A 61,371-nucleotide genomic window follows, 5' to 3' on the forward strand; every position below is an offset into this window, starting at 1 on the left:
ATAGCATGGGAAGCTGGTGGTGGGCTAGCAAGAGAAGCTTTTTATGTGATCTACCGAGGCATGGGTATTACCTAATGGTCACTGAGGGTGTTGGGTGCATAAGCCTAATCTTAAGGCTGGTATGTTGGACATTGTGCCCCCGACCCCAAACCCTGAGTGTTAAAGCTGATTCTATATGCACTGGATTATCCTTAGTCATATGTCCATCTTCTAAATTAATTCTTGTGACTTTGAGGTTATTTTGGAGTTTTTTTGGGTTTTGTTTTCAGATTTTTATTTTATTTATTATTTTAGAGAGAGAGGGAGAAATGAGCAGGGAGAGGGGCAGAGGGAGAGAATCTCCAGAAGATTCCCTGAAGAGTGCAGAGCACAAGACCCTTAGATCATGACCTGAGCTGAAAGCAAGAGTCTGTTGCTCAGCCGACTAAGCCACTCAAGAACCCCAACTTTGAGGTAATTTTGAAAGCTGACTAGGTCAGTGGAAATATGGGTATAATTAAATTCCCAAATTCAACTTACATGGGAGAAGGGTTGGAGGGTACAATGGGCACAAAATAATTTTTCCTAAACCAAGAGAATTTTCAGGGAGGACTACAGAGTCCACTTTGGTAAAGATTGATTGTCTCAGACAGCTGGTCTCCATGTCTCAGAGAAAAGCCTCAGCAATGCCTGTGGACTTCCCATGCCAGCCTCAATATTAATCCTGTTCCCTAGGTTTATAAGGTTCAGGCTACTCAGTCCTTTTTTTTTCTTTTCTTTCTTCTTCTTCTTTTTTTTTTTTTTAATTAAAGTATAATTAGCTTACAGTATGACATCAGGTTATATAGTCTTTCTATCCCCATATAACTGAGTGGGAAAATGTGCAAATGTTTAAGTGAAATAAGTCTATGATCAAAATGTTAGAGTGGAAGAAAGGAGATTCTGTGACCTGTATTAAATGGCATGTCAAGGACTAGGCAATGGTCAGGGTTTGTCCCAGGAGCAAAACATAAGCCATGTGTCATCTTTGGAGATCATAAAATGGTGATAAAGCTGGACTAAAAGTCTGCTTTTATCAACACCAAGTGCTTACTGATAAATTACTCCTTTCTGAAAAAAATCTCTTGTTGACCTAATTTTTTTTTTTTGGTTGATTTAAATTCTTAAAACTTCCTGATTACTGTTCGAATTTTAGTAATAGAGATGTAAGCTTGAAAGTAACACGTTAAAATTTTTATTTTCCTTTTTTTTAAAATGAGGAAGATAATTTATTTTTATTTTTTGAATTTTGGGGATGGGGGTGGTAGAGGCAGAGGGACAGTGAGAAAGAGAAACCAAAGCAGGCTTCAAATCCAGCGTGGAGTCCAAAAGGGGACTTGATAGATCTCACAACACTGAGATCATGACCTGAGCCCGAACGAAAGTTGGATGCTCAAGCAGCTGAGCCAGCCAGGCGCCCCTATGGGGAAGATAATTTAAAAATTTCTTCCCTGTTTTCCCTCTAATATCTCTCTCACACACATGTGGAATCAACTACATCTGTTCATTTTGAGAGTAAATTCCTAAGGGTTCAGAATCTCCTGAACGCACTCAGAGTGCACTTTGTGTTTCCAACCTGTGTATATTCTTGCATTTCAAGATTCAGTATAAACATTAATACAGCCATTATATAGGATTACATACAGCAATTGATTAGGAAAATGACATTCAGTTTCTTCAATTCTGATATTGTATGTGACATTATATGTAAAATTTAAAATAAGGAAACATTACATTGAATGTTAATTGAATGTAAATTAAATTTAAATAAAACTTAAAATAAGGAAACTATTTTCTGTTTGACAAGTACAGATTTAGTTCAGACATAAACTGTATTCAGATAACATAGTCAACATTAAATTAACTTTTTATTCGTATTTTAAAACTAAAGAGTGAATCAAGAAAATAAAACTACATGGGTGGTATAATTTAGTAGTTGTTTCTGTTGCAGACACTTCAATTTTATTAAAATTTACTTATTAGTTACTTGACAGTTTTTTTACATAAATGATTATTATATCAGACTAACCAAAGGATTAGTTATTTGTTTTACTTTATGATTATTGCTGAACATTCCTGTATCATACTGGTTTTAAAGATTATCTTCCTTTTAGGGCCAGATTCACCATGTATGCCACTGCCAACATGTGGTCATGAAGTCTCAAACATGGGGGACTAAACGGGAGGGAATTAAAATTCAAGATTTCCTGCTCTCTAATCACAACTGTTTCTGTTTCCCTCATGAGAGAAAGCAGTCCACCAATTCATGTTGACTTTGGATAGCGAATTCACTGATATGTTACTGAACACCAGTTAGGTACTGAGGGCAACTCAGAAGGTGCAGCTACCTGCATTTGAATGTAATCAAACAATAAATTAAAATTAGCAGATCCCATTTCTCTGTCACTGACGGTTTTGCCTATTAGATCAACAAAGTCAGGGAAGCTGAGTATCTCCCATCTGAAGCATTGTAAAAAGGTTCTGTGGAAAATGCTGCTTTGGGAATGACCAGGAAAGACTTTACATTCCTCTCAGGTTGACTACATTTTACAGGAGCTTCTTCCTGTCTCCAGGCCCCGACTTCATTTTCTTAGGGCATTTAGTTGAGAAAACTTCACTTGTAAATTATTTCTCTGCCCCTCTGACTTGTAAATCTTAACCAACCAACCAAACAAACAAACAAAAACAAAAACAAACAACAAACTCTTACCAGTTTTATAGCCCAAGAAGTTCTTTCTCAAGGACACCTGGACCTATCTCTTTGCAATGGGGTCATCAAAGAAGTCAGCTACCCTATCTCCTTGTCTCTGTTGGAAGGGGAGGAGCCCAGCTTAGGTGGAGGCTAAGTGGCAAACATCAGTGGCCTAATCCTAGAGAAAAAAATGTGCCAATTAAGGAGTAACTCAGTGTAGGGGTCACAGGCCTTTGAGTAGCCTCCCCACTAACATGTTTTCTAACTCATCACAACATTTAAAAACTCTTCCCATCACCCCGTGCTCCAGTGGATTTGAGTTCAGACGAAGTTCTGGTGTCTTTCCTCTATGACAATAACCTCAAAGTCTTGCTTGGTGGATTAACTTTATCTAGTGCCAGTTTTGCTTTGACAGGGATCAGATAAGAGCAGAAAAGAAACACTTATGTTGATGATGGGGAGATACTTCATAAAGGCTGAAGATGCTTTGTGTCTCAAGGGAACTGACAATGATTTTGTTATTCTGCAGCCCATGTGTCTTGCATATGCCCTCGCTAGGACTTCAGGGCAGTGGGCGCTGGAAGTGGGGTCTGCAAATCCCAGTTAAGTGAGGAACAGGAGCACTCACTTGCCGACCTCAGCAAACTGGCAGAACTCATAAGCAATTCTCGTTGTTAACCACCCTTTTTTGGTGAGTCATGGAATGAAACCAATGTCTTCTATATCTTATAAACATTTAGTGTGATCCTCACTTAAAAGCTGAATTGTCTTCTTTGCAGTTTTGAAGGTGTTCATGGGGATATTGGGACAAAGCATTCTCTAGTCATCCTGCCTGAACCAACTAAAACTACTGACTGGTGATACTTAGATGTCTCATATGCCTTGGAGGAAAAGGACAGTTTTGGTTGGAAAGAAAGACCTTAGAGAAGGAAGTGAAGATTCTAGTTGTCACATGATCTGTCTTAGAGAATGACTGCAAGGAGGCTCTACTGCGTTGATTAGTCCAGGAACCCAGTCTGACCTAACACGAGAACTCTTGGCATTTATGTGGCTGACTGTTTAAATAAAGCTGAAGTGCTTGGCAGAATATCATGTCTGGTGAAATGTAGCAAATGGGAGTTGGTGTGAAGGAGCCCTTTAAAAACAGGGGCTGCTGCTTGAAATGCAAAGCCTAGGCCCGGAGCAGGGAACGTAGCTTATGAGGCATTGGTCGAGTGGTGAAGCCAATGTCTGGGGTTAGGTCCAGGTCCAGGTGGGAGATCCAGGGGGTGGCTGGAAGGTGAACTTCTGCATGAGGCTGGTGAAGAACAGGAAAATCTCCATCTTGGCCAGTGACTCACCGGCACACATCCTGCACCCTGGAGAGAGACGCAGTGCAGGGTTATGAGACATAGGAACACAAAAAGCAAACAATCTGGTCAGAGATAAAAACTGTCCTCTTGTGATTTCTTCTACTTTAAAATGTGTGGATTAGTGCTGTAGTCTCTTCTGAAACTCATGGGCTCTGTCAAAGCCCTGGAAAAACAAAATCAAGTAGTTATGTAGCCAAGTACATATTCCCCCCATAACTGCCCCCCCATGAGGGAAAGAGCAGCTAAACAAACATTAACATTTCAGTGTGAAAAATGTAAGGGCAAAGCCTAGTGTGTCATGAGAACAGATAGTGAAGGTACCCAGTGTAATTTGAAGGGTCAGGGAGGCCTCCTGTTTGTATGAGAGCTTTATATCTCGGCTCTTATGCCCAGGGTGAGAAGAAGTCAGCCAGCAAAGATGTGGTGGGATATGGAAGGGTTATGATGTATATCAGGGCTAAAATTATTTGGCTCTGACATGAGCCTAGAACATGAGTTATGGAGCCTGAGACCTGAGGCCAGAGTCTACATAGACCCAAGTCTATATAGACTTGGGTCTACATAGCCTCTGAAGAAACATGAAGCATTTTAAGACAAGAGACTTGGTTTGTATTACTTTCTTTTTTCTTTAAAGATCTTATTGATTTATTTGACTGACAGATCACACGTAGGCACAGAAAGAGGGGAAAGCAGGCTCCCCGCAGAGCAGAGAGCCCAATGCAGGGCTCGATCCCAGGACCCTGAGATCATGACTTGAGCCTAAGGCAGAGGCTTTAACCCACTGAGACACCCAGGTGCCCCAGTTCATATTACTTTTGAAACATGACTTATTGGGGAAAATATCAAGATATCTGAAAAGTGGAGTCAATAAAATTGAGGAAGAAAGTTTTCTAGGTAAATTTTTATTGAAATAAGAGGGTCCAGTTAGATTTCCTTTGTTGTTGATTTATGTAATTTGGAAGATAACTCTTAAGGGTACTGAGTCTCAAAGACTTCAACATTCTGAAAAATATCAGAATGTAGATTTTTTACATCTCAAGGAAAGTAGCACTTTGGTTTAAATGGGACTTCCAGGAAATAGATGAACACCATAAAGGATAGTGGGGGGCAGTTTTTCACAATGTCTACTACCAAGGCAGGATTTTTAGGGGTGAAAGGCAATGTATACTACGTCTCTCTGTTGGAAAATGTTTATTAAATAAAAGCTAACAATTTAGTCCATCGATATATGTGCAATTCAACGAGATACAGGTATTTAATTTAGCTTGGCTCTGAGACTATTGCTCAGAGAGGGTTCACTGCCCAGTCGGTAAGCCCAACAAAGAACTAGGTGAATATTATACAGTGTCACAGGTTATGATAGGGTGTTGAGGGAGCCCATGGAAAGAACACTAATCTAGCTTTTGGGATCATATCTTCCCACGTGCCAAGAACAACATGTATGATTGAGTTGTGTCATGTAATGGATGATAAATAATGCAACTTAGGATGTGAATTATCTACCCTATATTTAGGTTTATTCAGTTAAGGTAAGAGTCTAGCGGCTCAACAAAACAAAGCATGCCTTGTTTTAGTTAACTTTTTTTTTTAAAGAGATTTCTTTCTTTATTTTATTTTATTTTTTATTTTTTTTAGCATTTTTTTCATTTATTTATTTTCACCATAAAAGTATCATTATTTTTTCACCACACCCAGTGCTCCATGCAATCTGTGCCCTCTATAATACCCACCACCTGGTACCCCAACCTCCCAACCCCCCACCACTTCAAACCCCTCAGATTGTTTTTTAGAGTCCATAGTCTCTCATGATTCACCTCCCCTTCCAATTTACCCCAACCCCCCTCTCTCTAACTCCTCATGTCCTCCATGCTTTTTGTTATGCTCCACAAATAAGTGAAACCATATGATAATTGACTCTCTCTGCTTGACTTATTTCACTCGGCATAATCTCTTCCAGTCCCGTCCATGTTGCTACAAAAATTGGGTATTCGTCCTTTCTGATGGAGGCATAATACTCCACAGTTTATATGGACCACATCTTCCTTATCCATTCGTCCGTTGAAGGGCATCTTGGTTCTTTCCACAGTTTGGCGACTGTGGCCATTGCTGCTATAAACATTGGGGTACAGATGGCCTTCTTTTCACTACATCTGTATCTTTGGGGTAAATACCCAGGAATGCAATGGCAGGGTCATAGGAAATTTCTATTTTTAATTTCTTGAGGAATCTCCACACTGTTCTCCAAAGAGGCTGCACCAACCTGCATCCCCACCAACAGTGTAAGAGGGTTCCCCTTTCTCCACATCCTCTCCAACACTTTTAAGGATATATAGGTGAAAACATAGCAAATGATCTTGTTGATCTTAAAAAGAAATGTGTGCAAAATTAGTTGAGTTATTGTGATCAAAGATCAAGTAAGCCCACCAGAGAGCAAGATGTCTATCTTAATGCAGTAAGTAAGGATGAATGTGAGGACTTTGCACTCAACATTGCTTTTATGATATTTTCTTATTGTGATGGCTTTGTGGTTGTTACATTTTAAATATGTTCCCATTTGTTTGTCTATGATAAAACAGAGTATCGCTATTCCTAGATTTTCTAAATCAGGAAACACACACACACACAATATCTGGAGATGTTTGGAGTTCCTGAGGTATAATTTGCCAAACTTGTTTGAAGATAGGCCACTCTGCAAAATTCTGGACTATTTGCTGCTTGTCTCAGAGTCCAAAGAAGTCTCTAAGCCCACGTATGTGAGAAACCAGGAAGGACCTGGAGGCACAGTTGGTCAGAAAAAAACAGTAATTGTTGTGCATGGAGACAAGGGGGTGTCAAGGGGAACATTGTTTCTTCTCTCTAAACATCAGTAAATCCAAGATTTGATAGATGAGTCTAGGGGGGAAAAAATGACATTATGTATAATAGATTAATTACCCTATCTCTTCATTTGTAAACTGAGGGTTTGGAATTAGATGTAGCTGAAGTGTCCTCCAGAGATCATTGTTTATGTTTCCATGGCTTTCTTTTTTCAAAATCTAATGCAAGGACACTTAAGAAAAATCAAATTCTTAACACTGTGAATTACATGTGGATTATTTTTCATTTCCTTTAACTCCAGTTCCAGATGTGATATTATGTTTTTATTTAAAGTAGAAGTCATTAATACATGTACTGTTTTCTCGTATATAATCCTCTGTGTATTTGTGTGTAAAAATTAGAAGAATGAATTGTACTTTGTATCTCTCTGTATCCCTTAGTTATCAATATGTAAGAAAGGTCTATCCTTTGGCTGACCTATCCCTGAATGAGTATACGGAGTGAATGCTAACCTATTGTTTGTGTAAGTGGAAAGGCACTAGGTGACAAACTGTTTATAGTGTAGTTTTGCTAAGATTCTTTTCTAGGAATGGAGTATTCATTTCAGGTTCTTAAGAAACCAGAAAATTATAGAGTAAATTCATTTAGTTCCCTGGATTCCAAAATGTACTCTAGTGGAAAGCTCTTCTCTCTTCCCTAATCCTAAGCCCCCTCCCTCCCTCCCCTACCCAAGAAACCTAAGAGTAACACTGGCATTTATACATATTAAAGCAAAGCTTTTCAGGGGTGCCTGGTTGGCTCAGTCAGTCCACCAATGCTTGGTCCTCAGGGTCCTGAGTTCAAGCCCTGCAGTGGGCTTCACACTGGGCATGGAGTCAAATCAATCAATCAATCAATCAATTAATAAATCAAGCAAGCAAAGCTTTTCTGGTTGGAGTGAAGTGGGCTATCCACTGTCCCCATGCTTAACTTTCTCCTCAAATTCTCAAGGCTCTACCTTAGCCTCAGCTACAAGGAATCTTCAGGGACTCCCTAAGAAAATGCCATTCTAATGCCTAATGCCTAAGGTCCTACAGCCAACTTAAAGCCTGGGGAGGAAAGGCCCATTCTACTCTCCCATATTTCTGATGTTTAGTGCCACATGGAAAAAAAAAAAAAATTACAAAACCCAAGTACAGTCATCAGACAAGGCCAAATCTCTCCAGATTTCTCAAACCACCTGTTTCAAAGGCAAGACCTTACCTGCTGAAAAAGGGATGAAAGCGTCTTTCTTGACAAACTTTCCAGTGGAAGTCAGGAAATGCTCGGGATGAATGTGTCTGGCTTTTCCCATTGTGTTTGGTCCCAAAGTACAGAGGTCAGCAAAGTGATGACCTCGGTGCCCTAGAAACAGAAGTGCTATTAATGACAGAGATTATATTCCTTCTTTAACAAGTGACTCTTGAAAAATGTGTGAAGGTCCCGTTGGTAATTTTTCAGAAGTGGTGTGTTCTGGAAGAATCTGGAAGGAGGGGAAGTGGAGGGGCTTGGGATTGGTGTAGAACATTCACTTACTCAACCACTTTTTTATTCGATACGTCCTAAAAAACACAAGCTTTGGACTCAGAACCGGAAACATTCTTTACTTAGTCCTGTGTTTGCTATGAGATAATGGCACATGATTTAATTCTTGATATATCTCAGTTTCTACATTTATATGAAGGGAATTAAATAACCCTCATGGGGTGACTTGTGAGCCTTAGATGCAGCAGTATGTAGGACAGACCCTGGTGCAGGCTCAGTGAGGTTTTGCTCTTTTACCTCCAGGGACTGTGACAGGGGATAAGCTAGACTGAACAAGCCCATCAAAACAAATTCTCAAAAATCAGTTGCCCCGGCCCTTCCACAGCTCACCATGTACTCTGAGACAACCAAGACAATCAAGGAAAGGAATTGTAACTGTGATACAGAAAAGAGCACTCTGAAAACTCAAACTAGAATAGTGGGAAGAAAAGCCTGCCCCTGCATTAAGGACAGTGTTCACTACTTCACCGTAGTTAATCACAGCTTCCTCTAGAAAGCTTCGCAGTACTGTCATTGCGGTTAGCTGTTTCAGTGCATGAATCTGTATCGCTGTTGATTTTATTCTACAACTTCCTTTGTTACTCTCTTTCTTTGTTTCTTTTTTTAAAGATTTTATTTATTTATTTGATAGAGACAGCAAGAGAGAGAACACAAGCCGGGGGAGAGAGAGAGGGAGAAGGAGAAGCAGGCTTCCCTCTGAGCAGGGAGCCCGATTCAGGGCTCTATCCTAGGACCCTGGGATCATGACCTGAGGGGAAGGCAGACGCTTAAGGACTGACACCCTGACCCAGACACCCTGTTTCTTTCTTTTTTATTTATATTTACCTGGGCATTGTGGATTTTTCCTCTTCAGAACAACTGTGCTAGATTATTTCCACTGGAGCTCAGTGAAAGCAGGGGAGCTAGCTGCCAGTAGCATGGTGGGCATGTGAGACCCCCTGTACCTGTAAAGCTCTGGTAACAGTGCTCTCCCTAGCTTGCAGCCATATAGAGAACTAGAACCCAAATTCTGCCATTATTATAGATTCCTTGGGTCGGGGAGAGGTCTCTTTTTCTTCTTTTTGGTATTGGTTTTATTTGTTTTCATCAGCTACTAATCTGATTAATTCAATCCAACAGTGTGTTTAATGTGTGCTAGGAAGAGAAACTCCAAAGATGAATGTTGCCCCCCGTTTGTAGGGTACGCCCAGGGTAGCAAGTGATGGTGTGGGGAGTGCGGCCATGTAACCAGTGGTCCCTGTGGATTCACGCAGAGATGGGCCCAGAAGCAGTGACCCGGTGAAGCTTTAAGGAACAGAATCAGCGCTATGGGCATGCTCTGATCCTAGGCCAATTTCTGCCTTCGGTGTACTTTTAGCAATGATCTATCCATACTTCAGTTTGCCAGGGGGAAGCACAGGAATGCCTCAAGAAGTCTCAAGATTGAGAAGCAGAGGGCCTGAGCGTATTTCTGTGTGAGGAGGGACACGGGGCTGGGGGTGATGCTGTCGGGGGCCCTGCGTGGGGAAAACCAGCTTGAAGAGGCAGTGAGTCTTCCCCGCGATCTGGGCCCCTTACCCACCCACCTCGCTTGAACTCTCTGAACCTCAGTTTCCTCAGATACTGCATGGAAATAATAATCCCTTGTAATACCTTGTGCAGAGTAATTACCACCTATTCTGTGCACATACACTCTGACACACTCAGTTACCTTTTATTGCACGGTAGGGAGGGAGAAAAGGAGGAAAAAGGGAAGGGGGGAGAGAGAAGCAGGGGAGGACGGGAAGCAAGGCAGGCTGAGATTGCCTGCAGCGGCTTATTTCAGTGCTTCTGTGATTTTGAGCAGCTGACATCCTTTCCCTCTCCCCTCATTTCCCCTTTTAAACCCTTACCTTAGGAATATAGTAATTTTTAAACATCACATCTGTGGTTGTTGCATGGGGTATGCCTGTGGGCAGGGTATTAGCAAATCCCTGTACTTCGTGAATGACGGCATCTGTGTATGGCATTTGAGTTCGATGTGCAATTCGAGGCTGGGCTGACCCCACAACTTTGGTGATCTCATCACAGACCTTTTCTGGACAAAATGCACTGATTAGAGGTGGGGGGAGAGATATTGGAACAATCTTCTCAGTTTTCCTTCCATGTGAAAACCAAACCTTAATGCTCTCTGATTTTCTGACCCATTTTTTTCTGCACTGTTTGCACTCCTAGATCTCTATTCCTGAGGCCCCTTTGGGGACCTGCATGGAGTGACACCTGCAAAGAGTTGACACCTGTTGACCGTCTCAGGAAGCTTGGAGAGCAAAATCTACTTTCTCATGTCCAAAGGAAACTAAAGGCACACTGTCCTAAGGGTATAAATTAAAGGTATCCAGGGTGGCAGAATTCTGCTTTTTCCATCCCAAGAGATTTCTGAGTCTTTCATTCAGGCAATGGCCTGAATCTTAAGAGACTTACTCTGGACTTCAGGATATCGCAACATGAGCAGTAGTGCCCAGCGTAGCGTGGAGGCTGTGGTCTCTGTACCAGCGGCAAACAGGTTACTAACGAGTGCCACCAAATTTTCTTCACTGAAATAGGCAGTAGATGTATCTTTCTCCTGAAAGGGGAAAAGGAATCATGAGTGATGAAAAAATTTTATACTTGACAATCATAGCAGATAACCTAACATGAATTTAAAAAGCAAAAGCTTGCCATTCTTTCCTCAATAGAGTGAAAATTTTTTTTTTTTTTAAATTATGAGGATGTTGTGCAGAGTTTTCAAATAGAGCACAGCCTGGATGCTAATGATGATAAATAATTCTAACAATGGGAAAGGCTATTTGCCATTTTGGAAATTAGTTTTTGACTGAGTGATTCGAATGTGCCCAACATTGTTTCTTTAAAAAAATGGCATTAAATAATCTTTCTTGCGTTAGTCAACTGAAACACATTTTCAAGATTTTTCAAGATTTCAATAAAAGGAATGCTGTACGAATTCTAAAAGCTAACATTCAAGGTCTTCTATATATCTTGTTTTTGTTGTTTGTTTGTTTGTTTTTTGTTTGTTTGTTTTTTAGAGAGTGATGTGAAAAGTAGTGGAAAATATTCAAGAACAGAAAATGGACTAAATAGCATTCTTGGTAGGGCACAAATCTACCATTATTAACTTAATTGAATCTAATGATTTTTCTTCTTTGCAAGAACTATCTTTCCTCCAGATGCTATTAATTAAACTAAATAATAAACAATACGATAAGGTATCACCATTACCTCCTGCTGGCTGACCAAAAGGCATCAGTGAAACTTCTTGGATCATTTTTGTCAATGTCATGCTGATGATCTAGGAAGGTCATCCTTATAAAAGCAAATAATTCATCTCTATTCCTGAGTACTGTCAAACATATTGAAAAGCTGAAAGAATAAAAAAAATAACAAAGTAACTTAAAATCACACATGTCATGCATGCAGTAGTGGGAATGACACCATTATTTCTCGAAGGATTATAGAATAGCATCCCATTTTAACTTCAGTTTTATCTTGACTAGCTGTCAGACTGACCTGGGCAGCATGATTTCCTCACTTAGTGGAGTTAGGTAACTTATAATGGATATTGGTATGGTTTATAGTAAGTTCTATGTACCCAGAGTATTCTGCATATTATGCCGGTAGTAACACATCTACTCAGAGGTTAGGCGAGCCACGAAAACAATATTGGCTTTTTGGTTAAGGCTATAAATCTGTGTTTTTCCTGCAAACTCCTAGGTGATTCCAGATTAAATCATTTTAGTGCCATGTAGCACTGTCACCTTACCACTGATGTTTCTTTGTAGGATCGGAATAATCATTTTTGTTATTTAGATCTAGCTTACTGTGTCGAGGGTCCCTAGAGAAGCACCATATAATCTAATGTTCCCTAACCCTTAGAAAGTTCAGGAAGAACTTCACTGTTGGCTAAATTTGGTGTGTTTCTTGGTATGTTTATGTATGTGAGAGATAAGCTCTTTATATATTTCATCAGATTCTCAAAGTGGTCCCTAACCACCCAAGTGACCTAATAAATACCGAAGATAAAAGGCCACACCTAAAGTTAGACATAGTTGGGTGCCTGGATGGCTCAGTCGGTTAAGCGTCACACTCTTGTTTTTAGCTCAGGTTATGATCTCTGGGTCCTGGGTTCAAGCCCTGCTTCAGGCTCCCTGCTCAGCAAGGAGTTGGCTTGAGATTCTCTCCCCCTCCTACCCCCCGCCCCGACTTGCACACTTGCTCGCACTGTCTATATTTCAAATGAGTAAATAAATAAAATTGTTTTAAAAATTCTGTTTAAGGATTGAGCTATTTATGGAATTATTTTTAATTTACTTAAATTCAATTAATTAACACATAACGTATTGTATGTTTTAAAGGTAGAGGTCAGTGATCCATCATCAGTCTTACATAACACCCAGTGCTCATTACATCACATACCCTCCTTAATGCCCATCACCCGTTACCCCAACCCTTAACCCCTATCTCCTCAAGCAACCCTCTGTACCCTAAGATTAAAAATCTCTTATGGTTTGTTTCCCTCTCTGGTTTCATCTTATTTTTCTCTCCCTTCCCCTATGCTCCTCTGTTTTGTTTCTTAAATTCCACATGAGTGAAATCATATGATAATTATCTTTCTCTAATTGACTTAAAAAAAATAGACATAGTTCCCTGTTCTAGGGCTCCCCCGCACCTATATTTAGAGTACACCTGTACTTGTAGTAACAGAACCTAAATTATTCCAAAGTGAAATAATATTGTCTGTTGTCAGTTGTGCTATTGAAAATGGGAACTGGGGCCCCTGGGTGGCTCAGTTCGTTAAGAGTCTGCCTTCAGCTCAGGTCGTGATCCCAGAATCCTGGGATTGAACCCTGCAGTGGGGAGGGAGCCTGTTTCTCTCTCTTCCTCTGCTGCTCCCCCTGGTTGTGCTCTCTCGCTTTCTCTGTCAAATAAATAATATAATCTTAAAAAGGAAAGAAGGAAAGAAAGAAAGAGAGAGAATGGGAGCTATTTGACAAGGCACTTAGTCCTTACACTCTCACAAATATAAAAAAATTGGATTTTGAACTTACATGATGCAGAATAAATATTAACATTTTCTTTAGGACTGTTTTTAGTACTTGATAGTTTTCCTTTGTTTAAATACCCTCTTCTAAGTGAATTCTACTGAGTGTTCCTTATTCATTCATGGCTTATCCCACAGGTGATGCACAACCAGTGGTATGGGTAAAAGATGAATGGCCAAAATTGTGAAAATTTGCTGAAGTCACAAACTGAACTATTTATTGGTGTGACACAATATTTATTGGTGACACAATAACATTAGCAACAGAAGCATTCACTACTGTTTTGACCTCAAAGGGCTTTCCTACAAGAGAATTCATTAATCAGATTAGGAATACTCACATAAACAGTATTAAACCAGTTCTGGAATGATGGGGACAAACTGTCCACTAAAGGTTTCATAAAGGAGCAAGATTATTGGTGACCATGCCTTTTAAGGAAAGGTGAGACTAGATGAACCTTGAAAAATATCCAGAATTTGGTTTAAAGTTTGCCAGAAGGCAAACTAAAAGTATTGATGTCGAGGAAAATCTACATTTGGCTCAGTTAAAGAAATTAAAATGTTCCAGGTGAGGGCCATTTCAGTGTGTGTAGCAAGTGTTAATGCATAACATCTGAGAAAATATCAACCTAGAAGTCTACCATCAAGTTCATAAATTTAAAAGATATCTAGATGATTAAAATGATTCTACTTGAAATAACCTCATCTAGAGTCTCTTGTTTTAGCCTCTTCTGTTACTGGGACTTGTTTTCCTCAGCATCATTGAAAATTATTTAGATCATTAAACATACATTAGTGGATGTACATTTATTTTTGGCAACCAGAATGCTAAGATTTACTTTCAACATGAGCACCTACCTTAATGTGGAGGCTGAAAGCTTGGGGGATTTTCTGTAGGGAATATGCTTCCTTTTTAGCTTATAAACATATGCTAAAAGCATATAAATATAAACTTTTTAGCATATAAATGAAGGATGTTTTAGATACTATGTACACAAAGACTTGAGAAATTAATGTTTGTTAGGAGCTTAACACTGCAGAGAGAAAAGATATTTTCCTGTAAGTACTTTCTCCAAACTGCTGATGGGCTCTCTCTCTGTGTATAGAGACTGCTAACTTAGCACATGGGTCCCCAAGCTTTCTGTTTCTTGTCTGTATTCATTTCAAGTTTGCCTGCCTTAGACCTTTTCTCTTCCTGTTGCTACCTGCATCCGTGAAGATAATATTCAGATGGACATTTTTTAGTAAGGAATGAGCTCAATTTATTAAGAAAAAGAAAAATTAAAATATTAGATAGATAAAATATTAAAATAATATGGAATTAACTGTATATCATTTAAAGAGATCAGAAACATACCTGTTCCTGAAGAACTGTTACAAATGGAAGGAAGCAAAAGAGACCTGACAAGTGGACATGATGCGTGTGTCAGGATTTTCTTTTGCTATTCAGGGCATTAATGGGACAATTGCAAAATCCAGCCAAATAAGTTTAGGGGATTTCTGAGTCAATACTAATTTCCTGAGTTTTGAAAATCGTACTTTGGGAATGTGAGAGAACGTGTTTATTTCAAGGGAACTCATTGATGTGTTTAGGAATAAAGAGAGAGCATGTCTCCAAAGCACTTTCAAACAGCTTAGAAAAAGAGAGCAAGAAAGAAGGCTAACATAAAATGCTGACATTTGGGAAATCTTACAGAAGAGCATGATTTGGGGAATTATTTGTAAATTCTTAGAATTTTCCTACATGACTGAAATTATTTCTATGTAATAAAATATAGCATTTGGCGGGACACCTGGGTGGCTCAGTGGGTTTAGCCTCTGCCTTCGGCTCGGGGCATGATCTCAGGGTCCTGGGATCAAGCCCTGCGTGGGCTTCTCTGCTCAGCAGGGAGCCTGCTTCCCCCCCCCTCTCTCTGCCTGCCTCTCTGCCTACTTGTGATCTCTCTCTCTCTGTGTCAAATAAATAAATAAAATATTAAAAAAAATATATAGCATTTGGCTTCTTCCTCAGGAAAATAAGACGTGTTTTAGTTCATTCTACGCACCTCTCTGAGACTCGAAGCTGCGTATGAGATGCTGGCATTCCTCTAAGATCCTATCTTCTATGAGCCGCTTGCCCATTCCAAAGTTCCGTAGGGTGGTTAGGCTGAACCTTCTCATAGTTTTCCAAGTTTCACCATGAGAGAAGACAATTCCTTATAATGAGTAAAGTGTTTGAAAGTTATGTCCACAAGGTTTTTAATATTTAATTTGCAAGGACAAGTAAAAATTTAAGAGAGGCTTTATTCTCCCTGTTGGAAATAAGAGGCTTCTCTTTCACTCAGAGCATTTACTTTAGAAGACTTATATTTTTCCCATTTTTAAATCGTATATAGATAATCATATCATACACATATGACATATATCACATATAAGTCCTTCTGAAAATATGAATAGGTCTTTTGTCAACGTTGTGACCTAGCAATGGCTTTCTTGGCTGCCTGGGGGACCCCTATTCAGAATATAAACATCGAGGAAGAGAGTGCCCCTCTCTCCCAGTTTCTGTGTAAGGGTAGAGCCTCACTTTGGTGGGTGCCTTGCCCCAAATTGCAAAACTATCTCCTATCATAAAGATATGAGGACTTTATTATTCTTTTGTATACAGACAATTAACACAGATGGTCATCCCAATAACTGGGTGTATCTAGGATAAACTATATGTGACAAATGGTGCTGCCAAGCCCTCTTAGTTATTGAGGACTAGTTATTGTTTTTCCTGAGAACATTTTTGTAATGTGTTGAGTCTGCTTGATTGTATAACAGAGTGAAATTTGTTTTTGTCTTTGCAAGTTCTTAGTGGATTATCTGTGATACACATCCCATCTTGGTTTGATGCTTATTCAACAATAAAATTGTCTTCTTTTTCTATTACATTTGTGGAGAGGAGGATTTCTGGGTTGGGAGAAGATTTTGGTTTTAGTTCTATTTCTCTGACAAATTTGTTAAACAAATCCTGAGTCTCTACTATAAGCTTACATCATGCTAGGTGTGGTTAAGGGACTGATGAACATTAGAAAACAAAGTCTATTTTGCTAGGGAAAGATTTGGACTACAGACACAAGACTCACCCGAGAAAAAAGTTAGGAGTAAATTATTACCAAGAGGTGTAGCCAAGCTCCTACACTGGTGCTCTACATACTAATTTCTAGGCACATGTGTTGCTATAGCACAGAGTAGGTGTATGATAAGTATTTATTAACTACAACAGCTATGTGAATTTGTGCATAGCTAAAGAAAATAATAAACAAATTCTTAGAAGAGTTGGGGTATACGCTAACTTACAGAAAAATAGAGAGAGGATTGCCAAAGTGGCCCATATTTTTCCATGGTCAGTTTGTGGTGGCATTACTCCTTGTGTTTCAGTCCCGAACCCTGGCCCTTCCTCCACTGGCATTTTTCTCATTTTTCTATGGAGGTTCCAGACACAGAGGAGGTCTTTCTGAGTTGGAAATAGGAATAGTTTCTTAAAAAAGAAATCAGAATAAACTAAGGCAACCTAGGTGTTGGAAATGGGACAGCGCCATCCCTGCCAGTCTCAGCATGAACTTCAAAACACCGAGAGATGTCTCTGGTGCAGCTGTTGCCACTTCATGGGAGGTTAAGCCTTCCTTTGAAAGGACCCTGGCGAAGGTTAGATTCTGCTCTCATTCAGTTCTTAAATTAATAGAATGTCATTCTCTCTGTGGATCCTGTGGTGAATAAAACTCTTTTGAAACAAATATGTGACTCTTCAAACTATCTCATGTAAATATTTAAAGATTTACATCTGAGAAACCAGTAGTATAACATGAAAGGCCTGTAGACATCTCTGTATCTTTAAGGGCATAGTGATAGCTCAGCCATGTCATTGTTGAGATCATTGATTTAGCATTATAAGAAATGGAAGTTTATTTATTTATTTATTTACTTTCTTACTTATTTATTTGTTATTTTTTTGAAGATTTTATTTATTTATTTGACAGAGATGAGAGAGCACAAGCAAGGGGAGCAGCAGAGGGAGAAGCAGGCTCCCCACTGAACAGGGAGGCTGATGCAGGAATCAATCCCTGGACCCTGGGATCAGTATCTGAGCCAAAGGCAAATGCTTAACCTACTGAGCCACCTAGGTGTTCCTAGAACTTCTAAAAACTGGCACCTGGCGTACCTGGGTGGTTCAGTCAGTTAAGTGTCTCTGCCTTCATCTCAGGTCATGATCTCAGGGTCCTGGGATTGGGCCCTGCATTGGGATCTCTGCTTGCTCAGCAAGAAATCTGTTTCTCCTTATCCCTCTGCCACTAGCCCCTTTCCCTACTTGTGCTTGCTCTCCCTCTCTCTCAAATAAGTAAAATCTTAAAAACAACAACAACAACTTGGCACCAAAGTTTAAAATATCTGTAAGTTACATGGCAAAATATTAAGATGAAGTAATACTCCAAAATGGTCTAATGCTAAAGAAAATACTAAATTTTCCCTCTATTTATACAACATGGTTTAAAGAATGCTTTTACCCATTTGGGTAGATTACTAAACAGGGTGTGGGGTGGAGAACGAATCATTTTCTCTTTGAACAAAAAGTAATTTCCCTATGACCAGTTAAGTCACTTAAAAAAGACTACTTGATTCTTAAAATGATTTGCTGAGGAAAAAATTGTTAGATTTGATAATGATATAAATTAAAATGATTTTGTGTATAATCATAGCATCAGTAAGTAATATTTGAAGTATTATGGAAAAAAGCAGAGATGCCAGAGGGAAGAGACAAAACGTGTCCCCATTTCTAGAAGGAATAGAAGAAGATAGATCCCAGGGACTAAAGACCAGAGACTGAATGATCTGTTGTTCTTCAATGTTGATTTTATGAGATGTTAGTAAGAATTCTAAGTAAAGGAAATGTAGGGACGCCTGGGTGGCTCAGTGGGTTAAAGCCTCTGACTTTGGCTCAGGTCATGATCCCCGGGTCTTGGAATTGAGCCCCACATCAGGCTCTCTCCTCGACTGGGAGCCTGCTTCCTCCTCTCTCTCTCTCTGCCTGCTTCTCTGCCTGCTTCTCTGCCTACTTGTGATCTCTGTCAAATAAATAAATAAAATCTTAAAAAAAAAAAAGAAATATCTCAAGGACTGTTGTGGTAAATGTGTGTGTGTGTGTGTGTGTGTGTGTGTGTGTGTGTGTGTAGTTCAATAGAATATTACTTGGCATAAAAAGAATGATATATTGCCCTTTGCAACAATATGGATGGAAGTAGAGGGTATTATGCTAAGTGAAATTAGTCAGAGAAAGACAACTACCACATGATTTCACTCATAAGTGTAATGTGTTAAAGCCTCTGCCTTCGGCTCAGGTCATGATCCCAGGGTCCTGGGATCGAGCCCCATTTCGGGCTCTCTGCTTGGCAGGGAGCCTGCTTCCTCCCCCCTCTCTCTCTGCCTGCCTCTCTGCCTACTTGTGATCTCTGTCTGTCAAATAAATAAATAAAATCTTTAAAAAAAAAAAAAGAAAAGAAACAAAACAGAGGCACATATGAGGATGGGGGAAGAGAGAGGGAAACAAGTCATAAGAGACTCATAACAGTAGAGAACAAACTGAGGGTTGATGAAAGCAGGTGGGGGGGGGGGGACCAAACTGGGAGATGGATATCAAGGAGATGCTTGTAATCAGCACTCATGTTGTAGGTAAGTGAGGAATCCCTGATTTCTACTCTTGAAACCAATATTATACTGTATGTTAACTAATTAGATTTCATGTAAAAAGAAAAAAAAAAAAGAAATGTTGCAAGGACTTATAAGTGTGAAGACTGAATTAAATAAAAGTATGTAGACTTCTGGTGTTTTTCTCAGAGGTTTTAACATCCTATTAGGCACTCCAGGAGTTCAGAGAGAGTCCTTTATTATGTAGCTTTCTCAAATTCACTTCACTGACACTGGTTTTTGCATAGAACATCTACTAGTATCTCAAAGAACAAGATGTTGGAGAAGGATAGTGTGAGAAATGCTTTTTCAAAGGGTTGCTGAAGCATTAAAATGGCTTAGTAGTATTTACTAGATACCAATATTAGTTTACTAAAAATAATGTCAAGATGAAACCATTCCCATTTTTAGAGTTATTAAATGAACATTAAATGGTTATTATAATAAAGAGTTATTATATTAGTGGACTGACATAACAGTATAACATCTGGATTTCCTCAAGGCTTTTATCTAAGACACACAAAAGCAAGATACAAAAACTTTATCCAGCTGAAAATATGGTTCAATATTATTTATAACACTACTGCTATTGTATTTTTTGATGGATCAGTGACAATCATTAGACTGTGACCTCTTAAGCTGATGGCCTCTGTTCTCTTTGTATTTCCCTAATGCTGACTATACTTTCCACATAGTTTCTGGCTAATAATTATTTGTTTAATAGAATTATCATGTACAATGAGAATAAAACCATAAACATAAATTTTCCCCTCAGTAAATTCTATTTGTGTGATATATATTGATGAAGGGAAAATTAAATCATGAAAGGAATTATTAAAGATAATATGGTGCAATTGATTTAATAATTTTAACTATAAGGATATATCTTAAGCTTAGAGTTTATTACCTTTTCCTTCAAAAAGTCTTTCAAATATAGGCACTTGAGATCATTCCCCAAATTAATCACCGTAATTGACCAGGGCATCTTTCACTGTCTCATATCCAGAGAGTACCACCACCTTCTTTGGACCCACTCGGATGGATGCTGTAAATGGAGCCATATTTCTAGGAGAGCTTGGGTGTATAAAAAAAAGAGAAGCAACTAAAACATGGTACCACAATAAAAAATGAACTAGATCTTGATCTTTGAAAATTTAATTCTGACCAATTAATCAGTTTTATATTCTTGTGAAATCACAATACTTGACTAGTTCACTAAAGATACTCTTTGGTTGCTGTATCTGTTTAAAACATAATTATTATGATCATCCACTGATTGTCCTTATGCTCCATTTTGTTTTGGGATTTCCAGTAGCAGGGCTCTGACATCATGGAATTGACTCCTAGTTTCTCTCTATTATATTTTTGTCTGGTCTCAGAGAATGCCCAACCCGGGCTCTAGGAAGACAAAGCACTTCCTAACCAACACACTTGACTATCTGACCACCATATTCATGCCCTATTCTTTGTGGGATGCTGTAACCACAGTAGGTCCAAGTTAGTTCTGCACTACTATGTGACATTTTGTACTATAAAGAAAATATTCAATTTTCTTTGATAATTAAAAATAACAAGAGTGATCATTTATTGCTTCCTAACTATATTGACAGTATCTCTTTTAATGCACATTGTAAACCAAAAAAGTAGATGTTATCATCATTTCCATCACATAGGCAAGGTACAGGGGCCTCAAGAAATAGTAGATTACAATGCTCGAAAAGCATACACATGGAGCCTTGTCATCTGCAGAGCTTGTGGTTTTTACCCAACTAAGGTTTAGGTAAAAATGAGAAATGGACTTTTAACATTTCTTTCTTTAGGAAACTTGACTTTGGAAAATAACATTATAATGCAACACTAGTGCACTGTTGGTGGGAATGTAAATTGGTGCAGTCACTATGGACAACAGTATGGAAGTTACGTAAACAATTCAAAATAGAAATACCATATGATTCAGTATTTTCACTGCTGGGTATTTGCCCCAAGGCAATGAAACATTAGTTTGAAGGTATATGCACCGCTCTGTTTATTGCAAGATTATACAACAGCCAAGATATAGAAGCAACCCAAGCATCCATCAATGGACAAATGACAATGGACAAATGAATATGGAAGATATGACACACACTCACACACACACAGAGGCACACACATGCAAACAGAGGAGTATTAGCCATCAAAAAGAATGAATTCTTGCTATTTGCAATTACATGGATGGACCTAGAAGGTATTATGTTAGGTGAAATAAATTAGACAGAGAAAGACAAATACAATACGATTTTACTTATAAGTGGCATTTAGAAAAACAAAACAAATGAGCAAAAGGGGGAAAAAAGAGAGAGAGACAAACCAAGAAACAGATTCTTAATTATGGAGAACAAACTGATGGTTAATAGAAGGAAAGTAGCTGACGGAGGGATGGGTGGACAGAAAAAGGGGATTAAGAGGTATAAACTTCCAGTTATAAACAATCAAAGAGATGAAAAGTATAGCATAGGGAATATAGTCTATGATATTTTAATAATGTTATTTGGTTACAGGTGATGATTACAAAAACCTTGAATTTAAAGAATCACATTAAGATTGTAAAAGGGTTCAATAACTTAGGAAGATAATAGAATTTAAATTAATGTTACAGGTAAGTAAAAATTAAAATAGGAATTTGAGTCTGTGAAGACAGTTTCTCAGGTGTGAACCACAACATATACATTGGATAAAATGTCAGGTTTCAGAAAAGGAACAAAAATTACCAAGGTATATTTTGAGAAAAAATGTAGACATAGGCTCAGAAGAAGTGATGAAAAGACATTTCATAGGTGAAATTAACACAGAACAGTAGGACAGAAGTAGAAATAATAAAAATTGAAGATCTAAATAGTAAAGAGATTAGACTGGTTAATATGTAAGCCAAAAAACAGGAATATTAGGAAACAAATAGGTTTGGGCACATGGAATTAGATGAAAGACTTTGTTGAGAGATCTTGAACTCCTGAGGAATCGACCTGTCATGTGACCTTTGAGTATAGGAGAAAGCCGTAAAGTAGCATTAAAAGATCAGAAAATTAAAGTCACTAGTAAAATTTAATTGCTCTGAGTCACATATCTGTGGAATGGAGATAAAAATATCATCCTTATTTTCCTTTGAGGGTGGTTGTAAGGAATAAGTGAAATCCTTGCAGTCCTTTGTAAACTAAGAAGTACAATATGAATATTAGATGACGGTGATGATGATTGTGTTATCCACAGAGGGAAAGTAATGGTTTTCTCTTCAGTAGATCTCCTGTTATGGTTTTCAAGCTTAGAATTTATAGAATATAGCAGAACTCAATATCAATTATCTGCCCTTTGCTCTTACAAATAGGAATTTATGGCCAAAAGCAAATTTTAAATATTATATTTTTGTTCTTCCCTCCCTCCCTCCCTCCTTCCTTTCTCTCTCTTTCTTTCCTTGTTTCTTTTCCATCTTGCTTCCTTTCCTTTCTCTTCCTTCTTTTCTTTCTTTACTTACTCCCTTTTTTCTCCTCTCCTCCCCTCCCTTCCCCTCCCCTCCATTCCCTTCCTTTTCTTTCCTTTCTTCCTTCCATCCCTCTATCTTATTCCACAATCAAGAGCTGTAAAATCTTTGAATTGGAAATTAGAGAAATTTGTCCAATATTTGGTCTAGACCTGTAACTGTACAGACAAAGAAATAGAGATTTAATTTTCATATAAATTTACACAGCTAATTAATGACAGACAATTTTGAGTCTCAGTTGCTGGGATCATACTGTCGATTGCGCCTTCTATAGACTCTCTTTTTAATAACAATTAAAAGTTTCTAGAGTAACACTATAATCATAATCAGTTCCTTTATAGAGAAATATGTAGGACATAGAATATGGATATAGAATATGGAATATGCAGATCAAAGTGTCTGAAATAAAGGATACAGATCATAAATATTTCAGGGTAAAATACCACATTAAGTAATAGAAATATATTTATTAATATTTTTCTATATCCAAATTTAAAAGAATCTGAACATTAAATAAAACAGCTCAATTAACTTTGAATCCTATTTAATTACTTCATTATACATATACAAACCAGTCATAAATGTGTGCGCATGCTAATAAACTCATGAGGGTAAGAATGAGGGTAGAAAATTATAAATAAGTATGAAATGAACAATCATTTTTTACCTCCAGCATAGTTTGATATGGCTTCTTCAGATTGAGAATATGCAGATTTCCAATAATTGTCAAAGGTCTGGGTCCTGGAGGAAAATGTTGCTTGGAAGCTTTAGTCATGAAGATTTTAATATTAAAAAGAAAAAATGAGAAGCAGGCTCAGAATTGGAATTATGACAGAAGAGTCAAACCCACTCATTATCTTTAAGTAGAAGTAATTGTCAAGATAATAGAAATGTTTGCAATTGCAACCAGGCAGAATCAGCAGCTTCCAGTGCAAATCAAAAACATGAAGGCATTGCTCATCATATTTGCCCTATCTTCTAGTCAACAATCTTTTTCTTTTTTTTTTAATTTATTTTTTATTTATTTTTGGCATAACAGTATTCATTATTTTTTCACCACACCCAGTGCTCCATGCAATCTGTGCCCTCTATAATACCCACCACCTGGCACCCCAACCTCCCACCTCCCCCCGCCACTTCAAACCGCTCAGATTGTTTTTCAGAGTCCATAGTCTCTCCTGGTTCACCTCCCCTTCCAATTTCCCCCAACTCCCTTCTCCTTTCTAACTCTCCATGTCCTCCATGCTATTTGTTATGCTCCACAAATAAGTGAAACCATATGATAATTGACTCTCTCTGCTTGACTTATTTCACTCAGCATAATCTCTTCCAGGCCCTTCCATGTTGCTGCAAAAGTTGGGTATTCATCCTTTCTGATGGAGGCATAATACTCCATAGTGTATATGGACCACATCTTCCTTACCCATTCGTCCGTTGAAGGGCACCGTGGTTCTTTCCATAGTTCGGCGACCGTGGCCATTGCTGCTATAAACATTGAGGTACAGATGGCCCTTGTTTTCACGACATATGTATCTTTGGGGTAAATACCCAGCAGTGCAATTGCAGGGCCATAGGGAATTTCTATTTTTAATTTCTTGAGGAATCTCCACACTGTTCTCCAAAGAGGCTGCACCAACTTGCATTCCCACCAACAGTGTAAGAGGGTTCCCCTTTCTCCACATCCCCTCCAACACATGTTGCTTCCTGTCTTGTTAATTTTGGCCATTCTAACTGGTGTAAGGTGATATCTCAACGTGGTTTTTATTTGACTCTCCCTGATGGCTAGTGATGATGAACATTTTTTCATTGTCTGATAGCCATTTGTATGTCTTCATTGGAGAAGTGTCTGTTCATATCCTCTGCCCACTTTTTGATATGATTGTCTGTTTTGTGTGTGTTGAGTTTGAGGAATTCATTATAGATCCTGGATATCAACCTTTTACACTAACAATAAAAATACAGAAAGGGAAATTAGAGAATTGATTCCATTTACTATAGCACCAAGAACCATAAGATACCTGGGAATAAACCTAACCAAAGAAGTAAAGGATCTATACTCAAGGAACTACAGAACACACATGAAAGAAATTGAAGAAGACACAAAGAGATGGAAGACCATTCCATGCTCTTGGATTGAAAGAAAAAACATTGTTAAAATGTCTATACTGCCTAGAGCAATCTATACTTTTAATGCTATTCCGATCAAAATTCCACCGGTATTCTTCAAAGAGCTGGAGCAAATAGTCAAAAAATTTGTATGGAATCAGAAGAGACCCCAAATTGCTAAGGAAATTTTGAAAAACAAAAACAAAATGGGGGGCATCAAATTACCTTATTTCCAGCCTTACTACAAAGCTGTGATCACCAAGACAGCATGGTACCGGCATAAAAACAGACACATAGACCATTGGAACAGAGTAGAGAGCCCAGATATGGACCCTCAACTCTATGGTCCAATAATCTTCGACAAAACAGGAAAAAATATACAGTGGAAAAAAGACAGTCTCTTCAATAAATGGTGCTTGGAAAACTGGGCAGCTATATGTAGAAGAATGAAACTCGACCATTCTCTTACACCGTACACAAAGATAAACTCAAAATGGATAAAAGACCTCAATGTGAGACAGGAATCCATCAGAATCCTAGAGGAGAACATAGGCAGTAATTTCTTCGATATCAGCCACAGCAACTTCTTTCAAGATATGTCTCCAAAGGCAAAGGAAACAAAAGTGAAGATGAATTTTTGGGACTTCCTCAAAATCAAAAGCTTCTGCACAGCAAAGGAAACAGTCAAGAAAACAAAGAGGCAACCCACGGAATGGGAGAAGATATTTGCAAATGACAGTACAGACAAAAGGTAGATATCCAGGATCTATAATGAACTCCTCAAAACCATCTATTTTATAATTAAAATGAATTCAGCCCTACAGGGTATGCTTGCCTTATTTTAGCTCCTTCCCCCTTCTCTCTTTTCACTTCTCAGTGCAACCTGCTTTCTCCAGTTGAGCCTGGAGAAGGGATTTACTCTTCATGTAAAACAAGGATTTGTCTTGAAATTTCAGAGAAATACAAGATGTTCAACCTTCAGTGTGAAATCTACACTTTCACAATAAAAAGAATTGTATTGTTTGCTAAGATACCCTGTGATCCGTGTGTGGTTGGTCAAGTATCAGTGTCACACCAAGAATGTCAAGGCTCTTATATAGTTTAAGTTCTCCCCTTTCCACTCTCCTAAGAGTTTCATAGGAGTCTCAGTGCCAGGGAAAGAGCATCGGTTTTTAAGTTGAGGGCCTGTGCAGATCCTAGCAGGTGACACATCCTCTTTGAGCCTTAGTTTCATTTTAAACTGAGAGAAATAAATTGTTCAATTGTTGCAATGAGTTAGAAATGACCAGATAAAAAAGCTCCTAACAGAGACTTAAAATTCACTGCATGGCATTCCTCATTTTTTCCCTTTTTCTTTCCTGGTAAGCTTTCTCACTTGTTTATGTCTGTATTTGTTTACGTCTGTATTCTTTTCTATAATTTTGTTTTTTAAATCTTGCTGTCATCAAATTATCCACCTTTTTGTACTAATGACTCCCTATTTTTTTTTTTAAGATTTTATTTATTTACTGTTAGAGAGCACAAGTAGCAGGCAGAGAAGTAGGTTCCCAACTGAGCAAAAATCCCCCATGTAGGACTTGATCCCAGGACCCTGGGATCCTGACTGAGCTGAAGGTAGACACTTAATCGAGGTGTCCCTGTGCTACTAACTTTAACCATGGGACTATAACCCATTCTAGTTGATTTGCTCAAGAAAGAAATATTTATTTCTCCTTTTTGTGTTAGAATGACTCTGAATAACAGCACTCATTTAATAGATTAAATTGAAAATTTTTTATATATCACCTTGTTGATAACAATATTTCCTCAAGTTTTCTAAAAGTTGCCATCATGTTCTATATTTACTTTTTAGTTTATCATCTGAATTCTTGAAAATAAAGACTCCATTTTCACCCTCTCCCCCCAGTTGTGGGATCTCCAATGTTTAGAAAGAACAGTGCCTGGCACTAAAATAACTTAAATTAGTGAATAAATGAAAGTGCAAATAAGTGATTGAAGTCTTCTGAATATTTTATTTCTGGAGAGTCATTCCTAGTAACTTAGAATTTGGGGAACCCAATGACTGTGTGTAACAAAATTCTGTGATTCCGTGATTTTGTAGGTAAGTAAACTGGGACCAAGAGAGTTCAGGTTTGTATTTAATTCCGATTCAGTAGAGCTGCAATTAGGACTTAAGTCTGGTCCTTCACAACGCTCATTATGCCACATGGCTTAATGCCATGATACTAAATGTTCTGTACATAGCTGCTTGACTTCTGTGCCTGGCATGGCTGTGGGGTGCAGGAACACAATCCTAATTAGCACTGTCTGGCAGGCAACAATGAAAACCTCCTTGAACCAAGTCTTGAACTTGGGAATAATATAAAAGAGGCAGCCATAGGCACAAAAGAATGAGCAGTATTTCTTTGCATGGAAAGTAGCTGCCATCTTTTCAATGGCATCCACATTTAACTGTGTTACTGTCAAATAGGGTCCTTTCCTAAAACAAAGAGCAGAGGGAGAGACAAAGAGTCCAATCAGATCCAACAGGGTGTGTCAGGAATTAAAATCACTTGTAGAGGATCATTTCAAATTGCTGTATAATAACAGGCAATACAGTATATAATCATAGATCCTAGTGATGTTATTATTATCCCCATATTTCAAATGAGGAAATTGAAGCTTTAAGAAGTGACCAGGGGGACCAGGGTGGCTCAGTTGGTTGAGTGTCCAACTCTTGGTTTCAGCTCAGGTCTGGCTATCAGGGTTGTGAGATCCAGCCCAGCCTCAGGCTCCGTGTCAGAGGAGAGTCTGCTTGAAATTCTCTCTCCCCCTCTCCCTCTGCTCCTCCTCCTGTTCGTGCTCTCTCTCTTTCTCTCAAATAAATACGTACATCTTTAAAAAAAAATGTGACACAATCCACCCATGGTCCTATATTTGATAAGTGAGAGAATTCAAGTTTTCCTGATTCCAAAGCTCTTATTTCAGGAGAAAGTGTACAGGTTATTAACATGCTTTTATATTGATGGGGAAGGGAGAGTCATCCCTCAAGGAAGATAATTTTGATAACCCGCAATATGATTGTTTGTTATTATTACTGAGAGTTCACTATGTACTCCAATATAATCTATGGTATTTAACTTCTGGGCCTAAGGAGGGTCTGAAGCATGTTATACAGCTCTTGATGTGTAATGTATGGCATAATGAAAAAAAAAGTGACTTTTGACACCCACCAGATATAAATTTGAATTCAGATTCTGCTTTTTATTTTGTTGCTTGTGGAAAGCTACTTAAAGTCCGTGATTCAAAAGGAAGGGTTATTTATCTAGAGGACTTATCGAAGTTAAAATAAATATATGAAAGCCATCTGATTTATTGACCATTTATCTGCCTTTGTTGATGATTGGGCATATTTTCTATATCTACAGGGCACTGGATTACAGGGTACCCAAATTTCTACTTAAAAGATGAGGGCAGTCTCACCCCCCAAATTTGTTCTGGTGGGTTGTTAATGAAAATTATGTAAATAGTTGATTCTTTATAAAATGTACTATTATTATTAATCTGTACACTTACCTCTCTCACTGCAACCAAGATGATAGCCATGATCCTCTTAGTATTTCACTTAGGAAGTCAATTCTGCGAACCATCTATAAGACAGAATGTCAAATTTTTCCAAGATTATTTCTTGGGAATCAAATAAAATGAGAGTATGGGCTATCCAGTAATATGTAAGTATAGAAAAATGTAATAGTTTATTCGTGAAGATGGCCCCCTGGTCAATGAATTAGGACCCTTGAATATATTTCTTTAGTTCTGATAAAATCCCTAGATGAACAATGTATAGTCTCATATCCTCTCCTGCCTGAGGGGAGGCATCTCAAAATGTATAGTCAACAGCTTAAAGATTGTTGACGGAAACAAATACTGGTAAAGCCTGAAAACTGGTAAATTTTCAACAAACTATCTATAATTACAGTCAGAAATTATCAACTAATCTCTCAGCTTAAAATGTGAACCCAAGATGTAAAAACTTCCAGAAAAAGGCCATCAGAGTAGAACTTAAGGTTTTTAATCAAATTGATCAATCTAAATAGTATTATTTTGCACTTTAAGTTATTTTGGAATGGGCAAGGCATAAAGATACCAAAAATATTGTTTCAGTGCCTCAGAACTGAACTAGGCGGAAGGGCTTTCCTCAGGAAGAGAGTCTCCCTGAGACCCCAGAGTGTGAAGGGGTGAAATGGGTCAGGGAGGGGCAACATTTTGCTGACAACTGCATAATGACTTGAAAGAAATGCCTCCTAAGGCAATGAAAGAGAAAAATAAAGAAAAAAAATAAGGAAGAAAATGAGAAAGAACTAAAGGAAAGAAATAAAAAAAATTTTAAGTTTGATGAGAGCAGGGCATGATGGGATAGTAGCTCAGAGAATATTCTGCCTGAGGTGAGTCCATTCTCTGGAGGACTTGTGTGCTGGCTCAAGCTGGAAGCAGACCAATGTTCACGGGCCTAGAGGTAGGAGAGAAGCTTAACGAAGTTTGGCTAACAAACATTTTGTTCTGATTGATCAGTGGGATGAGTAGGTCAGTCTATAATTTAATAAGGCAAAAAGGGGAATTTGGAAGGTCTGTGTCTGGTTTTGTCGTAGGTAAACAAGGGGATTTTTGTGAGTCATTTCTAGTCTAATAGGGAAGGATTTTTTTTCCCCCCAATAAGCTCTTTTACTTTCTGGATCATAATGGTGAGGATCTTTAACATTGGCTATTTCCAGAGTACAGGGCTTGAATAAAATTCCACATTATCAGTTCCTTGTTATCTAATGTTTGGCATGTTATTGAAAAACTTAAAAACCAGAAAAAAGAATTAGTCAGTGAAGATCCACATGTATGCATCTATTTCCCAAACTTTTGTTGTAAGGCCAAGATCTTTTTGGGGGGGTGGGGAGCAGTATCTACAGATTGAAATTTCCTATCTATTTCCTGGCATAAACGACACAAAAAGTTCATTGTCTAAGATATTCAACTTCAGGTTCATTAAATAAGATAAAGAATCTTGATAAGCAATCTACGAGTCTTTCTAGATTTAGTCCTATTGTCTTATTTATACTTAATGCAAAGTCAGTCTGTTTTTCTTGTCATTGTTTTAGCAACTTGTCTTCATAGTCTTTCTGATATGTCCAACACAAAAATGAAGACTTTCGCTAATTGCGCTTCTAAAAACATCAATGAGCATTGAATTTTAGAAAGATTCCGTATAGACAAGTTACTAAAATTGCATCATTCAAAGAAGTGTTAGGTAAACGGAAAACCTACAATTGTTTGAGGTCTGGAGTTTGCTCTCAGCTTCTGGGAAGTAATCTCTAAGCCCTTGGAATTTCCTGCCTGATAGAAGTGTATTTGTTTACTTGGGGGTGTTGGGTCACCTAGATAGTCTATGCTAATAATGACTTAGAGTGTTGTCTTGGGCCATGTGGTAAAGCTCAACCTCTGGAAGGGTAGAGGCTAAGATAAACCATGTGGGTGGTCTAAAAACATGTTTATGTGACCAAGCTCAAAAAAAAAAAAAAAAAACTCTGGAACCCAAGGCTTGGTGATCTTCCCGGTTGGCATTACTTCATATTGCCACCCAATAGTCCAGTTCACTTGACTCCCCTGGGAGAGGTCAGCTAGAAGCTTATGTCTGGAATTTCCTGGACCTGTCCTATGGGATTTTTTTTTTAAACAAAGTAGTTTTTTTGTTTGTTTCTTTGTTTTGTTTTTTAGAGATTTTATTTATTTATTTGACAGAGAAAGATCACAAGCAGGCAGAGAGTCAGGCAGAGAGAGAGAGAGAGAGAGAAGCAGACTCCCTGCTCAGCAAAGAGCCCGATGCAGGGCTGGATCCCAGGACCTGAGATTGTGACCCGAGCCAAAGGCAGCTGCTTAACTCACTGAGACACCCAGGTGCCCTGTCCTATGGGATTTTTTTTTTCTAGCATTTGAATCTTCTGCTTTGAATCTCTATTCTTTTGCTATAGTAAGCAGCAACTATGAGGATAAGTGCTTTTTCTGGAATTCTAATTCTTTTTAACAAATTATTGAACCTGAAGGTATTCTTGAGGACACCCAGACTTTGTATTTTTTAATAAATTCAATGTAGAAATTATCACTCCCATTTAGTTCATGTAAACATGAATGAATCTCTAACTGGTTGTTTTAGAAAGGCTTCATGTTGGCAAATTGCTAAAATTGGATCATTCAAACAATTATTAAGTAGGCTGGTAACATATAATTGTTTGGAAAATATGATTACAGTAATAGACTAGACCGCTTGTTTAATTCCATGAGTTGAGTAAAATAGATGTCAGTAAAAGAGAACTTCTACTATATATTAAGAAAATGATGAGAAAGCTATTGTACCTGATTTCACTCACTTCAGAGACATGAATTTTTAGCCAGTTATTTTGTGTGATATAATGATATCTGAAAGGGATCTTTTACTGGGGAAATTTTGAAGATATCAAAAGGATTTGCTGAGAATGATGGACTCTACAAACCATAATGTGAAATATTTACAATTTACCTAACATACTTATGGCCAATAAACTCAAAATGGTGTATTGTGAGATATGATGTAAATTCTCATTTCTAGCTCATTAAAGAATTGGTGCTAATTATTAGAAAGTGCTTCTAAGAGAATGGTATTGAACTGAACTAGCTTCTACTTTGATGAGATCTGAGAGATACTCTGTAGCTCTTAATTGTCTCATCTTACCCAATTCATGTTTTGTTTTAAGTACCTGACCTTGAGATTTTTAATTCTCCCCCATGAATTTATTCAAAGAATAAGTGGAGAAGTGTTCATCAATAGGCATATATATATTTTTGCCTGCCTTTGTAATGAACTGAGTGCTGGCTACCTGTTTTGTTGGTGAAGATTGGGAGTGAAAACATCATAGTGCCGCTCACAACTGCACTATGGTCTAGACTTTGCTCCCCTATATTCCCTCCCCAAACAGCATTTGCTCTGTAAGAGGAGTGTGTTTCATGTCATCAATGTGGGCTAGTAAAATCCATTTTGGACTAAAAAGTCACTTTATGTTTGTAATTAAGGATAAAATAAAGTGTCCTTAATGTATCACAGGGTAAATATCTACCACACATTGAAACAGCAACTTATAAAGTGATATTCTTCAATCACTTCATGCTCTATTTTGCTTTCATTTTAGAAATTTTGGAGAAGAATGACTGGCAATTTCACCTAGCTCAATATAGATGTAATCCCTGGCTCCTTCTATAAGATTAAAAGGCTTTTCTGAAATGGAATTGAGTTGGGGTGCTTGGGTGGCTCAGTCTCTTAAGTGTCCCAGGGTCCTGGGATCAAACACCGGATTGGGTTCCCTGCTCAGCAGGGCACCTGCTTCTTCCTCTCTTCTACTCTTCCCCCTCTGCTCCTGCACTCTTACTATCTCTCAAATGAATAAATAAAATCTTTTTTTAAAATGGGATAAAGCTAATCCCGTAATGCAAGTTCAGAAGACAGTTATTGTAGGGTGATAGATCACTGTTTTTTATTCCTCGGACCAAAAAAAAAAAAAAAAATTGACTCTTCTTCTTCCTCTTCCCCTTTCCATTTCTTCTTCTAATGAAAAACTCAGTTCTGCCACTAAAGGTGGGACTGAAAACAAGGTAGTCCTTCCCACGTGTGCTGGCGGCTTAGACCAGCACACGTTGTTGGAGCTGGAACAATGTAAGTGGATTGCTCATGGTGGAGAATCAGAGCCAGGAAGAGTGAAGACAGTGACCACATGGAAAAAGGTTGTCATAAGGGAAGGAGGGGTAAGCTAGCGTCTATGTGATAAAGTATAGTGGTGAAGAGATCACCTGTCTCAAGAATGAGGCAGTGGTAGTGATGAAAGATGGGTTATATACTGGGACTTGATGAATTAATTGCCCATATCAAGAATAAGAAGAGATAGGTTTATCCCTGGGGCTCCCAAAATAGAAGATAAGAAAATCAGAATGAATCCTGGAGTGTTGGAGTGGAATTAGAGACGTTTGTGTGAATTTACAGTTTTTGGTTTTTTTTTTAGATTTTATTTATTTATTTGACAGAGAGAAATCACAAGTAGTCGGAGAGACAGGCAGAGAGAGGGAGGGAAGCAGGCTCCCTGCTGAGCAGAGAGCCCGATGCGGGACTCGATCCCAGGACCCTGAGATCATGACCTGAGCCGAAGGCAGCGGCTTAACTCACTGAGCCACACAGGCGCCCCTGAATTTACAGTTTTGAATAGAGTCAGTGCTGCTAGAATATGACATCATGTTCCTAAAAACTATTGTCATACAAAATCAGACAATAAAAAGGACAGGGCTTATGAAAGAAATGAGGTTGGGGCAAATACTTCATCAGTGACACATTAAAAACAAAGTTTGGAACATAGTAAAAATGATAGCACAGTTAACATGTTAAATGGGTAAGAAATTCATAATTACTATGGTACTTTACATTGAAAAGGACCAGAAATTTGCTTCTAGAAGTAGGCATCAAAAAGACCGCAGCATCGGAGTCATTGTGAAGCAGTGGAAAGGAGAGTTACTTAAATCAGAAAGTAAGTTGTAACACCAGGTGAGATGGTTATGGAGAATGGCACATAAAATGAGTTGAAGTAGATGGTAGATGTTGGATGTGTGTGTGTGTGTGTGTGTTTTCCATAAGGCAAGGCTTGGAACAACTGAATGTAGTTTTCTGTGTTCATCTGTTTCTCTCAGAGGAAATCATGCCTAAGCAAACATGAAATTGCACTATGCTCAAATTCTGTCTTCATTATTCAGTTGTATTGGAACAAAATCATATTATCAAACAAATGGTAAAGTAGAACTCATTGTATATACATATACATAGATAGGTATTGAAATATTTATAAATGCAAATGCACACATTGATTACATACACTTCTAACTTATATGATATTCTCTATCTCCAACCGCTGAGAGAGCCTTCGAAAGGCAACATCCCAACAGCAATGAGCACACTTAGATCTCAGAATCTAAATACACATCTTCCTCGACTTACACTGGGATTGCATCCCATAAATCTATTGTAAATTGAAAATGTTATAAGTAAAAAAATGCACACAATACACCCAATCTACTTAGGCTAGCCTACCTTACATGTGCTCAAAACACATTCATCTACAGTAGGGAACAACCATCTAACACAAAACCTATTTATAATAAAGGGTTGAATATCTCATGTAATTTGTTGAATTCTGTATTGAAAGTGAAAAACAGAATGTCTGTGTGGGGACAGAATGGTTGTAGGTGTCCTGGCTGTTCCCTCTCGTGATCACATGCCTGACCAGGAGCTGTGCTGCCACTACCCAGCATCAAGAGAGTTGATTGTACTTTTCATCACTAGCCCCTGAAAGATCATAGTTCCGAATTCAAAGTATGGTTTCTACTGAACGTGTAGGACTTTTGTGCCATTGTAAAACTGAAGAATTGTCAGTCAAGCTATCATACTTTGGGGACTGTTTGTACCAATCAAAGGAACCAGGACTTGGAGAAAAGAATGATTCCAAAGCTGGAACAAGGCAAGTACAAGATAAGCATATGTCAGAAAAGACATCAGAACCAGTCTGAATAGTGTCCAACTGGCTAAATCTGGGACAATTTTATCGTTACAATGAATAATGACTATTATGTAAGGAGTTGAATAAAATTAGAATTCATTTTTAGTAAATAAAAAATTAGAAGATGGAGGAAGAGTGAAACATTTATATAAGGGCATGGGACATTTCACATTGCTTTCCCATAAAACAATATTAATTACAAAAGTAAGAAGAAGGAATTTTATTTTTTTAGAGATTTTATTTATTTACTTGTCAGAAAGAAAGAGCTCAAGCACACAAACAGGGGGAGCAGCTGGAAGAGGGAGGAGCAGGCTCCCTGAGAAGCAAGGAGCCCAATGTGGGACTGGATCCTGGAATCATGGCTTGAGCCAAAGGCAGACACTTAACCAACTGAGCTACCCAGGTATCCCAGAACAAGGAACTTTAAAGTGGAGAAACAGGCACCTCCTTCATCAATGATCAAAATGATCATTAGTAATGGAGAAAGTTCAAAAATAAATTCTATTTGGTAGGATCCAAGGAGAAGCACATAGTTTCACTTTTGTGATAATGCTTTGAGTTTTAGAACTTGAATCTAAGCATTAGGAAACATTGGGCAGACCCAAATGGGGGACGTTCTACAAAAAAAAAAAAAAAAAAAAAAAAAAAAAAAAAAAAAAAAAAAAAAAAACTTGGCCTATAATTTTCAAAAATGTCAAAGAAATAAAAGTCAATGAGTCTGAGGCACTGTTACAGATGAAGAGCTGGAGAGAATAACAAGTAAATTCAAAATGTGATTCTGAACTGGATTTTTTATAGCAAAGCTCATCATTAGGACATTTGGTGAAATTTGAATGAGGGTCTCAGGATTTGATAGTTGCTATGGACTGCATTATGCCTCCCCAACAAACCAAATTTAAATGTTGGAAGCCCTAACTCCCAATGTGATTACATCTGGAGATAGAGCGTTGAGCAGGTGATTCAAGTTACATGAGGTCATAAGGACAGGATCCTAATCTGATTAGACTATTGGCTTTAGTACTCTCCCTGTACTTCTCTCCTCTCTCTCTACTCACACCCAGGAAAGACCCAGTGAGGACAGAGAGAAGGCAGCCATCTACAAGCCAGGAAGAGCTTGCTCCCCAGGAACCAAACAGAATAACATTTTGATCTTGGAATTTCCTGCCTCTGGAACTGTGAGAAAAATGAACTTCTGCTGTTTTAGCTACCCAGCGTGTTTTGGTATAGCATGGTATAGCAGCTTAAGCTGACCACTGGTTTTGATGGTTATGTTTTGGTTGAGAGAGGATTTGTTTATTGGAACTATATTGAAATATTCAGGGATAATGAAGCCAGAAAATTACATGGATCCAGAAAAGACAGTTTTGTGGGCTGTATTGCTTTTTCTGAAAGCTTGAGATTGTTTCAAAATAAAATTATTTCAAAGAGGTGTTGAGCAAAATATTCAGTATTTTGTAAGGACTTCTGGCCCCACTTAAATAGGAAAATAGCATAAAATATTCAGGAAGCTGACAGTTGGATTTATGTTGGCGAAAAAATGGACAAAAATATCAGCCAAATTTTTTAGAATAAATCTTGTCTTTTTTTTTTTTTAATGTATTGACCTTCATATCCAACAAACTTTGGAGTAGATCAGAACTTTAATTAGTGACAGAAATAGGACAGGACAGGACCTGAGACTTTTCCCTCCAGAATTAACTCTGTGAGTGCTGGGTATTGTGCCAGCCATCCATTCCCATACATTAAGCAAGATGCAGCTGTTTGCCTAATTCATTGCTTTGGAGCAGGAATGTGGAAACTTGACCATGGGAACAAATCAGTTACTTGTTTGGTTTTGTTGTTTTTATAGAGCAATATTGTTCTATTCATCATGTGTAGAAAAGGGAACTTCGCAAGAATGGATGTTTTCAATGTAAGTACCAGATATTCCTTGCAACCAGAAAAGTTACTTACACTTCTTTCATCATTTTATCTAATTCATCTATAAAAATCTGGAAGTGGAAAAAAATTGAAGGATTATAAATTCTGATATTTTTAATTGATAGTTTTTTGTTTTTTTTTGTTTTTTAAAGAAAGCTCCATGCCCAGTGTGGAGCCCAATATGGGACTTGAGCTCACAACCCTGAGATCAACACCTGAAATGAGGTCAGGAGGCAGATGCTTAACCTAATGAACAACCCGGGCGCCTCTGGTAGAAATGGGTTCTTAGGAGAAATATATATGAATTCCAAATGCTGGGGGTTAAAATATCCCCACAGGAATCATGATTCAGGCAGCAGTCGCAGAATGCTCACATCTAAGACCCTCTTCCCTAGGTCTGATGTAATCAAGCTGCTGGTTATGTGGTGCCAAGATCTCTCTCCCTCACTCTTTTCACTAATACTTGAAATTCCACCAAGAGACATCCATTTCTCTGTGCTTGTACAACTTAATCTTTAGAAGTAGCATTTGGAGTTGGTTGTAAAAAAATCAATATTTGAAGTTACAAGATCTAAGCTTGAACCCCAGCTCCTTTAGTCAGAATCTCAGCTTCTTCAGTGATAATATCTAAGTCAGAGGGACTGCAAGGGTGAATTTGGACAATTTATGGAAAACTCCTAGTTGATATAATACTTAAAAAAATTAAAGAATATTAAGATGATTTAACTTTCTTCTAATTTTTCTTAAGGGTTAAAATGTTATCCTTCGTCCTCAAAAATAACTTCACAAAGTAGGCATTATCGCTTTTTATAGGTGAATAAAGAGATTAAGAGAGATAAAGTACTTTTTCTAAAAACACATAAATAGTAAAAGACTAAGCAGGAATTAAATTCAAGGCCTGGCATATTAATGGGTGAGGTCTAGGAAGTGACTATGTCTGATTGACAAGGACAAGATGTGCTTGTTGGAGCTGCTGTCATTTAGGTTGGATAAAATTGGGGTAGATATTTTTTGGAGAGATTATTGATGAATACCAACTGAAATAAGACCAGGATTAAAGCTAAGGTTATTAGTTAGAAAAGACCGGATTTTGTTCCCCCCAAATGGACAAAACATAGATCTAGAGCTAGACAGGACAGAAGTGGGTGATTTAGGAACTAAAGTACAGATTAGAGAGATCTGACGTTCATGAATTTTGTTGACTCCTCTCACTTGCTACTCACCTTAGCTGACCTATCCAACCAATCCACATCCACATAAATATACATGCACAGCAGCAACATCTATCTTCAAAAAGAAGAAGGGAAAGTGGATGGAGGAGTCATCTAATCTTTCATTTCATGAGCAAGTGGTTTCTAGGTGAAAGAGTGTTAGCTTATTTTCAATAGAGTTGTCTTGTTTTTGCTATTATTTTTTAAAGATTTGTTGATTTTTTGAGAGAGAGAGCTGGGGGAGGGGCAGAGGGAGAGAAACTCAAGTAGACTTCATGCTGAGCGTGGAGCCCAACTTGAGGCTCCATCACATGACCCTGAGATCATGACCTGAGCTGAAACCAAGGGCCAGATTCTTAACCAACTGAGCCACCCAGGCATCCCTATAGTTGAGTTTTAAATCACTCTTTGCATAATATATATATATATATATATATATATATATATATATATATATATAATTTTTTTAATGGGAAGTTTTCCTTTAATTTTATTTAGGTTCTCCTTTCTTCTTATCTGTGACACTGTGTATGCTACCATTCTAGCACCCTCCCCCCCTTTTTTTTTAAAGTAAGCTTAACATCTAATGTGGATCTTGAACTCATGACCTTGGGGTAAAGTGTCACATGTTATACTCACTGAGCTAGACAGGCACCATTCATCCTATATTTCTAATCAAACTACAAGGCATGTCCTGAGCTGAGCAATAACTGAGCCTGCTGTTTAACTGGAGGATGGAAGACCGTGGATTCAAAGAAGGAAAGAAAAGCTGATAGAGAAGTTCCCTCCTCTATGTTTGATGAGAATTTGGAACCAGGTGGCAGAGACCCAAAAAGGAGAGGTTTGAGAACTATTGCTTTGCAGAGGTTTGTGAATCCCCAGGGAATGGTAATTTATCTTCTCAGCTGAGCATTCCTGAGGTGACGTGGGTCTCCCTTGTCTCCCATGAGCTGCAGACATGTTAGCAGACGCATTGAGTTCTTTCTGGTCCTGGCTCTAGAAGAACACCAAGAACAGCTTGCTGAAAAGACTGAGGAACAGAGAGGCTTTGTTCAAGCTCTCACTAGGGGAATTATATTTTACACTCTGGCAAATCTCTGACATACTTTGCCAGATTGCTGTGCCTGCCTTCATTATCCAGATTACTGCCACCCAGGTACCTCAGCAACTGGAATATAACACCCAGGGAAAAGATATACTAAGTCAACAACCAACCGAAAGGGTGCCAGAACCCGGAAGGAAGAGACTCAAAAACACCCAAAATAAGTAGCTTCTAACAACATAAAGCTATTGCAGAAGCCCTGCCCTAGATCAGCAGAGCTCTCCTACCTTATACAATGTGTCACGGCTTTTTATGGCTAAGTCACTGCTAATGTTAGCAACTGTTAATAAAAGAATATAATAGCCCTTGAGAATATGAGGACAGAAAAAAGATGGCAGCAAACACAGTTCAAAACACAACAAAACAAAGCAAAATAAAAATGGTTATAAAAAATTAAACATAATTTTTAATTATTATAATATTTTCATTATATTATGATTATATATTATATTAATTACTATTAATTATTACATTATATTGTTATTATTATATTTTTTATTATTCCTAAGATTTCTTAACTATGTAAAATGCTTAAAGTCCCTTCCAAAAAGCTGAAAGATTTAACTAACATGTCAAATGTACTGAAAATGGAAAGAGCACAGCACAGAGCTAATGAAGAACGTCCGGCATTATTGCAGGTATGAAATTTGAACAGGGAGTTCATAATTAGAGAGTTAGGAGGAAGAGAATAAGAACTTTTTTTAACTATCATGATATTCTCTGAATAATAAATACGAGATCTTAGAACAGGGTTTTCATTAAATTCTTCTTTTATACTAATTGTTATTATCGTATGGCTAACGTGTAACGAGGGCTTTCTGTGTTCTAGGCACTGCTCTAGGCACTTGTAGTTATATCCCTTAATTCTCAAAACAACTTCGAGATGTGTGTGCTATATGATCTCATTATACAAATGTGAAAAAGAGACCTATTTTTAGCTCAACCTTAGACAAACTGCTTAAAGTTATGATGCACACCTTAGTCCAAATGCCGATTCTGATTCTCAATCATTATCTTGCAGAAGAGAATGGGAGATAACATTAGGTATTATGACTAACTTCAGGCTTTTAGTTAGTGGATACTTGAACAGTTAAGAGAACTGTAGGACTTATTAAGTAGTTATTAAGACTAAAGTTGATTAGACCATATATCCCTTAGCCATTTCAAAGTAGTGTGTAGATAATGGTCCTTGGGTCTTTGTTAGCAATTTAGAAAATCCAGGATTGGTAGTAGTTTATGCAAGGAATGCATCCCCACGGATTTCTAATAATTCAAAAATCACAATTTATTCCAGTTTTTCCATATGATTGAGAATAACATTGGGTGCATTAGACTCTGAGCAACAAATTTACATATATCATAAATTAATTACATATATTATAACTTTTGTATATTATGAAATAATAAATTGCATATTATATAAATAGAAACTTACTTTCTTCCTAGTGTGAGGTTATATTGAATTTTTATTCCTGTTACTACTTTTCAAGAATATATTTTCAGCGCTGACACTAGTTCCACCGTGTAATGAATAGTTGGATATCACTGACATAGGTATTTTTAAAATTTCAGCTTTATTGGCTATAATTATAAGATATTCAAAGTGTACATTGTAGTGATTTGATATATGTACACATTGTGAAGGACTCCCTCATCTGGTAAATTAACATATCCTTCACCTCACATTATTTATTTTTTATTTTGTGTGTGTTAAGAACACTTAACTTCTCTCTCATCAAATTTTTCAGTATACAGTACAGTATTACCCGTTATAATCACCTTGTTTTTCACATTAGATCATCACACCTCCTTTATCTTATAGCTGAACATTTATACCTTTTACTAACCTCTCCCTATTTTCTCCCCTCCCAGCCCCGGTAACCATGTTCTTACTCTTTTTTTGTGAATTTGCTTTTTTTTAAAGGTGATTTTAAAGGTTTTAAAATGTGATCATGGCAGTTATCTTAATATTTAATACTTGAGTAAGTCACTTGAAAGTGGTCAGAGATAGCAAATGATAGTGTGATCTTCTGTAATATTGAGGGGCATTTGTTTTCTAGCAAAAAGCATAAATATAGTTAAATGAAAAGAAAACCAAATACATATTTCTTATATCACAGCATTACAACAGTCTATGGTTTGCTTGCTTGATGGCCAGTTACTCAGTGGAAGCACTGTTTGCATTTTGGGCACAAGAGTTCTTCACTGGCCTAACAGAACCGTTGAACTAGGAGTTTTTAGGTCTTGTCTGTATCTATCAGTTTTCTGTTATGTTCCTTACTTACAATCACTACCTTTTCCCACAGTAGCCTGGAGCTGTTTTGGGGGTGACTTCAAAAACCTGTATCAGCTAATAACGGAAGTTGTATTCATTGAGCTCTCCCATTCGCTGATGGTGCTACAGAAAAGACAGTGGTGAGCACTGTCTCTGAGACTGAGAAGATGGTATGGGAACTGCAAGGGCTTAGGTTTTTGATCTATATGGACCTCTGCATAAGAACAGAGCCATAGGATTTCACAACCAGAGTTAGCATAAGAATATATAAAAATAAGGACAAAACAATAGCAATCCACAGATAACAAAAGCATGCTAAAAGTGTGTGTTCACAAAACAGATGAACACTAACCTAATTCTTAAGCAAACTGAAAGAAATTCAGAAAAACAGTAGAGGGTATGGAAAAAATCATATCGGCATTAGACATACTAAAAACTGAAGCCACAGAATTTAGGAAAAAATTATAAAAGAAAAAGCTTTTCAGATATGTAGACTACATTAGAAGAATTAAAGCAAATGTAACAAATAAATGCTTAAAATAAATAGTAAAGGAGAAAATTTTAAGGATCAAAAAGAAACATTTTTTTTTTTGAAGTTGAGAAAAACTGACAAAGTAAAAGCTCAGCATAGAAGATATGGCATAGGTATAGTAGGACTACCCAAAGAAGATAACCAAAGCAGTGGACCAAAATATTTTTTTTAACTACAATGGAAATTTTTAGTCCTTATTATATTAACTTTTCTTTATTCATTGTTGTTATTCATTCCCTCTATAGTGGATTGATTGGTGTCCCCAAAAATGATATGCCCAACTCCTAGCTCTGGAACCTGCAAATGTGCCCTTATTGGAAAAGAGAGTCTTCCCAGATATAATTAAAGATCTCAAGATGAGATCATCCTGCATTATCCTGGCTGGGTCCTAAATACAAAGACTCATGTCCTTAAAAAGACAAAAATGTCCTTAATAAGAGAAGGAGACATGGAAGAAAAGGCTGTGTGAAAAATGCAGAGATTGGAGCAAGCAGCCACAAGGAAGTCTGGGAGAGGCTGGAAGAGGCAAGAGAGGATTCTCCCTCAGAGATTTCAGGGGGAGCACTATCCTGCCCACACCTTGCTTTGGACAACTGCTCTCCAGAGCTGTGAGAGAATAAATTTCTGATTTCAGACACCAAGGGCGTGGCAGTTTTTTGGGCAGGCACAGTAAACTAATACATGTGGTAACACACATTGGTATTGGACAGGACTCTCTAAAATCCAAAAACCAAGTTACAGGAAATTCAGGACCGAGGAACAAGTTAAACCTGACCCACAAATTCTGTAAAGCAAACTATCTAGTTTTCTGTGCAAATCAATTGGAAAGATCCAAAAAAATTGGACTGGAAAACTGTAGATGAAAGGAGACTTAATATGCACTTCCTAGAATTAGAATGGCCAAAATCTAGAACGTGGACAACAACAAAGGCAGATGAGGATGTGGAGCAACAGGATTTCTCATAGCTGGTGGGAAATGCTAAATGATACAACCAGTTTAGAATACAGTTTGGCAGTCTCTTACAAAATGAAACCTCTTCTTACCACATGATACAGCCATCATGCGCCTTCGTATGTTGTACATGGATGTTTGAATCTTGCACATGGATGTTTGTGGCGGCTGTATTTATAATTGCCAAAAGTTGGAATACCAAGATATCCTTCATTAGGTGAATGGATAAATAAATGTGGGATATCAGACAATGGACTATTATTCACCACTAAAAAGAAATAAGCTATTGGGCCCTAAAGAGACATGGAGGAACCTTAAGTGCATATTATAAATCACAAGTGAAAGAAGCAAAACTAAAAAGGCTCCATACTGTATGACTGCCACTATGTGATGAGTTAGAAAAGGTAGAACTGGAGAATAAAAAGATGAGTGGTTGCCAGGGGTGCGTAGTGGCTTAGAGATGGATAGGCACAGCACAGCAGATTTTTAGGCCATCTGTCCTTGGGCTCTGTTGTATTCAAAACTGCTGCAGCAGTTTTGCTGAGTTATGGAGGAAATATTCTTGTACATGGGTTGTATTTCCTTCTTCCATGGAAATTAAATCTCCATGTAATGAATTAGTAAGTTGGTAAATTAGTTTCTCAGAAGTTTGTTTTGCAAAAGGAAAAAAGAATTACCAGTTTCTTCTAAAAATTTTTCAATATATGTGGTATTTATGAAATATGTCTATTAACATATTTGGGCTTTATTCAATACTGTATTTAATTTAAAACATTAACTTTCTGATCTCTTACTCAGGAAGAAATAGATAAAATAGCAGAAACCATAGAGTCAATGCCTGGGAATATTCAGAGCCTAAAGAACAAAATTCAGGTTCTGACAAGTGAGGTAGAAGAAGGGGAGGAGAAAGTAAAACAGGTAATTGTTTAATGATGCATATCTTGAGTCTGGATAAATTTTTTAATGCTTATCTCTCAGCAAGACAACTTTTGAATGTAAGAAGAGAGAAATCAGCCTTTTGAAATAATCTGTAGCTTTCTATTTTTACTTTAGATGTTTCAAATAGATAGTGGGATACTCTGTCTTCCAGATCTTTCTCAGAAGAGTCTCAAAGCACCCACACTTCAGGTAAATGCTCCATTTACCATATCAACTGTATCATCAGTTATGACTTGCATATATAAAACCATAATATCCTTTTCCTTTTTCTAAAGACAAATGAAATCTATGATATGCTTGTAGGCAACATTATTTTACTGACTTGACAGAATAGTTTGAACATCTTATTTTGTGAGCATCTTTCATGTGGATCTCTCATTCTTGTCAATAACTGTATAACATTGCATTCTACCATACTATAATTTGTGAATTACTGGTGGAAATAAATGATTTTTGCAGTTACAAATAATGCTCAGTATTGCTTGTATATGTATCTTTAGATATTTGTGTGGTTGTAACTGCAAGGTAGATTTCTGGAAGTAAATTCCAATAGTTGAGTTTGTTTATGCTTCTAATAATGGCCTATAACTCATCATGAAATAATGTTGTGTTATTTGTAGCAGACTATATACTGGGCTCTGTTTTCACAGGTTCCCAGTAGCTATTATGGTAAAATGTTTATAGTGGTAGAAACTCTTTAAGTTTCTCAAAAATAACTTAAAATAGTCCTATCTGTAATCCATTTAGAGTGAAAGAAAAGGGAATAGCCAGAGGAAAAACAGAATAATACAAATTTGAAAGAATAGGAATGAGTTGATGATTACTGAGTTTAGCTGATGAGTATATAAGGTTTAGTGTATCATTCTCTCTAAACATACATTTGACATTTCTCATAATAAAAGGTTAAAAACTATTTATATGGATCAACATGGGCAAAAGGTTCAAACCTGCAGTTATAAAATCAGTCATGGGGATGTAATGTAGATAACAGTGACTGTAGTCAATAACATTGTCTTGTATATTTCAAAGTTGTTAAGAGAGTAAATCTTAACAGTTCATATCACAAGAAGAATTTGTAACTATGTATGGTGCTAGATGTTAACTAGACTTACCGTGGTGGTCATTTTGCAGTATACACAAATATTACATCATTGTGTGGTATACCTGAAGCTAATATGGTGTTATATGTCAATTATATCTCAGTTTTTAAAAATTTTAAATTAATTGTGCTAATATACCCACAGAAAGAAATGTTGACATCAATTCCAAACCATAAAGCTCTTCTGAGAGACAGATATTCTCCATAACTCATCCCAGATAAAGAATATGTTAACTTTCGGGACACCTGGGTGGCTCAGTTGGGTGGGCAGCTGCCTTCAGCTCAGGTCATGATCCCAGCGTCCTGGGATCGAGTCCCACATCGGGCTCCTTGCTCGGCAGGGAGCCTGCTTCTCCCTCTGCCTCTGCCTGCCATTCTGTCTGCCTGTGCTCTCTTTCTCCCTCTCTCTCTCTGATAAATAAATAAAATCTTTAAAAAAAAAAAAAGAATATGTTAACTTTCATCGAAGAAGCCTATAAGAGACTGGATGCCCTTTAAGAGTTTTTTAGTCTGTTCTGTATTAATTTAAAGTTTATGAGTTTGTAAAATTTAGCCTATGATAATACCGCTGAAGCTGAGGCTTCTTTGGGATTTATTTTTACCATACACTTAAAATTAGCCTCTGTAGATCTAGTAGCATCTAATGTAGTTCTAAAAACTATTTTTAATTGTTGTCAAATCTAGAAACTCAAATTTCTGTTGCTGTTTATCCAGTGGTTTTCCTGAGCTGCTCTCTAATGATTTACAATGGCTGAATGGAGTTCTTTTATTGATTAGTGCCGAGGAACTGTGATACTGTAATGCAATATATGGAAAGTGCGTAGAGTGCCTAGCACATAAAAACACAATTGTTTGCAGTCATTATTATTTAGTTCATGACTTGCATTTTCTGTCTGGTCATCTGGAACTTGAGAAATCCCCAAATGCTTTTATTCTTTTATATAACCCTTTAGACCTTTTGTGACATAATTAAGATTTGCTAGGTGTGTTTACCTGTGGGAGTATCATGAACATTTTATTTCTTTGGTTGGATTATTGACTAGATGATGAATATTTTCCACTGTCATCAAAGCATAATTTTATTTAAAAGGAACCTAAGCACATTTATTCCCTTAAAAGAAAAATCAAACAAAAAACCCCTTTCTGTAAACCTTTTCTCATTGTAACAATGTTAGGAATTAGTCAGACAGTTAGGTGGTCTGGACCAGGGTCCCCAACAAGAAAACATGGAAACAGGACAGCTAAGACAAAACAGTACAAACATCCTATTTTGAACTAGCATTTTGTTTTGCAGCCTTTGTAGAAATGACTTTTGCAAGATGTTTTAAAATGAAACAAAGCATCTGTCACTATCATGAACCAGGGCAGTTAAGACATAAGTCCCCATATGTTAGCCCAAAAAGGCCATCAGCACATAAACATTAACCTAATAGGTAGACATATGTGTGATCAAAGCCCTGATCAGCATGCCTTAGAACACTATGGTTGCTTAAAATAGTTCTCCAAAAGTGCTCATAAAACCCCCTAGACTTAGAAACTCCAATGCGACCCTCTCAGGTCCCCTCCCTCTTTGGGAGTTTTGTACTATCACTCAATAAACTCTGCTTGCTGGGTACCATTTTTCGTCTGGTCTACCTCTTCATTCTTCATAGTGGCATGACCAAGAACCTTGGGCATTAAAGAAACAAAATCCCGAAATAATTTCTTGGGATTTCATCCAGGATCTCCACCAACATAAAGGACATCTAACTCTGAGTAGCAGGAAGCGCCTCTCTCCATTTTGTTAAAACAGTGGACACCATCAGTCACGTAAGAGCAGATTAGCATGCCTGCCATTCTCAAATCTCTGGTGACAGGCTCTCTGGGCTTCTTTCTGATTGATCCCCCCAACATAAGTTGGGAATATCAGTTCAATGAGGACTCAGACCTCGTTTCAGGCTGGACCACTGGATGTGAGGGACCTAGAGAAAACTGAGCAGCAACTGAGGGTCCTGACCAAGACTAACCTTTGGAGGACACTTGAAGGCTCTCTGAGGGACCTGGCTCCTTACATGCCCATCCAGGCATCGAGCAAAAAACCCTCTACTGCTCTTTTCTCAGACATCCTCTTGCAGATGGTTCAGGCGGCCTCCAAGGGATCATACACACAGTTCCCTGTCATGATGAGGAACAGCCTTACTCCTCTGCCATGTGCCCTGTGGTGGCATCTCTGACTCATACTCCTTACCACAGCTACTGGGTCAGATGGAAGAGTGTATTACTATAATGACCAGAAGGGCTGGCAACCAAGGCTTCCTTGGGGGCCTGGCCCATGCTGTGCATCAGGAAGCTTCCCCCACCGGCACCACTTTAATCCCTATATTAGATCACTGGAATCATCTCTTTTGTGCATAGACAGAGAAGAAATGTGGGTTCTCTTTCTGCATAAATGATGGATAGGATCCAATCCCCACAAGCCTAGGTCTGTATTACCTGCCTGAAGGAGTACTCACACATAGTGGCAGGTACCACTTCACTACACCTGACAAATTGTTATTCCCATATCTATACTTTAAGGTAGACCCTTCCCCCACTGCCCGAAATTGGCTTCACCACCTATAGGTAGGAATGGCAAAACAGAGCTGGTAAACTAATGTCTACCCAGGCACCTTCCATCTTCCCAAGTTCCCCATCATATCCCTCCAAAGGGTGGCCTTTACTAACCTCTTTTTGTGGCTATGCCTGACAGGACAATTCTGTTATGCCATTATGCCAACTTTCAACAAGCCAAAAGAAGTCTAGCATTTCCATTAACTACTCAGGGAGATTTAATAGGTCATAATTAGTACCCTCAAGTACCATGGGTAGGAAACAAGGGGACAAAAAAGAAAAATATTAGGGAGCCAAGGGTCACTCTCTAGAGTTAGGGCCAAGCCTGGGTAAGCACAACTACTCCCAGCACCTCACAGAATTGACACGGGCCTTGGTTGTCAGTCACATCAACAGCCCAGGCCATCAGATCAGGAAAGGTCTTCCTGATCTATTATAAGGAACTGACTTAAGGGATGCCTTTTCCTCTCTTCCTATAGATGGGCAACTGCAATTCCCTGACCAACACCAGTACCCCTTTAAGATACATCCTGAATATCTGGAAACATTTTGACCCACAAACCTTGAAGAAAAGGCAACTTACTTTCTTTTGTAACAAGACATGGCCACAATATAAATTGGAGGAGGAGACATGGTCACCCGAGGGAAGTATCAATTATAATACTATTTTACAATTAGACTTGTTTTGCAAACATGAGGGAAAATGGAGAGAAGTACCCTATGTACAATGTTTCTGGGCCTTAAAGGAAAATAAGGGTCTGTGCCAGCAGTATAGGATTGATTCCAGCCTCCTGGCTGCTCTCTCCTGTGGCCAGCCACTTGGGAAAGGGCAGGGAGGGGGACAAAGGACTACCACACCCACACTGAAGGTATATAGGCAAATGGCACTCTCGCAGAGAATCATCCACCCCTAGTATCTCCTTACCTATGGCCTCAAGGTGTTTGTTGGGGTCTTAGGTCAGCTCCCTCTACATGGAACCTGGACTGGTACTTGGAGGCTTTATCCCTTCCAAGAACATGTACCTGGAGAAGGACCAAGGGAAAGGACTGCTACTGTGGCTAGGGTATAGGAGTCCTTTTCATTGAAAGACTTGAAACAAAGGGGAACCTTGGAAAATTTTCCAACAACCCAGACAAATATATCGAAGCCTTCCAAAATCTCACGTGTTTGAATTAACATGGAATGATGCATTGCTCTCGTTAAATCAAACCCTCTCCAAGGCAGAGAAATGTGGGATCCTGGCCACCACTGAAAAATATGGGGACAAACAGCAACTTCATTACCAAGGCATGGGTTAGCCCTTTGGTGACTTCCAGTTCCCAAATGGAGCCCACATTCTCCTTGTCCAGTATCCCAATTGGAACCTAATGATCCCCTCAAAAATTGGTACTGAGCTCACTTCCAGGCTTGCATCCTTGAGGGATTAAGAAGGTCAAAGACTAATTAAGCCTCTGAATTGTGCCAAGTTGCCTACCATCACCCAAATTCAAGAGGAAAACCCAATAGCCTTCTTAGGTTGAGAGAGGCTCTAATTAAATACGGCTATCTCCCCCAGTTCTCCCAAGGCAGAGATTATTCTCAAAGACAAATCTCTGAACTAGTTAGCCCCAGATACTCGATAAAAGTTGGTTGTTGGACCAGAGGGTCCCTAGAATGGCACTCATGAGCTGCTAACCAGATCTTTTACAATCACGCCCAAAAGGAGAGTAAGGAACAAGAAAAGGGACTAAGAAAGAAGTCCAAGACCCTAGTTCCAACTTATATATGCTTACCAACTTGGCCCCTCAAGGCTCTGCTACTAAATGCCACTGAAGTGGGCCACCCACAGCACTGGAAGTGAGAATGTCCTCAAAAGCAAAAATCAAAGCCCTGTAACCCTGTACTACACGTGGAGGGGGAAACTGGGAATCTGAATGCCCTTGGGAATCTCAGTCTGCAAGGGCTCAGACAACCAGCACCCCCAACAGGGACTGGTGGGGCCTGGGGTTCTTCACAGTTACTCCCCAAGAACAGCTTACCAATGAAAACACAGAGCCTCAGGTAATTCTGGAGACAGAAAGCCAAGCAATTTCCTTCTTGAAACTACATTCCACTCCAGGCCAACTGTCTAACCACAGCATTGTTGTTAAGGGTGTCACTGGTCCAGTTTCATTTTTCTGCTTGTGGTTGTCCAATTTTCCCAATACCATTTGTTGAAGAGGCTGTCTTTTTTCCATTGGACATTCTTTCCTGCTTTGTCAAAGATTAGTTGACCATAGAGTGGAGGGTCTATTTCTGGGCTTCTGTTCTATTGATCTATGTGTCTGTTTTTGTGCCAGACCATGTTGTCTTGATGATGACAGCTTTGTAATAGAGCTTGAAGTCTGGAATTGTGATGTCACCAACTTTGGCTTTCTTTTTCAATATTTCTCTGGCTATTCAAGGTCTTTTCTGGTTCCATATAAATTTTAGGATTATTTATTCCATTTCTTTGAAATAATGGATGGAATTTTGATAGGGATTGGATTAAACCTGTAGATTGCTCTAGGTAGCAGAGACATTTTCACAACATTTGTTCTTCCAAACCGTAAGCATGGAACATTTTTCCATTTCTTTGTGTCTTCCTCAATTTCTTTCATGAGTACTTTATAGTTACCTGAGTACAGATTCTTTGCCCCTTTGGTTAGGTTTATTCCGAGGTACCTTATGGTTTTGAGTGCAATTGTATATGGGATTGACTTCTAAATTTCTCTTTCTTCTGTCTTGTTGTTGGTGTAGAGAAATGCAACTGATTTCTGTGCATTGATTTTATATCCTGACACTTTACTGAATTCCTGTACAAGTTCTAGCAGATTTGGAGTGGAATCTTTTGGGTTTCCCACATAAAGCATCATATCATCTGCAAAGAGTGATAGTTTGACTTCTTTGCCAATTTGGATGCCTTTAATTTCTTTTCATTGTCTGATTGCTGAGGCTAGGACTTCTAGTACTCTGTTAAAAAGGAGTGGTGATAATGAACATCCCTGCCATGTTCCTGACCTCAGCAGAAAAGCTTTCAGTTTTTCTTTATTAAGAATGATATTTACTGTGGGTTTTTTTTATAGATGGCTTTGATGATATTGAGGTATGTGCCCTCTATCCCTCACTTTGAAGAGTTTTGATCAAGAAAGGATGCTGTACTTTGTCAAATGCTTTTTCAACATCTGAGAGTATCATATGGTTCTTATTCTTTCTTTTATTAATGTATAACACTGATTAATTTGCAGATGTTGAACCAATCTTGCAGCCCTAGAATAAATACCTCTTTGTTGTAGTGAATAATCCTTCTAATGTACCATTGTATCCACTGGGAGGTACTTTGGTGAGAATTTTCATCTGTGTTCCTCAATAATATTGGTCTATTACTTTCTTTTTTGATGGGGTCTTTGTCTGGTTTTGGGATCAAGGTAATGCTGGCCTCATTAAATGAGTTTGGAAGTTTTCCTTCCATTTTTATTTTTTGGAATAACTTCAGGAGAATAGGAATTAATTCTTTTTTAAATGCTTGGTAGAACTCCCCTGGGAAACTGTCTGGCCCTGGACTCTTTAGCCTCCGTGTATTTGGGTTCTTTCCAAATCTCCTCTTGTGATTGAGTTCTAGCTTCGAGCATTGTGGTCTGAAAATATGCAGGAAATTATCCCAATCTTTTGGTACCAGTAGAGACCTGCTTTGTGATTCCGGATGAGATCTATTCCAGAGAATGTTCCATGTGCACTAGAGAAGAATGTATATTCTATTGTTTTGGGATGGAATGTTCTGAATATATCTCTGATGTCCATCTGGTCCAGTGCATCATTTAAGGCCTTTATTTCCTTTTTGATCTTTAGCTTGGATGATCTGTCTGTTTCAGTGGGGGGGGGGGAGTGTTAAGTCCCCTACTATTATTGTATTATTGTAAATGTGTTTCTTTGATTTTGTTATTTTTTTTTAAAGATTTTATTTATTTATTTGTCAGAGAGAGAGTGAGAGCGAGCACAGGCAGACAGAGTGGAAGGCGAGGCAGAGGGAGAAGCAGACTCCCTGCAGAGCAAGGAGCCCGATGTGGGACTCTATCCCAGGACGCTGGGATCATGACCTGAGCCGAAGGCAGCTGCTTAACCAACTGAGCCACCCAGGCGTCCCTTGATTTTGTTATTAATTGGTTTATATAGTTGGCTGCTCCCACGTTGGGGGCATAGACATTTAAAATTGTTAGATCTTCTTGTTGGACAGACCCTTTGAGTATGATATAGTGTCCTTCCTCATCTCTTATTATAGTCTTTGGCTTTAAATCTAATTGATCTGATATAAGGATTGCCACTCCTGCTTTCTTCTGATGTCCATTAGCATGGTAAATTCTTTTCCACCCCCTGACTTTAAACCTGGAGGTGTCTTCGGGCTTAAAATGAGTTTCTTGTAGGCAACATATAGATGCGTTTTGTTTTTTTATCCATTCTGATACCCTGTGACTTTTGATTGGGGCATTTAGCTGATTAACATTCGGGGTAACTATTGAGAGATATGAATTTAGTGTCATTGTATTGCCTGTAAGGTGACTGTTACTGTATTTTGTCTCTGTTCCTTTCTGATCTACCACTTGTAGGCTCTCTCTTTGCTTAGAGGACCCCTTTCAATATTTCCTGTAGAGCTGGTTTGGTGTTTGCAAATTCTTTCAGCTTTTGTTTTTCCTGGAAGCTTTTAATCTCTCCTTCTATTTTCAATGATAGCCTAGCTGGATATAGTATTCTTGGCTGCATGTTTTTCTCATTAATGCTCTGAATATATCATTCCAGCTCTTTCTGTCCTGTCAGGTCTCTGTGGATAAGTCAGCTGCCAATCTAATATTTTTACCATTGTATGTTACAGACTTCTTTTCCCGGGCTGCTTTCAGGGTTTTCTCTTTGTCACTAAGGCTTGTAAATTTTACTATTAGGTGAGGGGTGTGGGCCTATTCTTATTGATTTTGAGGGGCATTCTCTGAACCTCCTGAATTTTGATGCTTGTTCCCTTTGCCATATTGGGGAAATTCTCCCCAATAATTCTCTCCAGTATACCTTCTGCTCCCCTCTCTCTTTCTTCTTCTTCTGGAATCCCAATTATTCTAATGTTGTTTCGTCTTAGGGTGTCACTTATCTCTCGAATTCTCCCCTCGTGGTCCAGTAGCTGTTTGTCCCTCTTTTGCTCAGCTTCTTTATTCTCTGTCATTTGGTCTTCTATATCACTAATTCTTTCTTCTGCCTCATTTATCCTAGCAGTGAGAGCCTCCATTTTTTATTGCACCTCATTAATAGATTTTTGATTTCCACTAGGTTAGATTTTAGTCTTCTATTTCTCCAGAAAGGGCTTTTATATCTCCCAAGAGGGTTTCTCTAATATCTTCCATGCCTTTTTCGAGCCTGGCTAGATCCTTGAGAATTGTCATTCTGAACTCTAGATTTGACATATTACCAATGTCTATATTGATGAGATCCCTAGCCTTCGGGACTGCCTATTGTTGTTGTTTTTTTTGTTTTTTTTTTTTTTTGTGGTGAATTTTTCTGCCTTGTCATTTTGTCCAGATAAGAGTATATGAAGGAGCAAGTAAAATACTAAATGGGTGGCAACAACCCAGGATAATATGCTTTAACCAAATCAGAAGAGATCCCAAATCATGAATCATCATTCTGAACTCTAGATCTGACACATTACCAATGTCCATATTGATTAGGTCCCTAGCCTTCGGTACTGCTTCTTGTTCTTTTTTTGTGTGGTGAGTTTTTCCGCCTTTCTATTATATCTAGATAAGAGTATATGAACAAGAGAATAAAATACTAAAAGGGTGGCCAAGACCCCAGAAAAATGTGCATTAACCAACTCAGACCCCAAAATGTGGGAGAAGGAGGATCTAAAAAAAGTTAAAAAAAATTTTTTTTAAATACATACATATATTAGACTGGTGAATAGAACAGAGCCACCCTCTAGATTTTGGATGTATTTTGGTCTCTTAAAATAAACTACCTCCAAAATTTTACAAAAAGAAATATATATGTGTATATATACTATATATACACACACAAATAAAAAATGATAAAAATGATGAAAGAATGGAATATAACTATAAAGATGGAAATTATAATAAAATTATAAAGGGAGTGATAAGATTAGTTAGTTGAGAAAAGAAAGAAAAAAAAAATGGAGAGAATTTGCTCAGGCGGGAGACTAGAACAAAGCCCTGTGCTAGATTTAGGGTATATTTTGATTTATTAAAAGTTGTATCACAAAAATTTTTAGAAGAAAAAACCCTATATGTATACAAAATATAAAGTTAGATACAATGAAGGATAAAATATGACTATAATAATGAAGATTCAAAAAGATTTTTTTTTAATTTTTTATTTTTTATAAACATATATTTTTATCCCCAGGGGTACAGGTCTGTGAATCACCAGGTTTACACACTTCACAGCACTCACCAAAGCACATACCCTCCCCAATGTCCATAATCCCACCCCCTTCTCCAAAACCCCCTCCCCCCAGCAACCCTCAGTTTTGTTTTGTGAGATTAAGAGTCACTTATGGTTTGTCTCCCTCCCAATCCCATCTTGTTTCATTTATTCTTCTCCTACCCACTTAAGCCCCCATGTTGCATCACCACTTCTTCATATCAGGGAGATCATATGATAGTTGTCTTTCTCTGCTTGACTTATTTCACTAAGCATGATACGCTCTAGTTCCATCCATGTTGTCGCAAATGGCAAGATTTCATTTCTTTTGATGGCTGCATAGTGTTCCATTGTGTATATATACCACATCTTCGTGATCCATTCATCTGTTGATGGACATCTAGGTTCTTTCCATAGTTTGGCTATTGTCGACATTTCTGCTATAAACATTCGGGTGCACGTGCCCCTTTGGATCACTACGTTTGTATCTTTAGGGTAAATACCCAATAGTGCAATTGCTGGGTCATAGGGCAGTTCTATTTTCAACATTCTGAGGAACCTCCATGCTGTTTTCCAGAGTGGCTGCACCAGCTTGCATTGCCACCAACAGTGTAGGAGGGTTCCCCTTTCTCCGCATCCTCGTCAGCATCTGTCATTTCCTGACTTGTTTATTTTAGCCATTCTGACTGGTGTGAGGTGATATCTCATTGTGGTTTTGGTTTGTATTTCCCTGATGCCGAGTGATATGGAGCACTTTTTCATGTGTCTGTTGGCCATCTGGATGTCTTCTTTGCAGAAATGTCTGTTCATGTCCTCTGCCCATTTCTTGATTGGATTATTTGTTCTTTGGGTATTGAGTTTGCTAAGTTCTTTATAGATTCTGGACACTAGTCCTTTATCTGATATGTCATTTGCAAATATCTTCTCCCATTCTGTCAGTTGTCTTTTGATTTTGTTAACTGTTTCCTTTGCTGTGCAAAAGATTTTGATCTTGATGAAATCCCAATAGTTCATTTTTGCCCTTTGTTTCCCTTGCCTTTGGCGTTGTTCCTAGGAAGATGTTGCTGCGGCTGAGGTCAAAGAGGTTGCTGCCTGTGTTCTCCTCAAGGATTTTGATGGATTCCTTTCTCACATTGAGGTCCTTCATCCATTTTGAGTCTATTTTTGTGTGTGGTGTAAGGAAATGGTCCAATTTCATTTTTCTGCATGTGGCTGTCCAATTTTCCCAGCACCATTTATTGAAGAGGCTGTCTTTTTTCCATTGGACATTCTTTCCTGCTTTGTCAAAGATTAGTTGAATGTAGAGTTGAGGGTCTATTTCTGGGCTCTCTATTCTCTTCCATTGATCTATGTGTCTGTTTTTGTGCCAGTACCATGTTGTCTTGATGATGACAGCTTTGTAATAGAGGTTGAAGTCCGGAATTGTGATGCCACCAACGTTGGCTTTCTTTTTCAATATCCCTTTGGCTATTCGAGGTGTTTTCTGGTTCCATATAAATTTTAGAATTATTTGTTCCATTTCTTTGAAAAAGATGGATGGTACTTTGATAGGAATTGCATTAAATGTGTAGATTGCTTTAGGTAGCATAGACATTTTCACAATATTTATTATTCCAATCCAGGAGCATGGAACATTTTTCCATTTCTTTGTGTCTTCCTCAATTTCTTTCATGAGTACTTTATACTTTTCTGAGTATAGATTCTGTGCCTCTTTGGTTAGGTTTATTCCTAGGTATCTTATGGTTTTGGATGCAATTGTAAATGGGATTGACTCCATAATTTCTCTTTCTCCTGTCTTGCTGTTGGTGTAGACAAATGCAACTGATTTCTGTGCATTGAGTTTATATCCTGACACTTTACTGAATTCCTGTATAAGTTCTAGCAGTTTTGGAGTGTAGTCTTTTGGGTTTTCCACGTATAGTATCATATCATCTGTGAAGAGTGATAATTTGACTTCTTCTTTGCCGATTTGGATGCCTTTAATTTCCTTTTGTTGTCTGATTGCTGAGGCTAGGACCTTTAGTACTATGTTGAATAGCAGTGGTGATAATGGACATCCCTGCCGTGTTCCTGACCTTAGCGGAAAAGCTTTCAGTTTTTCTCCATTGAGAATGATATTTGCGGTGGGTTTTTCATAGATGGCTTTGATGATGTTGAGGTATGTGCCCTCTATCCCTACACTTTGAAGAGTTTTGATCAGGAAGGGATGCTGTACTTTGTCAAATGCTTTTTCAGCATCTATTGAGATTATCATATGGTTCTTGTTCTTTCTTTTATTGATGTGTTGTATCACATTGACTGATTTGCGGATGTTGAACCAAACTTGCAGCCCTGGAGTAAATCCCACTTGGTCGTGGTGAATAATCCTTTTAATGTACTGTTGAATCCTATTGGCTAGTATTTTGGTGAGTATTTTCGCATCTGTGTTCATCAAGGATATTGGTCTATAGCTCCCTTTTTTGATGGGATCCTTGTCTGGTTTTGGGGTCACGGTGATGCTGGCCTCATAAAATGAGTTTGGAAGTTTTCCTTCCATTTCTATTTTTTGGAACAGTTTCAGGAGAATAGGAATTAGTTCTTCTTTAAATTTTTGGTAGAATACCCCCGGGAAGCCGTCTGGCCCTGGGCTTTTGTTTGTTTGGAGATTTTTAATGACTGTTTCAATCTCCTTACTGGTTATGGGTCTGTTCAGGCTTTCTATTTCTTCCTGGTTCAGTTGTGGTAGTTTATATGTTTCTAGGAATGCATCCATTTCTTCCAGATTGTCAAATTTATTGGTGTAGAGTTGCTCATAGTATGTTCTTATAATAGTTTGTATTTCTTTGGTGTTAGTTGTGATCTCTCCTCTTTCATTCATGATTTTATTTATTTGGGTCCTTTCTCTTTTCTTTTTGATAAGTCGGGCCAGGGGTTTATCAATTTTATTAATTCTTTCAAAGAACCAGCTCCTAGCTTCGTTGATTTGTTCTATTGTTGTTTTGGTTTCTATTTCATTGATTTCTGCTCTGATCTTTAGGATTTCTCTTCTCCTGCTGGGCTTAGGGTTTCTTTCTTGTACTTTCTCCAGCTCCTTTAGGTGTAGGGTTAGGTTGTGTACCTGAGACCTTTCTTGTTTCTTGAGAAAGGCTTGTACCGCTATATATTTTCCTCTCAGGACTGCTTTTGTTGTGTCCCACAGATTCTGTTTGTTGTATTTTCATTATCATTTGTTTCCATGATTTTTTGCAATTCTTCTTTAATTTCCTGGTTGACCCATTCATTCTTTAGAAGAATGCTGTTTAGTCTCCATGTATTTGGGTTCTTTCCAAACTTCCTTTTGTGGTTGAGTTCTAGCTTTAGAGCATTGTGGTCTGAAAATATGCAGGGAATGATCCCAATCTTTTGATACCAGTTGAGTCCTGATTTAGGACCGAGGATGTGATCTATTCTGGAGAATGTTCCATGTGCACTAGAGACGAATGTGTATTCTGTTGCTTTGGCATGAAATGTTCTGAATATCTGTGATGTCCATATGGTCCAGTGTGTCATTTAAGGCCTTTATTTCCTTGCTGATCTTTTGCTTGGATGATCTTTCCTTTTCAGTAAGGGGAGTGTTAAAGTCCCCTACTATTATTGTATTATTGTTTATGTGTTTCTTTGATTTTGTTATTAATTGGTTTATATAGTTGGCTGCTCCCACGTTGGGGGCATAGATATTTAAAATTGTTAGATCTTCTTGTTGGACAGACCCTTTGAGTATGATATAGTGTCCTTCCTCATCTCTTATTATAGTCTTTGGCTTAAAATCTAATTGACCTGATATAAGGATTGCCACTCCTGCTTTCTTCTGATGTCCATTAGCATGGTAAATTCTTTTCCACCCCCTCACTTTAAATCTGGAGGTGTCTTCGGGCTTAAAATGAGTTTCTTGGAGGCAACATTTAGATGGGTTTTGTTTTTTTATCCATTCTGATACCCTGTGTCTTTTGACAGGGGCATTTAGCCCATTAACATTCAGGGTAACTATTGAGAGATATGAATTTAGTGCCATTGTATTGCCTGTAAGGTGACTGTTACTGTATATGGTCTCTGTTCCTTTCTGATCTACCACTTGTAGGCTCTCTCTTTGCTTAGAGGACCCCTTTCAATATTTCCTGTAGAACTGGTTTGGTGTTTGCAAATTCTTTCAGCTTTTGTTTTTCCTGGAAGCTTTTATTCTCTCCTTCTATTTTCAATGATAGCCTAGCTGGATATAGTATTCTTGGCTGCATGTTTTTCTCATTAATGCTCTGAATATATCATTCCAGCTCTTTCTGTCCTGCCAGGTCTCTGTGGATAAGTCAGCTGCCAATCTAATATTTTTACCATTGTATGTTACAGACTTCTTTTCCCGTGCTGCTTTCAGGATTTTCTCTTTGTCACTGAGACTTGTAAATTTTACTATTAGGTGACGGGGTGTGGGCCTATTCTTATTGATTTTGAGGGGCATTCTCTGAACCTCCTGAATTTTGATGCTTGTTCCCTTTGCCATATTGGGGAAATTCTCCCCAATAATTCTCTCCAGTATACCTTCTGCTCCCCTCTCTCTTTCTTCTTCTTCTGGAATCCCAATTATTCAAATGTTGTTTTGTCTTCGGGTGTCACTTATCTCTCGAATTCTCCCCTCGTGGTCCAGTAGCTGTTTGTCCCTCTTTTGCTCAGCTTCTTTATTCTCTGTCATTTGGTCTTCTATATGACTAATTCTTTCTTCTGTCTCATTTATCCTAGCAGTGAGAGACTCCATTTTTGATTGCACCTCATTAATAGCTTTTTTGATTTCAACTTGGTTAGATTTTAGTTCTTTTATTTCTCCAGAAAGGGCTCTTATATCTCTCGAGAGGGTTTCTCTAATATCTTCCATGACTTTTTCGAGCCTGGCTAGAACCTTGAGAATTGTCATTCTGAACTCTAGATCTGACCTATTACCAATGTCTGTATTGAATAGGTCCCTAGCCTTTGGTACTGCCTCTTGTTCTTTTTTTTGTGTGTTGAATTTTTCCGTCTTGTCATTTTGTCCAGATAAGAGTATATGAAGGAGCAAGTAAAATACTAAAAGGGTGGCAACAACCCCAGGAAAATATGCTTTAACCAAATTAGAAGAGATCCCAAATCGTGAGGGGGGAGAAAGGGGATAAAAAGAGGTTCAAAAAGGAAGAAAGAAAGAAAAAAAAAGAAAAAAGATAAAGGAAAAAAAAAAAAGAAAAGAATTTTAAAAAAAGAAAACAGATAATAAAAATATAAAAACGAAAAAAATATATATATTAGATAAACTACTTAAAAAACGTTAAAAAATAAAAAGGTAAAAGTTAAAAAATAATTTAACCAGAAGGCGTGAAAAAAAAAACAAAAAATGAAAAAGAAAAAGATTAAATTAACTGCAAGACTAAAGAAAATCACATGGAAAAAGCCATGAGTTCCGTGCTTTGCTTTCTCCTCCTCTGGAATTCTGCTGCTCTCCTTGGTATTGAAACCATACTCCTTGGTAGGTGAACTTGGTCTCGGCTGGATTTCTTGTTGATCTTCTGGGGGAGGGGCCTGGTGTAGTGATTCTCAAGTGTCTTTTCCCCAGGCGGAATTGCACCGCCCTTATCAGGGGCCGGGGTGAGTAATCCGCTCAGGTTTGCTTTCAGGAGCTTTTGTTCCCTGAGCGCTTTCCGTAGAGTTCCGGCGGACGGGAATACAAATGGCGGCCTCCTGGTCTACCGCCTGGAGGAGCCGAGAGCCCAGCGCCCCACTCCTCAGTGCGCCCTCAGAGAACAGCGCCGAGTTACTCCCGTTTGCCTGACCTCCGGCTGCGCTCCGAGCTCACCCAGCCTGCGACTGGTTCAAGGTAACCCCAAGCTGCGAGCTTACTGTCGGCTCTGTCTCTGTAGCCAGCTTTCCTGTTCCAATACCCGCAAGCTCTGCGACACTCAGACACCCCGATCCTTCTGTGACCCTGCGGGACCTGAGGCCACACTGACCCCGCGTGGGCTTTGCCCCGGTTTAGCCTCTGGAGCGATGTCTCTCGGCGGAACAGACTTTTAAAAGTCCTGATTTTGTGCGCAGTTGCTCGGCCGCTTGCTGGGAGCCGGTCTCTCCCCCCGGGGTCTATCTTCCCGTAGGTTTGGATTCACTTCTCCGCCGGTCCTACTTTTCAGAGAGTGGTTGTTTTTCTGTTTCCATAATTGCTGTTCTTCTTCTCTTCGATCTGCCGATGGATTTTCAGGTGTTTGCAATCTTTAGATAAGCTATCTAGCTGATCTCCGGCTAGCTGAAGTAGTCTCAGCCTGCTACTTCTCCGCCATCTTGACTCCTCCCCTTCAAAAAGATTTTTTTAAAGAAAGATATTGTTAAGATAAACTGGTTAAAAGACGTTAAAACAGGAAAGAGTAAAAGTTAACAAAATTAGAATAAGAAAAAGAAATTTAATAAAATTAATTAACTTTGTAAGACTAAGGAATCATGGGGGAAAGCCATGAATTCCAGGCTTTGCTTTCCCCCCTTTGGAATTCTGCTATTTTTGATCAGTGAGCTAGGTCTTCGCTGGGTGTTCTCATCTTCTAGGGGTGGGGCCTGTTGTAGTGATTCTCAAATGTCTTTGCCCAAGGCAGAATTGCTCTGCCCTTGCCAGGGATTAGGCTAAGTAATCTTAGCTCTCAGGCGCTTTTGTTCCCTGAAGACTTTCCTTAGAGCTCGGGAGGATGGGAATGAAAACAGCCTCTCAATTTCTGGCCCAGAGAAGCAGAGAGCTTGGAGCCGCACTCCTCAGTGCGTCCTTGGAGAAATACCCTCAATCACTCCTGTCTCCTTGGTCTCCGGCTGCACACCCGGACTGTGACTGAGCATTTCTGTCTCTGACACACAGTCCCATTTGGAGTCTTCAAACCCAACAGATTCTTGCTGGTCTGCTCTTCCAGGGGCGTTTCCCAGATCTGACACTTGTGGGGTCTCTGCTCAAAGAGCAAGTAGTCTAACAGTGCCACAGATCACAGTATAAGGTAACCCCCAAGCTGAGAGCTCACTCAGCTTTGTCTCTGTAGCCACCTTCCCCGCTTTAATACATATAGCTCTGCTACACTCAGACTCCCCCCCATCCTTCTGTGACCCCATGGGACCTGAGACCATGCTGTACCCATGAGGGCTCTACCCCCGCTTACGTTCTGAAGTGATGTCCTCTGCTCTGTGGAGCAGACTTCTGAAAGTTCCAATTTTGTGCTCTGCTGCTCAGCCACTTAATAGGAGCCAGCCCCTTCCCCAGCGGTCTATCTTCCCCTCACGTCGGATTCACTTCTGTGCATGTCCTATCTTTCAGAAAGTGGTTGATTTTCTGTTTCTAGAATTGCTGCTCTTCTTCTCTTCGATCTCCTGTTTGATTTGTAGGTGTTTGAAATGGTTTGATAACTATCTAACTGATCTCCTGCTACCTGATGTCATCTCAGCCTGCTATTCCTCTGCCATCTTGACTCCTCCCGTAGAAGCTGATATTTATCCTCAGGTCTGGGCAACTCAGGGAGAATTAGGCTTGGTCTTAACTGCAGTGTCTGGCCACATACACCTTAAAGACTTCATAACTTTCCCTTGTTGGAAACAATACCCTCTAAAACCAGAAGCAAGGGATGGACTAATAAAAATCATAAATAATCTAAAGCAGCAGGGGCTCTTAAAACAATGCAACAGCCCATGCAACACCCCAATTTTAGGAGTAAAGAAAACTTATGAGGAGGCACTGGGTGGCTCAGTTGGTTGTCTGCTTTAGGTTTGGGTCATGATCCCAGAGTCCTGGGATGCAGTCCTGCATCGGGGTCCCCGCCTTGTGGGAAGTCTGCTTCTCCCTCTGTCCCTCCCCAACTCAAGCGCACATGCTCTCTCTCTCTCAAATAAATAAAATATTTAAACAAAAAGAAAGAAAGAGAGAGAGAAAGA

The 61,371-nt window shown here is 38.5% G+C and overlaps 2 protein-coding genes across 2 annotated transcripts; one reads left to right on the forward strand and one right to left on the reverse strand.

Annotated features, from left to right (window-relative positions):
* Positions 1 to 10,647: 10,647 nt before the first annotated feature.
* On the reverse strand, positions 10,648 to 20,259 carry LOC309865145 (cytochrome P450 2K6-like; the record flags this gene model as incomplete). The annotated part of the gene is made up of 4 exons (XM_082731352.1): positions 10,648 to 11,023; positions 14,853 to 14,866; positions 15,541 to 15,690; positions 20,166 to 20,259. 4 exons carry the CDS (start codon positions 20,257 to 20,259, stop codon positions 10,850 to 10,852), a joined length of 432 nt encoding a protein of 143 aa, XP_082587478.1. The 3' UTR covers positions 10,648 to 10,849.
* Positions 20,260 to 39,210: 18,951 nt separating this feature from the next.
* LOC309865146 (centromere protein Q-like) lies at positions 39,211 to 60,286 on the forward strand (the record flags this gene model as incomplete). The annotated part of the gene is made up of 4 exons (XM_082731353.1): positions 39,211 to 39,279; positions 43,199 to 43,318; positions 43,454 to 43,528; positions 60,128 to 60,286. The coding sequence occupies 4 exons, from the start codon at positions 39,211 to 39,213 to the stop codon at positions 60,284 to 60,286; spliced, it is 423 nt and encodes a 140-aa protein (XP_082587479.1).
* Between the last annotated feature and the right edge of the window lie 1,085 nt (positions 60,287 to 61,371).

This window comes from Mustela nivalis (genome assembly GCF_964662115.1).
Source record: "Mustela nivalis genome assembly, chromosome: 5".
Lineage (NCBI taxonomy): Eukaryota > Metazoa > Chordata > Mammalia > Carnivora > Mustelidae > Mustela > Mustela nivalis.